Raw genomic sequence first — 71,890 nt, forward strand, 5'->3', positions numbered from 1 at the left:
GTTCAATGTCCCAAGTGTTGGTGAGAATGTTGCCGTTGTCATCCTTTAGTCGGTAGGCGCTCGGTCGGATTACTTCGGTCATTGTATAGGGACCTTTCCATAGTGGAGAGAGTTTGTGTTTCTCCTTTGTTGATTGGGTCCTCCGAGTATGAGATCACCGACTTCGAGGATCCTCCCCCTGATCTTCCTTTCGTGGTAGTTGTGGAGAGGTTGCTGGTAGCGAGCGAAGCAGATGACGGTCGTCTCGTGGGCTTCCTCAAGTAGGTCAACTGGGTCTTGCTGAGCCTCCGTAGCTTGGTCGCGGTCAAAAGCCTTCACTCTTGGGGCGTCGTGGTTGAGGTCAGAGGGCAGCACTGTCTTAGCTCCGTAGGCCAGGAAGAAGGTTGTGAATCCTGTGGATTGGTTCGGGGTCATTCTCAGGCTCTAGAGGATCATTGGGACCTCTGCTACCCATCGCCCCACGTACTTGTTGAGTCGGTTGAAGATGCATGGCTTAAGTCCTTGGAGGACCATGCCATTGGCACGTTCGACCTGATTGTTAGTACATGGATGTTCGACCGAGGCCTAGTCAATCTGGATGCCATATCCATTACTGAAGTCTAGTGACTTCTTCCTGGTGAAGTTAGTTCCGTGGTCAGTGATGATACAGTTAGGAATGTCGAACCGATAGACGATGTCGAGGAAGAATTTGACCGCCTCTTCTGAGCAGATGTTGGTGATGGGCTTGGCCTCTATCCATTTGGTGAACTTGTCGATCGCTACGAGCAAGTGTGTGAAACCACCTGGGCCCTTTTTGAGAGGTCATACCATGTTGAGGCCCTAGACCATGAATGACCAGGTGATGGGGATGGTTTGAAGCTCTTGTGCCGGCAAATGAGTTTGCTGAGCATAGAATTAGCACCCCTCACACCTGCAGATGACTTCCTCTGTATCTCTTAGCGCGGTGGGCCAGTAAAAACCTTAGCGAAAGGCTTTTCCAACTAGCAACCTTGGGGCCACGTAATGTCCATAGATCCCGGCATGGACCTCGAGGAGGAGCTCCTTCCCTTGGTTGGTAGGGATGCACTTCATGAGCACCCCCGATAGACTATGTTTGTAGAGTTCGTCACCGAGCACAAGGAAAGTCTTGGTGTGTCGAGTGATCCATTGAGCTTCAATCCTTTTAGGTGGGAGAACCTCCTCGAGGAGGTAGGTGAGTAGTGGTGCTCGCCAGTCGGTTTGATCAAGTGCCAACACGGCGACGTCGGCGGGCGCCGTCGTCATGGAGGTACTGGGGTCAGAGCCCCCGAGCACCGGTTTGGCGTCTGTGTCGGAGCCCCCGGGCGCTAGCTTGGCATCGGGGTGTGTCTGGATTGGACCTTCCAGGATGCGGGTGGACGGCTCGTGGATGTCGTTGATGAAGACCCCGCTTGGAGATGGATCCCGCCTGGCGGCTAATTTTGCAAGAAAATCGGCAACATCATTGTCCTTTCGAGGGACATGATGTAGCTCGATCCCCTAGAATTTGTCCTCGAGCTTGTGCGCCTCTTGGTAGTATGCTGCCATGAGGGGGGTTTTGTAGGAGGACTCCTTTATGACCTGATCGACAACTAGCTCTGAGTCGCCACGAACGTAGGGTCGCGTAGCTCCAAGCTCGATGGCGATGCGTAGTCCATTGATGAGGGCCTCATACTCCATGGTGTTGTTTGAGGCTAAATAGTGGACGCGAATGGCGTAGCAGAGCCTGCTCCCATTTGGGGAGATCAGAACCACTCTAGCCCCTAAGTCGGACGCCATGACGGACCCGTCGAAGTACATTATCTAGTACTCGTGGGTGACGTCTAGGGTCAGTAGCTGGACCTCCATCCGTTCGGTAACAAAATTCATGAGAGCCTAAGACTTAAGAGTGGTACGGGGGATATACCTGATGTCATGGCCCATAAGTTTGAGTGCCCACTTGGAGATATGTCCCACGGCGTCGCGGTTGTGGATGATGTCTCCGAGCGAATAGGAAGTGACGACCATGACTTCGTGGTCCGTGAAGTACTATAGGAGTTTCTAAGTCACCATTTGTACAACGTATAGGAGTTTCTGCACCTGGGGTTACTAGACCTTGGGGTTGGTGAGTACCTCCCCGATGAAGTATACAGGTCACTAGACCTTAAGGCAGTGTCCTGGCTCCTCCCTTTTGATGATCAGGGCGGCGCTCACCACATGGTTGCTTGCTGCAATGTAGAGGAGGAGGGGTTCTCCCTGTTTGGGAGCGATGAGAATTAGGGCCAACATCAGTGATGCTTTGAGGCTCTCTAGAGCCTGCTGAGCTTCCTCAGTCTAGACGAAGGCATCCATCTTTTTGAGGAGCTTATAGAGTGGCATCCCCCATTCACCGAGCTAGGAGATGAATCAGCTCAGGGCAGCCAGACAACCGATGAGCCTTTTGTACGCCCTTGACGTTGCGTATAGGTCCTATGTTGAAGATGGCCATGATCTTTTCGGGGTTGGTCTCGATGCCGTGTTTGGACACAATGTATCCAAGCAGCCTCCCTTTCGGAACCCTGAAAACATATTTCTCAGGATTCAATTTGATGTTGAACCTTCAGAGGTTCATAAATGTTGCGGCCAAGTTTGTGATCAAGTCGCAAGCTTGAGCCATTTTGACCACTATGTCATCAATATAGACGGCGATTGTTCATTTTGGTCGATCGGCTTGATTAGGCTGATCGAGCGGGTTGATTTGGTTGATGAAGCATTGCTGCATGCACCTTTGGTAGGTGGCGTCAGCGTTCTTCAGATCGAAAAGCATGGTTACATAACAGTATGAACCATACGGGGTGATAAATGAGGTTGCGAGCTGATCAGACTCTTTCATCACAATATAGAGATAGTCTAAGTAGGCATCCAGAAAGGAGAGGATCTCGCATTCCGAGGTGGAGTCGACTATCTAGTCTATGCGTGGTAAGGGAAAGTGATCCTTTGGACACCATTTATTGAGGCTAGTATAATCAACGCACATTCTCCATTTCTCGGTCTTCTTTTTAATAAGAACAGGATTGGCAAGCCAGTCATAGTGGAATACCTCTCTGATGAATCTGACTGCCAGGAGTTTGGCAATTTCTTTACCTATGGCCCTACACCTCTCATCATTGAAGCGATGCAGGCACTGCTTGGCGGGCTTTGAGCCTGGGATGAGGCGCAGCGCATGCTCGGTGACCTCCCATGGTATGCCCGACTTGTCAGAAGGCTTCCATGTGAAGACATCATGATTGGCACGCAGGAAGTCAACGAGCTCGCATTCCTATTTGGCCGAGAGTTGGGTCTCGATCCGCACCGTCTTGATAGGGTTAGTGGGGTCGATTCCCACCGCTTTGGTTTCTTCGAGTGGGCAGAAGGCCATCGAGGAGGTTGGTTTATTGCAGCCTGGGACTACTGGGGTCGATGACTCCCTGAGCCACGGGAGCTCGGACGAGTTGATGACCACGGTGGCAAGCTCGAAATGCTCATGATCGCACGTGAAGGCGTGCGAGAAGGCGCTACCCATAGTGATGATGCCATTCGGTTCTGGCAACTTCAGCTTGAGGTAGGTGTAGTTGGGGATAGCCACGAACTTGGCGTAACATGGCTACCCCAGGATCGCGTGGTAGGACCCTAGGAAGTCCACCACCTCGAAGGTGAGAACCTTCGAGTGGAAGTTGGCTCGGTTGCCAAACATGACAGGTAGGTCAATCTGCCTGAGCGGGTACGCCTACGCTCCCGGGATCACACCGTGGAAGAGAGAGCCTGCTAGGCGGAGTTTTGACCGAGGGATGCACATGGCGTCGAGGGTGTCGACGTAGAGGATGTTGAGTCCGCTGTCTCCTTCCATCAGCACCTTGCTAAGGCACTTCTTGTGGATGATGGGGTCAACGACAAGGGGGTAGCATCCTAGTCTAGAGACGTGGAAGGGATGGTCCCTCTAATCAAAGGTGATCGGAGATTCTGACCAGCTGAGAAAGGAGGGGATGGCCATCTCAGCGGCGCATGCCTCTCTATAGCGTACCTTGTGCTAGCATTTGGAGAAGATGGCGTCAGATCCCCCGAAGATAATGATGCATTCCTTGGGGTTGAGGAAGCTATCCCCGTCCTTGCCTGCCGTGCCTCCTTTCTTTGCTGCCGCCTCTTTGCTATCTCCTTCTTTTGGCTTGCTGGCCTATCGTAGGAAATGTTTGAGGAGTTCATAGTCCTTATAGAGGTGTTTGACGGGGTAGGCGTGGTTGGTGCATGGGCTATCCATGAGCTTGTTGATGTGGTCAGGTAGGCCCTACTAGGGTTGTTTACCTATGTGATCAGCTACGGCAACCAACACAGTGTTGTCCGGTCGGTGCTGATCCTTTTTGTTCTTCTTGCCCCTTTGCATGAAGGGGCCCTCATCTTTGTCCTTACGCTTAGCATTGCCTTTGTCCTGCCTCCGTTGAAGACCACTCCGACCGCCTCCTCGCTGGAGGCATGGTTTATGATGATGTCGAGCTGGTCACGGGTGGTATGGGCTTTAGACACCCAAGCTTGTGGATTAGAGACTCGATGGTTGTCCTAGAGAGGAATGCGCTGATGACATCCGCATCGACAACATTAGGGAGGGAGTTGCATTGTTGGGAGAACCTACGGATGTAATCCCATAGGGACTCGCTGGGCTCCTGCTGGCAGCTCTTGAGGTCCTAGGAGTTACTAGGGCAGACATACATCCCCTAGAAATTTCTGATAAAGATCCTCTTGAGGTCCGCCTAGTCATAGATGTTGTCGTGCGGGAGGAAATTGAGCCATGCTCAAACATGTTCCCCCACACAGATGGGGAGATATTGAATGATGAAATGGTCATCATCCACCCCTCTGGCTTGATAGGCGAGCCAAAAATCTTTGGCCATATACCAGGGTTTGTCTTCCCAGTGTACTTGGTGATGTTGGTGGGTGGCCAGAAGTACTGTGGGAACAACGCTCTCTAGATGCATCGACCAAAGTCCCATGGTCCTAGGCCATCCGGGCTAGGACTCTAGTCATCTAGCTAGTGACCATGTCTGGGGCATGTTTCACCACTCCCTTCGATGGTCCAGCCTAGGCCCGTGTCGCCTGCCCTCACCATCGCCCGATAGACATCATCATCCCGCTAGGCCTGATGCCAGTTGCTGATGACGCTACGAGTGTCTTGGCTCGGACCAAGCCATTCGCGTACCAATAGTCGATGTGGAGCAGGCACTGGGTCAGACCATAGCGTAGCTGTGGCCTCCTATGTCACGCTTGGTGGCTGTAGCAGTGAGTGGATGGAGCGATCGGTCTAGTGCGTCCCCACTCCTGTGGTGGGGAGAGAGGCCGCGAGTCGGAGTTGCGATGCGGAGCTTTCCATCGGTTGAACGGCAGCGGCTTCCACCAGCGCCCGGAGGTTCTAGTGGACCGCTCGCTCCTAGGGGTTGATGGGCTCGAGAACACCACGCAGAAGCATTGTCATAGCGGTGATGTTCTGGCTAGCCCGAGCGAACTATGGGGGGTCGTTCCCCTCATCCATGATGTCGCGCTAGACCTGGCAGGCGCGACCCTAGGCGCCGCTCGCTGGGTTACGTGCATGGGGTGTAATGTGCTGCACCAAGCACACCGACACAGGTGGCGGCTGGTTCTGTCTCTGTTGTCATAGCTCCTAGGCGTGCTCTTATGCGAGCGCAAGGGCCCTCGCACAAGGGTCCAGAGGGGTGTGAGTCTGTAAGGACTCCGCTACCACTAGTGTCTATCTCGGAGCATTCTCCATAGCGCACTCCTAGGATGGATGGTGGCTAGGTGCCACGTCGCCGATGCTGGAGCCGTCGCTCTCAACCTCATCATCTAGGAGTTCATAGAAGTAGGTGGGAGCATGGCTCGCCATCCCCATGAATTTGGATATGAGAGGAGGCGATGTTAGCATTTTTTAGAGCCCCTAGGCATACACGTCCGTGGGGGATGTGATGCCATAGGGAGACCAGTCGTATGGTGGTTGCGGTGCAGACATCACGGTCCCTTTAGATAATCGGTGGAAGATAGTAAATAGCAAGTAAATAACAGTATGTAAATTACTCAGAGCAGGGTTTGAGCAGAGCGTTTGTTCAGAATGAAGCGCAGGCGCCTCGTCGTTGAAGTCATCGTGTGTCCCAGAGCCAATGGAGGGCGTCCCTCTGACGGGCGCCAGAACAAGTGCCTCCTCATAGAGGTGTAGTACGCCGCGCCGGTCGGCGACGAAGTCCAGGCTTTCAAAGAGGAAGGCCCGGGACAGCTCAAAGATAGGTGGAACCCATGTCCCAATAGGTGGGAGTGTGGGAAACTCCAACGAGCCAAAGCGAGTCATTTCGGTTGAGCGTGCCTTGGCGACAGTGGCGGAAAAGTGGGCCATCTGATGACCAAAAGTGTGAACATATAGCGTCTTCCCCACGGATGGCGCCAACTATCGGTGTAGAAAGTAACCAACACATAAATATTTATAGTTTTGTTGTACGTTGTGATCGGAGGTGCCCTAGCACTCAATGACACAGGGTTTATACTGGTTTAGGCAATGTGCCCTACGTCTAGTTTGAGTCAGTCGGTGACTTTATTCCTGAGCCTAGGTGCTCAAAGTTTGCTGTGGGGTTACAAACAGAAGGAAGAAAGATAGAGGGTACAAGAGGTCTGGTTAGACTCTGGTCTGAAGGACTGAGAGAGACAGGAGCTCCACCATGTGCTTTGAGCGTGCGCTCTATGTAGCTTTTGAGTGTCAAAAGCTAGCAGAGGGTGAATCGATGTAAGTGAACTGAGGGATCTCTCTATTGGGAGAGAGCCTATCCCCTTTTATAGATTAAGGAGACAGCCTTTATAGGTGAGAGAGAGAAGTACGCATGCTACAAGTCTTATTGCTCATGCCGTCGGGTACAAGATGATGGTAGGCGCCCATAACACTGTCGTTGTTAGACGCATGTGGGAGGTTTCATCGTCTTGCTCTGCTATGGCAGACGTCGGTGCCTGCCATACTATTTGATGCCCAAAGGCATGTAGGGGGTTTTACCATGTTCGCCTGGTATGATAAATGCTAGCGCCTGTAACACTATTGATGCCTAGAGGTATGTGGGGGGAGCCTAACCGTGTTTTTCTGATATGGGAGTTGATGGCGCCGACAACACTGTAGGGAAAATGTTGTCGCCCACAACACTGCTTGGGTTCTGACATGCTAGGAAGGTTGCAGGGTACTATCCTGTAGGTGTATAGGGTATGGTCCTTGGTATTGTGGTTGACTTGAGCGCCCTACCTTACTTGCTCCGTCTGTTTCCTGGTCCTCACTGAGCGAGCGTCCCCAGTCGGTTGGTCCCAGCCAACTCTGACTGCGCTAGTCGGAAAAGAGCTACAAGCAGGGGTTCGGTGCATCCCCGGTCGAAGACGTGGGTCAGAGTTTGGAAGCGGCGTTTGGCCGGTCCGTCCGGTCAGAGGGGCGTGTTGGAGTCAGAAGCAAGTGCTGTTCCTCCTTGGTCAGGCCTTCCGGTCAGAGAGCTGGGCCAGAGTCAGAAGCAAGCGCTGTTCCTCCTTAGTGAGGCCTTCTAGTTGGAGATTTGGATCACCCTTCTAGCCTGTTTTTAGGTATCTAGGCCGGCCTATGAGTTGTGCATCATTTGTAATGTCGTCTACTGGGCCGAGCCTCTGCTAGTGAAGCTGGTCCATAAGGGACCCTAGGTTTTTGAACCCAACAAAATGTCTGCAGTCAAAGCAACAGTAGAAGCAGTAGGCAATACAAAATTCTTAAGCTTATCACAACGTTCAGTAAATAGCTTACCAAGATCTCTAGTGATGGTATGTCTAGAAACCTTAGCAAACCTAGGGTTATGAGCAAGAATAATGTAATCCTTCTAGGCCTGTGTCTCACCTATACCTAATGGAAGGACAAGCCTAGCAATCAATCGACACAACTTAGATTGAGCAACAGCAGGATTGTAGTCCTAGTTATGCACAAATCCATCAGGATTGAAAGAAAGCCAAGAATGAACACTAGCAGCGTGATCAGCTTTTTTCCTATAAGATTTTTGGTGCCTAATCAAATGGCTAGTGCCAGCAGAAGATCTAGCAGACAATTTACTCTTACACATTTTATAGATAGCAGCAGTTTGAACCTTTTGACCATTCATAGTCTCATAGATTTCATCAAAATCAACCCAGACACCAGATTTATGCTTACCAAGGCATGAGGTATCATCTGTGCTGTTGGAGCCGACCGGCGTCCCTATTGCCATCGCCGACGACACCAGCTCCATCCCTTCACCACCGTCGCCACCGTCTAGATCGATCAGAATAGAGCCGCTACCAACATCGATACCCAACAATGCAGCAGCGTCGTCACGGATGTTGTCATCGTCTTCGTGGACCAGCCCTACCGTGATTAGGTCATCGTTGCCGATGAGTGGATAGACGACATCATCGTCATCCACCATGGTGAACTTGACCACGGACGACTGATCTCCAGCACCATTCCTCAATGATGCGCGCGGCCGCTATGCCCAGTCTTTGCTACAGGAAGAGGACGACCTGCACGGAGGAGAAAAACAAAGAGTCAGAGAGATAGAGATACATATCCAGAGTCAGTCGTTTAGTGGAAGAGACACAAGAAGTGAAGAAGATAGATCTAGGGTTAGGGTTAGGGTTAGGGTTAGTGGAGTACCTACGCAACTAGAGTCTAGTGTCGGAGATGACGAGGGCCACCTAGAGGAGAGACATCGATTAGAAACGACGGTGAACGGGGGAGGAGGGATGGACGGGAACATGGTCACGAACTCACATAGTTCATCGAGAGCGAGAGAGGAGAGAGGGAGAAGGGAGGAGAGTGGAGACAGGGTTAGATAGGCAGATCAAGGTCATCGGAGTCAGGGACAACGGACGATATCAGTAGATCACGAGAGCGAGGTCAGATTCATCAGATCATGGATGCGGCCGATGCGGGCAAGAGAGAGAGTAGAGATTACGCCGTGAGCTAGTGAGCGAGTGGGGATTAGGGTTAGGGTTGGGAGCGGACTGCAGAGCCGACCGTCGGTGAGGCGACTGGGCGAGCGGGGATCGACTGTGCCATGATGAGCGAGTGGGGATTAGGGTTAGGGTTGAGAGCGGAGAGCGGAGTGAAGCGGGCGAGGCGACTAGACTGTGGAGCGGGTGAGGCGAGGCGACTGGGCGAGTAGGGACTCCCCGCTTATATATGCGGGATGTGGGGGGGGAGGGGGCGGGGAGGCGGTAGGCCGGGTTGCCGGTTCCGGAGCAGGCCTAGCCGTGCCGGCCCACGTGCCTAGGATAAGGCCCAGGCATAGCCTGCTCCTCCAGGCTGTGCCAGCCTAGGCCCGCTAGCTGCCGGGCCAGGCCGTGCTTGGGCCGGGCCAGAAAAATGGGCCTTGGGCCCGGCCAACAGGCTTGGGCTGCATGGCCAACTATGCCAAATACCACCCGACACCTGTCCTGTCACCACCTCACATAATACTATGACTGACTGATGCCGACGGCATGCGATCATCTCCGTGCTCAAATTTTAGTGCAATTCTAGGTTAAATATATTCTATAATATAATGATAATTATTGTATTTTTATCAAATTTATAAAAAAAGTATTAGCATTTATATCTCTAGATATATTTATTGACAAAATATATTTCATAACTACTCCCTCTGTCCAACTGTGTCGAGGTTTAAAGCTAGAATTGCGTTTTTTGTTGGACGGAGGGAGTAATATAATAATATTTGTTCGTATCATAAATATTAGTATTTTTTATTTTTAATAGATTTAGTCAACGTTTTTGGGCTTTTCGAAGAGCGAGAATTACACTCTTTTTAGAATGTTTGATTTTTGAAACATTTTCACGGTTCAGCAACTTGCAAAAATGTTTAGCCCTATTTGGATTGTAGGACAAAGAAGAGAAAACTAAATGGGTAACGATAGGAGGCATGTGTCTGTCTTGTCCGGACGCCGTGCGCCCACTTTGTCTCGCTGTTGCCGCGCTGTTTGCTCGCTTGCCGCTCCGGGCGCTCCCTCCTGCCCGTCGCGCGCACCGCCCGCCTGACTGAGCCAAAGCCGATGCTGGTGTCGCGGGTGGTGGTGGGGCTTGTGCACCACCGCTTGCTGTCAGCTTTGACTCGGGCCTCTCTTATATTGCAAAACACATATTTCAAGTATTTCAGATGTTTAATAGGTATGTTGCAAGTGTTTTATATGGATGTTGCAAAAGTAGATCGAGATGTTGCATATGTTGCAATGTTGTACACATATATTGAAGCTTATGTTCCCAATGTTTCATCAGCCGTATGCTACAAATGTGTTTATCAAGATGTTGCATATATTCCACACATATGTTTCATACATATGTTGCGATCGTTTTATTTGGATGTTGCGTAGTTTACAATGGTTTCAGATGTTTTTTCTGGTGTTTTATTATAACACCTCTGGTGTTATGAACTTGCTTAGCGCCTAGGTTAAGGCCTCGGAGAAATCAAGCCGAATGAGTTTTCGAACTTTAACAAGTTAAAACACACATGAAATAATTTCTGCAAACAAAAACAAGATATAACTTTGTGTATAGTGTTTATGTAAAAATGTTGAGTAAATAGTGTAGATAAGAATACAACTTTAATTTTTGGGAAGTGAGTATTGTTAACTAGGGTTTTTGGGAGCTCAAAAATCGAATCCAAAATTTAAACTAGAACTTTCCGTTGAATCGACAAGAAATTGAACTTATGTTTCAAATGCCATTTTTGGTGATTTATACTGAGTAAAATAGTAAAAGGGTGCTTAAATGTTTTGTTCCTATGGTTTAGTATAAAGTATGGACTGTTGCAAGAAATGTTTATTGGATGAAATTAATAAGGTTTAGACATATTAAAAATTGTGACGAAAGCGCAAATGGTTGTTAGTCCTAACTGGGCCTTGCCCCTTTTCTAAATCTAAAAATGATAGTAGACAATGCCGTTTTGACATTCAAATTCTAACAAAATTGTTTAAACACCGACTTCTTGTTCTTGTATTGTTGGTTGCCTCTAGGCGAGTACTTGAGCATGGCTTAAGTGATAGTGGTGTTGGGTGTCACAATACCTTCATAAAATTTCCCAACTTCGTTAAAATGTGTCAAAGTCATGTCGTTGGCGCTCTATTCGTGAACTGGCGTTCAGCGCGGTGAGCTCATGTTGGCATTCCTCTCACTCCCTTTGTGGTTGCTCCCTGGTCATGATGATTGCTTCGCTAGCTAGCTAGTAGTGTTGACCTTAGGTTCATGGAATTGGTTGAGCCTTCATTGAATCAGTGAGCAGTTTTTGACCCACTTTAAAAAGTGTGTGGCATCGTTCCTAGTTTCTTGACCTGAGGCCGCGGTCACCACGCGCATGAGTGTGCTGTCGATGATGAGCTCAGGTCATGGCCAGGTGGCTGCCGCTGGTCAGTCCATGTGCCGTTGTCGCGTGTCGCTTGGTGCCGCGCAACGCATTAGCCTCATCGTGGCCAAGTCCTGCGGGCCAGCCCTGGTGGTCGGCCGACTGTGCACTAGGGCAGGCTTGTCCGCCACCGCCCCATGCCATGTGCATGTACTGCCAAGTCACGCATAGGGCTATACTCTACATTCCCTATCACCTTGCTCCACCCTGTAGCGCGCGTTCACAGTTGTTCACCTCACCTACCTCACTCCTACTCGCACCGCCTCCTGCCATATCACAACGCCATGCTGCTGCGCGCACGTGGCCACATGCGGGCACACCTTCAATGGCTACATCAAAGCACTAACCGATGCGTCGCTCGCTCGTGTGGTCATATCCCCGCTACCGTGCCTCGTCGGGTCATGGCCGGACCATTTCTGTCGGGGCCGTTCCCCGCGACATGGCGGTGGTAGTGCACCGCTATCCTTTCCCCTTCATAACCTATAACTCAAAGCTTCCCAGTCCAATTCCCCACGTCAACAGGTAGCAGAGGGAGTCAGCTAGGCTCCCCGTTCCCACCAAGTCAAGTCGTTGCCTGCCTACGACCAATTTTGCATTTTTGGCCACCACCGGTCTTGTGCGCCGCCGAACCGGTGGGTTGGGAGGTAAGGCAAGTACAAATGGTAGCAATTCAATTACGCGTAACCCTGAGCTTGCCTTGACTCTTTCCATCCGGTGCTTACGTTACTTTGGCCAGGATGCTCGACGACGGAGAGTGGACACGTCGGTGCCACGCTCGGAGCGCCGCCGCGCAGTGTGGGCGCACGTGGCCAGGCCACCACAACGCTCCCCTGCTTCAACCGTTAGTAGGGCATGCACCACGGCGAGCCACTGATGCTTATCCACCACGTGTGGGGTTAGCCGTAGATGGTGGTCGGCCCGTTATCACTGTCATAGTGGGTCTAGCTTGCTCGACGTAACTGCCGTTGTCGCTGGTATGCCACGCTGCCGCGCGCGGGTACGCCGAGGACCGCCCCATTGCAAAGGCAATATATTCCAGGGTCTTTAATGCAAAGCATGAGTCTGTAGTAATAGTGCTCCATTGCTCCGCGTGATTATCCAAAAACCCGAGCCCTCTTTTGCAAACGCGAGTGCGTGCATGGGCATCCTGGCCTTGGGCCACGCTGGGCTGTCGCGACGCACACGCGACCGCGACCCGCGCTGGGTTGCTAGGCCAGAATGGGTTGCAGCCGGCCCTTTTCTTTTTCTAAAGCATTTTCTAATTAGTTTCTAAGGTAAACTTGTAAATTCAATAGAAATTTGTGTACTTGACCAAAAATTATGAAACCAATTTTGTCCAATTCCTAAAATCATGATCTACCTGTTAGTGTATTTTGTTCACGTAGTTTCATGAAAATTTCAAGAGTAATCTAATTAATTGGAAGCACTTAATATTGTTAAAACATCAACTTGTAGGAATTATTGTAAGGAATTGGTAGTAGTGTTGGCTTTGGAAAATTTTCAGAAAATTCCTAATATTATTAGGTGCTTACTGTAATTTTTGTATCTCCATAATAATTAGTTGCTAGGGTAGCTAAATGAGCCCTAGTTCAAAAATATATATTTAATCAATAAAATGCCGAAATACCTTAGGATTGTAGGACTAAAACATTTTTCGGAAATGAAGCCTTACTTGATGACGTGGATATGTATACTAGTACATTAGTCATTAGAGCTAGTTCATTAGCTTACGAAGCGTAATAGTGCTTGAAGAGTTGTGGTTGTCGTTGGTTAATTATGTTTTATGCGCTGCATCTGCGAATATCATAATAGGAAAACGATGGATCTGGAGTCGATCGGAGTAGCAGGAGGATGGTGCCTTGGTAATCGTGTCACCACAGTGGAATCCAAATCCTTAGTTATATCTTGCCCAGGCAAGCCCCGATGCATAATCCCTATTATTCTGCACTTTATTTTATACTTGTGCATATATATATATATATCCTTATCCTATAAGTCCTACTAGTATGTCAGGATTGTGTAGATTGCTATGCTAAAGGATTTTGGTAGAAGTCGAGTGATTACCTATCACTTGCGATCGATAGGAAAGATATTATTGTTCTTATTATCAAATAACTATCACATGGAATATATATGGATGATAATTGAAGATTGGACGGGACTGTGCTTTGGATTTAGATTTGGATTTGGTTAGGCAACTGAGCGAGGCCTTGGTTGCATTTGTTCCGCCTGTGTCGATTGAGGACCGTCCGTTACTGTGGATGGTAGTCAGGTCACAGACTTATTATTCTGAGCACATACTTGCTTATGGGAGCGGGAAGTCTCATTACGCACTTATCATGGGTTTCAGCTCTTTCCGGACCGACTTTTAGGGGTGGATATTAGGTGGAGGTCTAAGCACCATACTGAGACCGGGTATCAGGTGTTGGGTGCTTAGAATCCAAGTTTGGACGGGGACCTAGACCCCTTAACAGGAGTGGAATGGGTTGGACTTATTTGTGCCTGGGGTATAAGCGAGACGTGTGTTTCGGGGTACCCAGCTGTGATACATTAATTCGTGAATCACCGTTTCTATGAGACGGCACGATTTGTCCATGGTCTAGCACCGTAGTAAGAACTGGAATATGAAAAATGGTAAAATGGTTCTGATGGCTTACCACCTGCTTGAAAGTAGCATAGATGCTTACATAGAATGATAAGTTAATGAACTAATGATGATTGCTAATAAAAAATGAATATAAGGACGCACATTTAGGAATGCTTCCGCAAATGCAATAACCCACAAGCCAAATAAGCCTTGCATATTTTTGAAGTCTTTTATTTTCCTCCTGTCGAGTAAGTCTTGCTGAGTACAATCGAGTACTCAGGGTTTTATTCCCCCTGTTGCAGGTGACCGATGGATGGTAGATGGCTTTTGTGTGTGAAAACCTCCTGGTAGGCTCAGCGAGGATTTCCTTATTGTTGCTGACATAGAGTTTATTCAAAATTTTCATAAAATATTTTTGCAAAGGAAAAGACTTACGGTCTGTTATCATTCTATGTATATAAATGTTCCTCATGTTAGCGCTTAAACTTGTCGTTATATATATTTTCGCTAAAAACTCTGATAATATTATTATATTTCGCTGTTATAATCAATTGAGGTAATATTCTGCTACTGTAATAAAGTGATGTAAAAAATGGCTAAAGATGTTGTAAGCTTTACACTCTCATTTACGATCCTGATGGAAAAATATGGATTTTCGAGTTCTCCCTTAGGGTGTGCTCGATAGAACTAAGTAGTTTAGTGTCCTCGCTGGGGTACTCAGTGTCTAATGGAAGACAAATACCCTTAAAAGACATTAGATTAGGCGGTTCTGCAATATTTATCTAGATGTTGCTTACTGTATCTTGTTTCCCTATGTTTTTCTAGAGTTCATCCGAACGTACACGTCCCTATAAAAATCTGGTGTTTTCTCAGATCCTTTGTTTTGTATATGAATTCCTATCCTTTTGTGTGTTTTTATGATACTTGTATTTTTTTTTTGAACCATATTTCCCAAAAGGGTTTGTTGGTTCGGAATAGGATATTAGAAACATGATAGATGATGAATCTAGCTCGAAGGAATTGGTCACGTGTCAGGATGCAAGCGGGGCGGGTTTTTAACGTTGCTCACCAACCCGTCCCGCAAAATCAACGTTCGCGGACAACGCGGTTCAGCTGCAAGTTCCTCATGGCCTAACATCGTTTGGTCCACCAAGCCCACTGGACAACACAATAAGCTCACTAAGAACCCGCGAGAACCGCATCGCTTGGCATCTTGGTGCGGGTGCTCAGTCTGGTACTCGTTGTCGGACGGGCCAAAATGACTGGACCGGCTTTGGTATCTTCGGTAAGGCCTGATGGTGTCGTAACAGAAGCTCGCACGATCATCACAACAGCTTCGCAGCCTAGTAAACTTAGGACAGAAAAATACACTTTTGAATTTTATTTGTCAGTACTCGTTTCCGAATTTTATTCGAAAAATGTACTTTCGTAAAATTCATCCGAAATTTCACCCTAATTTTTTTGACTAGCACATGAAGTATATTTCAGTCAATGCAGAGTGACATCCATACGTTACGTCTTTGTTTAGTAATAATAACTTTTGTTACAGGATATGTGTCTTTGTCTCTGTACGTGTATTTCTTGATATTGTTATATTTGAGAACGTACAATATATATATATATAGCCAGGATATGAAAATTGAAATGATCAGTGCAAAGCTGTATCATCCTTGCTCGTCGATTAATTGGATATGAAAATTTAGTTTGCAGGTTCAAGTTCTTACAGGATATGTGTAGATACTGTAGCGTAGAGAGACAGTGTACACGTAGCCTCCATTGCAGTGTAGCGGGTCTCGCGGGTTTTACAGCGTAGTCTGTTATGTCCGCGGAAAATTTATCTGCAAAGTTTATAGCTTAGCGGCTGACCGCAAGCCCGCTAATAAACTTTGCGGCAAGCGATGCGGGTTAGCGGCTGGCCACGAACGAGCCTGCCTGCAAGCAGAGTCACGTGACAATTAACAACTCATGCCCGCCCCGTGATCACACACGAAGCTTTACTCCTTGGACCACGAATGTAAGTCGACCGTAGTCGCAGATATAGGAATTTCGAGAGAACAGAGAGGCCGGGAGAGGAGCGCCGCCGCCGCCGCCTAGGATGCGCAACTGAGAGATGGATGAGCTCCCTGCCCTAAACCGGTGTCTCATGTGGATGTAAAGACGGTCCAGGTAAATAGATAATAGCCAGCCCAGTCTGCGGTCCGCTCTTCAGAGCGTTGCGCCGCTACAGCCCTCGTCTTCAACCTTGGTCAATCGGAACTCTGGTGGTCGGCGCAATCCAAGGCTGCGGTTGTGGCCTTGTGGGGGTCGGTCTCGCCGGAGGGGGCCGCCCTACCTCGCCGTGGATCCGTCTCGCACGACTCAGAGAGCGGCGCGAAGCACGAGAGGGCCGGAAGTCCCACCTCTATCGCCAAGCCTTTGTACATGTTGTGATGGAGTGTATTTCTTGTCTTTCTGTCTGAATTTTCTTTGTTAGTACTAGTAGCCATTTCATCTTGTTGTTCACCTTCTAGCCGCGTTTACCAAGGGATCGGAAAAGGGCAGTGAAGAATTGATTTTTTTTTTTTTTTTTTTTTTTTTTTTTTTTTTTTTGTGTGTGTGTGTGTGTGGAGGCAGTGAGGAATTGATGCAAAAGCATGCAGCGTGCTGGCTTGGGGGTGTCTGGCTGGCAGCCCGCAGCAGCAAAAGCGAAACATGCCGGCCCACGGAAAGCGAAGCAGAAAAAATGAGCAGGCCTCTGTTGATGCCGGCCCTGAAAGGCTGAAAAGGAATCAGAACGGTAATCTATCTATCTGGCGGCCCTGAGATGTTGTCGAATATAAAGGGAGAAATGGGCCCTTGTGGGCTTCCTTTTTGGGGTCCAAGCAGCTAGTGAACATGTAACTGTAACTGCTGTTCTAAGCTGTCATCAAATTAATATATCAATCTTAGCTTGCTCACTTGAGCACGCAAGTCGCTCAGCCCAGCAGATGAATTCCAGCGTAGCCACTAGCCACTGCTGCTGCTACTACTACGTATATACAAATAATATATAAATACACTATCAAAATGTATTTCAAAGCCAAATAAATATTTACGTACGTACTACAGTAATATCTATCAGTCATATTGTCGATCGACACGTGCAACAGCATCACGTGCATGCATCCATTCTTCTTCAGTTCTTTTGGTCCAGTGGACATCAACGAAGCGGGGTTTTTTGTGCCATGCACATTTCGCTGCTCATTATAGGCGGCTGGACACCTTTAAAACGAGGCTTCTGCAGGCTGCACACCACCACCATTAAAAAGTTGCTCTCTCTATTTCAAGTTACTAAGAGCTTTGGATTTTCTAGATACATAATTTTTGCTATATGTCTAGATATATATATATAGTAAAAACAATGTATATCTTAAAAAAGCCAAAATATCTTGTAGTTTGAAAAGGAAAGAGTATTTTCTAGCTTGGGAGAGATAGTGTCACATGGAAAAACCATTTTTTTTTTTTTTGCGAGGAATGGAAAAACCAAAATGGCCTCACTTGAAATGGAGGGAGGGAGCAATCAGGGTGCCGGCCCTACTAGGACCATCTCACACATTGAGTACAACCTCACGCGGAGAATAGAAAACAAAGGTTAATTAAACCACCATAGCTTAACAAGTGAATGGTCTCACACATCGGGACACAATTCAATAACATGTCACAAAACAAAACAAAAAACTTCTCTATGTGGGTAACATACCACAGAGATGCCAACAACTTAACATGTTATTGGTCACATAATCACACTTGCTGGTTGTAGAGAAGTAACATCTTGCCCACAAGTGCTTGTGATTATCCTCAATCCATTTCATTATTTTTGGCGATGATTTCTTCGTGATTTTGTAGTGCATGTTAAATATATAGGTCCTTCCTATAAACTCTTCTTGTTGGCTACATGTTTTTTCAAAGACCTTACCATGAAATCTCTTCTTAATTTTTTTTAAAAAAATGTCTCATGCATTCCCTATGTTGTATTCCACTGGTGAAGGTAGTGGTCACCGTTGCATCAATGCTTTTCCTAGCATCAGTTGAGATGATAAGTCTAGGTGGGGATCCAGTTGCCATTGCTATGTTGCTCATGAACCATCCCCAATTCTCCTTGGTCTCTGATCCAAATACTCCGTATGCCACATGGAACATGTAGTTGTGTCCATCAATACCTTTAGCGCGCAGAAGTTACCTGCCCCTTCCACCTTCTAGTAAAAGTCGTGGAGTCAATGCCCAGGTATGGTCTGCATTCATTTTTGAATCCATCTATACACGGCTTCAAAGAAACAAACATCTTGTTGAATCTAATCTTGGACCAACCTCTTCATAATCCATCTCAATTGTGCTTCCAGGAGATTTCCTCTCTATCTCTTCCTTGAATGCAAAGGTGTAGTAAAAAACAATCCTCACACTTGCCCAAAATCTCATCAATAGCTAGTTGACTACCATTGTAGAAGACAATCAAGTATGATAATCGGATCAAGTTCTCTTCCAACTTGTAATTCCCTTCCAGGTCGCCTTCGTCGCCACAGGATCTTGTGGGCATGTTCCTCTATTGCACCTCTTCTTCCGCTCCACTGCATGACAAGACCAATCGCGGCCCAACAAGCACCTCACAACCCCACAAATCAAACTCCAATCCCACCATGCTACACCGCCAAATCAGCATACAACATGATGCACAGCGGATCCATCAAAATGCCAGGTCATAGATTGATCTGGAAAACGTGGGCTCCGCTCCGGGTCAAGATCTTCCTTTGGCTTGCCATGAAAAAACGACACTGGACCGGCGACAGAAGGGCGAGACATGGTCTTGAAACACGTGAGCTATGCTACCTCTACGACCAGGGACAGGAAACAATCGACCACATCATTGCGGTATGCCCGTTCTCCCGTGAGGTGTGGTTCTATGTCCTACAAGCACTCGGGCAGCAAGTTCATCCAGCCTCCCAAACGACGCTCTCCTGGTGGTGCCGATTGCGGTCAGTGTTCAACGGCGATCGGCGAAACAGCATGGACTCCCTCTTCGCCCTCGTCTCCTGGCAACTATGGAAGTAATGGAACGCAAGATGTTTCCGGGAGTCGACATCGACCGTCGACGACCTACTGCACATCATCAAGGCTGAAGCTGACCACTAGATTCAGGCCAGAGCAGGCAGGCTACGTGCGCTGGCGCAGGGCTAGGACGTCGTCAAGATAGCCATGGATCAGGAACGTTTTATTTCATAATGTAGCATGCACAAAAACTAACGGCCGGGAGCGAAACTCTTGTATTGTATTATAAACTCTTTCTTCTAATACAATGGTATGCACACTCATGCGTGTTCGAGAAGAAAAAAAATCCAATCCCACCCTCGGCCCAGCCGATGGATGCATGGCTAGCATCATTGATCCTAGGAGCTCATGACTAGCCTCATTGACCCTGAACGCCGGCCATGCCCACAACCTCCTACAAGCTCGATAGTAGGGGTTTGCCACCATAGCATCGCTTTCTGCCCAAACGACACCAACTCCACGGCAAGCCCCCAGCATACCTCAACGATGTTGTGCACAACCTCCTTTCACAGGGTCCGCGCCACCTTGGAGGCCTACAAAGTCGTCTGTGAAACACTACTCCAGGCCGTACATGCAGGGCCATCATGTGGGCGGTGTAGAGTAGAATAGGATATAGGTTGATCATCTCTATTTGGTGCACGGGTGTCATGTGGGCGGCCAAAAAATCGGTACAACAACGGACATGGTGGCCGGGGAACTGGGGAGGATGAGGCGGCGGCGAAGGACATGTGTAGGAGAACGTACGAGGGTTGTTCATGCCAGAGACAACTCATCAGTTCCACCTTGACAAAGTGGCCCCAGGAGAGTGACATGCCACTGTGGCGAAGCCACGCCCACCCTAGAAAACCACCTTGGTGGTGGGGGTTCATTTAAATGATATTGCATAGTTATAGGTTGAGAGGTGAGATAAGCACCCTAGGATACTTTAGGGGCGTACGCTGACTAATTTTCCCGTTGCAGATAGATGACACCACCTAGAGCCAGACAGCATGCAGGAACATCAAGTGGGATAGATGAAAAGATGCAAAGGATCGCCTACCACATGCACGTACACGTACGTAACGCGGTCCATATCATGCATGCATGCATACATCGCCGAGGATCGAGCTGGCTTTCGTACGTCAGTGCTTGCTACGGAGTACTACTCCTGCATATCATTATCATGTCAGCTCGACCTCTCATATGTATGCCCCTGCGCTGCAAGCTAGCTCCCTAATCTAGCAATTTTTATGCATATCCTGTAAAAATGTGAAACTACTAGACAACAGCCAATAAGGTCATTTTATTTTGACCCATTGGTGCTGATAGTAGATAGATGATACTCCTAGCTAATAGTAGTAGCTAGGTAATTATTAGTAGGGGATGCGTTGGACGATCCACCTGCTAACAGGTGATTGGATATATAGTTAGATGGATGTGCAAAAAGTCTAGAGATATGAGGATAGAAAACTAAACTTGAGCTTATCAACGAGTAATTTAATTTATGTTTATTATTAACAAGTATAATTAAGACAATAGACAAATAGTACTAAGACAAGATATGGAATTTATCTGCTTTTCCCCAGGAATGCAAGGCATGGCACACAGTGCAACTTGTTGCTTAATTCATACGTCTGACTAAGCAACTTCGATGTATGGCCTGGCTCGATTAAAACAAGCAATTAATCATAGCTCAGTTGCATCTGCCATCGATCGCCCTGGCTCCTTGGTATGAGCTACACTAGACCGTACCGACCAACAAACCACAGTAGACCTTTTTCTTATTAGATAATAGAAAATTTCCTGTGTCAGCCTTCTTCTAGGAAGAAGAAGCATCCGTCCAAATTTATTACACACTACCAGAATCAGGAATTGCCTTGGCGGCCTAAAACCGCCAAGGAATATAGGTTTACCGCCAAGGTAATTGTTCTTGGCGGCCGACCACCAAGCAAAGCCCGCCAAGCCTAGAGAGCCAAGGAAAAACGATATCCTTGGCAGCTGACTGCCAAGAATTGTTTCCTTGGCTGTTTGGCTGCCAAGGTAAATAGGACGCTGATAAAACTTTCAACGCATCAAGGAAAGGGTACATCCGCCAAGAAAATTTATTTGCTTGGCTGCCGTCGACTGCCAAGTAAACTCTTTTCGTTGGCTGCCTTCGACTGCCAAGTAAACGCTTTCCCTTGGCTGCCTTCGACAGCCAAGAAAAAATCTTTGCTTGGCTACCATCGACAGCCAAGATTTTTTTTACTTGGCAGCTTTGGACAGCCAAGAAAATACCTTTCCTTGGTAGCTTACAACAGCCAAGTAAATTTCTTTCCTTGGTAGCATCATCCGCCAATTTAAACTATTTGCTTGGCCGTCCAAAACAACCAAGTTAATACATTTCCTTGGCAGCGTTCATCAGCCAAAGAAAACAGAATACATTGGCCAAGACAATTCTAATTTCCTTGACAGCTTACTTTGCCAAGTTAATACAAACAAACTCAATATTTTGGTAGCCACAAATCTGATAGCAACAACAATACAAATCATATACCCAACATCCACTTGCTCAGTACCAGTACGTACTGTCCACTTTATATAGGGCAAACATGTCAGCAGCACATGCATCCCGCCTAGATATAATCTAGATGGCAGTATCTTATCTTGCCTACATGTCATCATCACACATTCACAAAAGACTTTGCAAAAGCTCAGCCACACATCATATGTTAGCTGTACCAAAATAGACGAAAAGAAGTCAGCATGACACGGCAGGTACTAGGAGTTGCTGGCATTAGTTGGTCCTATGCCAAATCAATTTGCTTCCTGCAGGTCACTGTCGACAATGCAACTGTCATCAACGATCGCCTTCAAAGGCTTCCTCATCAGCCTCCCTTTCTTGGTCAGGATCGCCATCACCATTTCCTTCGGAGTCGAAATCATCACCATCTTCACCATCACCATCTTCATCGTCTTCATGGAAGTTGTTTCCATCATCATCTCTTTCATCAATGTTCTCACCGTTGCGCCTGTCATCAACTGAGTGGGAGCAACCATGTGGGGAAGCAACAGTCTGCAAAATCAGTAAAATCTCTATGATGATGTGCAAACCATGTGCACCTACATAGTTACTATCCAGCCAAGAAAGCAAAAGGGCAGCAACAGAAGGATTACATAGTCCATAATATGAAGAACACAAGGATTACTTTTTGTCAACTCAACCTAGCAGTACTATGAGCTGTTAAGAAATATGAAGATGGACCTAGCAGAGCATAGTTTTACTTGATCTTTGAATACAGTACTTGATGCTTAAGGAGCTGACCAAATGAACTAAAGGGTATTTGCCAAGCAAAACTGAGGGGAATCAGACAAGTCAAACTAATCTTGGCTACCTTACCTTGAACTTAAATCTAAGGTTGCCATTACTAATTAGCAAGAAGCCACCTTTTCACTGCTGCAACTCAAATTGGTATTCTGGCATCAAACAATATTAATTCTCTAGATGAAATGTCCTCTAGACACAAAACATTAATTGTATAAGCATTCAGTAAAATTTGTAACCTGTTGACGACGCGCATCAATACTTTCTAGACACCGCAACAGCTCTGCAGGTGGTTCTCTTCTAAAATCAGAATACATTGTCTGTAATTAAAAAGGCACATGAGTATTACATTCAGATGCATGCATAGGAGCATTACCCAAATCAGAACATGTTATTTGCTAGAAGCAATGAAAAAAATATTACCATGATCAACGCACGATTAACACTATTTTCTTCAAAGAGTATCCCATTAGTCTTTTTCAACTGCTCATTTTCTTTGAGCACCCTATCATAATCAGTAGGATTGATTGGCTTAAAACCTACTGATTTACTATGTATTAGAACAATTGCCTTGTCCACAGCACCATCACCTATTGGAACACGCCCATGCTTCATCCCGTTTCCTACAATGTGCAGCGCCTTTCCATCCGATTCTTGTGAATTCTCATATGAAACTAGTTGTCTGTAGTCATCCTAAAATAAGCAAAAAATCATGACATATGAAAAATAAGCAGATTTTGAATTTTATGTTGTACGAATGAGTATATACTCTAACAATGCCCATGTGCACATAATCAAATAAGCATTATATGATCGAACTACTACATTTGTAAGATATTTTCTAAGAATTAAACTGATTAGTTGCTACTGACAAGGACATTTACATTGGAGATAATCAAGTAAATAATACAAAGCATACCAAGCGTTTTTGCGCTTTCTAGCTAGGGATGGGACCAGCCCTTCTAGTGCTGTCTACAGTTTTGAATCCCATTTTCATTACAGCGTATGTATTTAAAGTGCCACTCTTCTCAGGACTGAAAGTATGTTCCTACAAGAATAGAAACATCAAATTATGCAAGGGAAAACTTTGTAGAGGCCAATGGTTTAATTAGGCAAGACACAAGGAATTCTTATACCAGTAGTTGTTGTGTCTCCAAAAAATTCCTTGAACCTCCTCTATTTTGAACATTATCTTCAGAACTCATGCAACAATCTTGGGCTATCTTTCTCTTTCTCTTGTACTCATCACTAGTCCAGTATTTGCAGAACCATGCCCAAGCTGATTTACTGCACCATTCCAACCGACAAGTCAGGTACTGTTCTTCTGTAAGTTCAATGGTGCGTGCTCGTGTATCATCACATGTCTCATCCCTTAGGTGAAAGTACATCTTGACAGCCTCTAGACGGAGTTGATACACCATATTGCTTACTCTTCTCACTAGATATGCTTCTAAAATTTTGTTAGCAGTAACCCTATGTCGCAGATGAACTATAAACAACTTCTGCATATGTAGGACTAGGCCAAGTAACACAGTCAGATAGGTATACATGTGAGAAAAATATCAAAATCCATAAAATTAGAAGTTAGATAGATTACTAACCCAGAACTCCTGCTTTACTCTACTGGCATAACAAATTCCATCTCTATTCTTTTTCCAATAATAATCATTCCATGACATTGCTAGGTGTTGTTTAACAACATTGCCCTGCTCATCATATACCTTGATAATGCCTGGGTACTCCCGTTTTAGAATAGCTCCTACTTGTGAGGGATACTTGAGGCCTTTAGGGTTATAAGCAACATATCATCCATGCGATCAGCTTCCTCAGAACTCTCATCACTTCCAACTTCAACATGACTCTCTCCATGTGATGTCCATATTTTGTAGTCATCCCTAAACCCATGTTTACACAAGTGCATCTCTACATCAAACCTTTTTTGCCTAGCATAGTTTTGACAAAAGGCACATGGGCACTTAATGGTGTCATTTTCAACCAGACTCAACATAGAGAATGTGTGGTCTAGAAACTTATTTGTGTTTTCAATCCACTCATGAGAAGGAGGCTGCCCACGAGACCAACCACTATACATCTATTCACGGTCTACCATTATTCTTGTTCTGTTTTAAAAATAAAATATGTTTCAATGTCACAACAATCTGACACAAATAATAGTCACAGAACAAATAGGCAAATAGAAATAATTTGTCACATACCAACTAAAAAATTTGAAATAGCAGTAAGATTCTTTTCTGCCAAATTAAGGATTGAGTATGCAGCTTAACAAACAAGTGCATTCTAGCCAATGTCTGAAACACTACTGCTATTCAATCAAAATGCATTAGTCAACTGATACTTACTGCTATTCAATCAGAAAGGTTTGCAGTTCGTGGGAGAGGGAAGCAGTGCCTTCTTCAATTGTCCTCGAATCTGATCAGCAAGGTCCCTAGTGTACAGTGTGGTGTCACTTGCTCCTCTCCTCAATCCAGTTAGTGTTGATGCACGACAGAGCGAACAGATGATTGGCTCCTCACATGCGGGGACCCTTGAAAAAAATGTGAGTGAGGAAATCAGATTTAAACATCTCTAGTTCACCCTTTTGCTTACCCAGCTACCCGAGGATTCAAACCTATTTTTGGAATAAAAAACTAATCCAGCCTCTATCAACAGAAATCAATCAAGAATCTATCTCATGTGGACTTCATTTTTTCTCACTTCGTAGGGAGCAAGATGAACAAACTGATTCAAGAAAAAGAAGTGTACGTACCAAATAGATTTGGAGGAGTCTGGTCGAGTTGGCGCCGGTAGGGAAGGGAGGGGGCGGTGGCGCTGGGAGGGATGGGAGGGGGCGGCGACGCTGGGAGGGGGCAGCGGCAGGAGTGTGGGAGGGGGAGGGTGGTGGGAGTGTGGGATGGGGAGGGCGTCGAGAGTATGGGTTGGACCTTATCTATACGGGTACACGCGTGGGACTGAATTTTTGGCGCCCTGGGCGGGAGTGCGATGCGGTATGCTCGCTCGTGGGCGCATTGCAGTTTTGGGCGATGGAAAATTTTCTTGTGGCAGCGTTCTTCGACCCAAGCCTCCCGGCGATGGGCCTTGCTTCGCTCCGTCAGAAGTTAGCCTTTATCATGTATATAACTGAATTTGGATCACAACTCAACAAAACATGCACCCAAACAAATTAAACTATAAAACAGTATTTGCATGTTTTTGTTGGCATGTGGCCTAGCAAGATTGAGTTTATGTATTAGAGAATAATTCATTATCTTCTCACTGAGTCACTGGTGTGTTTATTTCTTTAATTGTATGATTCAAATTCAGCCCATTAGTGGTCCAAACAGGTGATATTGTGCATCCTTTATATGTGGTTGCTCCATCGTGTAGTCATCTTTCGATGTCCGGATACAATAGACTATCATTAGCGATTACGTCAGTCGTGTCGCAAATCTCACCATTGTTCCCTTCATGAGTGTCGTGTGCCCCTCAATGAGGGCACAAACAGCTTCCTAGTACTAGGCGACTGCACGTACGGTGAGGTGCCAACTGCACATAAGTGGATGACCGTATGCGCAAAGATGTGTGCCGATGGGCATGCAATCGGAGGGTGGAGAAGTGGAGGACAATCACACAATTTGAGGTCATCGAGCAACAACAGAGGGTAGTGGATGTATATGTTACATTGAGTCAGGGTGTATATACTTATGAGGCAATGACCTCGTAGCTATTAAGCAAGATCGCCACCTAAGAGTTTAAGACAAACTTGTCATACTAACATACAAATGCATGTATCATAAGAAACATCCCACCAATACAATGGGCAATTAGCTTGTTGGCTTAAAATACATATATGAAAATATTAAATTTACTTGGTGGCTCAATAGAAACTGCCAAGAAAATGAATTATTAATTTGGCAGCTCATTAAAGAAAGGCCAAGGAAATACCTTGTTTACTTGGCAGCCGATGACAACAACCAAGTAAATGCATGCTTTTCTTGGCGGTTCCTAAAAACAGCTAAGGAAACCCATCATTTTCTTGGCGGTTCATGGAAACAGCCAATAAAACACATCTTTTTCTTGACGGTTCGTCAAAACAGCCAAGTTAATCCATCCTTTGCTTGGCGGCTTGCATAAACAACCAAGGAAACCCACGTTTTCCTTGGCGGTTTATAATAACAGCCAAGGAATTACATTCTCTTGGCGGTTTTCTGCCACTGCCAAGGAAACGTTATATTCCTTGGCGGCTCAATTTTAGCCGCCAAGTAAAATCTTGGCCGCCAAGGCAAATCCAGTTTGGTGTAGTGACAGCAGCATATCCATAATTAGAATTTATTGCAAGTTCAGAACTAAAGTTCAAGACGGTAAATGAAGGCCATCCATTCGATGCGAAGAACTCCATGGCTCTCGATTCTAGTTAGTAGCTTGCAAGTGCCGCTGCTCGATCCTTATGGTTCCATATATAGAATTATGTATCTGGCATAGTTGTGTGTATTGAATAATGACTACTTTTTGTGGTTTAGGGTTTACATAAACATATCTATCAGGACACAATTGATACTACCAAATGTAACACCCTCGGTGTTACGTCCTAAACAAATTACCAAACCATGTCATGAGCATCATGTTTATGTGATAATGCATGTGATGGAATGTGAAGATAACAATTTTGTAACTTCAGATGATCAATAAAAATGTTAAATGGTAAGCTATTCCATAACTCATATGTATCAAGTAGGGTTTAAAACTAATTTTTATTTAACAAAAATGCTATAGAACATATATGTGGCGCTTAAATAAAGTTTGCAATATGAACTTTGTAGATGACAATGAAATACTAGCCGTGGAAAAATAACATTGCTAGCTAATATTTCTAATAGCCTAGAAATGCAACTTGTAATGAAGTTCAACTCAAAGACTTATAATATTTTCAAGTTTATAAACAGCAAGACAATGCAATGTTGGTCGACTTATTTTCTAAAATCGAGTTAGGAGGTGGTGTCATGTTTTAGCTCGGGTTGGTAGCCTCGTATGCTATCTTGAGCACGGTGAAGATGATTTAGGTGCAGAACCAACCATTTAGTTGTTATAGGTGCTTTAAAATGCGTGCACAACACGTTCTCGAGCTATTTCGCCGGGTGGACGCGGTCACCAAGCTCGGGCGTTCGGCATCACCACGCTGGCCTGGCTGTGGCCTGGCTGCCGCTTGCCCCACCGCACGAAGCCGATGCTGCTGCCGCCTGCCCCGCCCCGCCCCGCGACAAAGCCACTACCGGCGCCATCACCTCGTCGTCACGTTCGCGCACTGCTCCACTGCATCGTGTTGCCGCTACCGATGCCACTGCGACGTCGTGCTGCGCTGTTGCTGCTCGCTCTGCCACTGTGTGCATGTGGGCGGTCCCAGCTGCGCTCGCGCCATCGTCTCGCCTTAATGGCGCTGCGGCCGCGCTGGCCGCACCCCCACTTGCTATCCCACGCGTGCATGTGGTCCGGTCGCATGTCGCGTAGCGAGTGCACAGACACGGTCGCGAGTCTGACCGACTGCTAGCTGCCAAGGTGAGGACAACCAAAGCTCGGACCCGTCTCTCTCTCCCTCTGCTGCCGCCGTTGACCCACGCTACCAATTTGGCCATCGAGTGATCACCTCCACTCAATTCAGCACGTTTGTGGCTTCACCATCTAGTTCTCTCGCTGCCCGACCCCACCTAGCCTTGAACCGTACAAGGCCAAGCTCCAATTTGGAGCTTTTTCCACCACCATGCCGATAAGGCCACGTCTAGACACGGACGAGGGCAGTCCCCCTACCGTCTGCCCTGATCCAATTCACCTGTGCCACTAGCTTCGCCTCGCCTCTCTCTCCACCTTGCGTATGTTAGCGGAACCGCTACCATCTTCCCGTCGCCGCTGACGTGACCACACCACCATGGTGCGCCGTCGCACAGCTCGGTTGCATGTGGCCAACCCTCCTCTGCCATCCTTCACTCCAACCGTCACCTCGTCCTAGCCCATGGTAGCCTCCTAATGCTCACGCACTCGCCAGTTAGGTTCGTAGTAGCCCTAGCTCACCGGAATGGGTGTGCCCCAGCTGCGGATGGCCGCGCGTCACTGCAGCTCGCTAAAGCACATCTCGCCACCCCGTGTTGCTGCTCAGCGTAGGTGGTTGGACCGTAGTTGAAGGTCGTCCCGACTGACAGGCCAGCGTGAGCCCCAAGTGGCCGAAGCAGCCGCACTATACCACCACCCGCCGTGCCACCGTGCGCTGGGTCGCCGGTGTGCGCGCGGTGGAAATTCCAGGAAAGCCAAGGGGTTAGGTGACAGAGACTGTGAGAGGGAGAAATAGTGTTAGGACTCTGATGCAATTCGAGAGGAAGTCAGGGGCTTCGTTGCAAGAGCGCCAGCGCGCGGGCGCCTCACGCGTGGGCTGCGCCAGTGGGCCACTGTGCGCACCCGCGCTACGTTGCATGGGCCACGTGTGTGGGCCGAGCGGGAGATTTCATTTTTCTTTTCCTAAGGAATTAGAAATAGTTTTCTAATTTAATTTTTGGGCTGATTTTGGTAAATCATATAAAATCGTGTAAGTTTTCAAAAATTATGAAGCAAATTTTGTTAGGTTCCTAAAATTATGCTCTATCTATTATTGTATTTAGTTCATATTTATATGTGAGGACACTAGGAGCTATTAAATAGTATGAGAATGCTTAATATTATTAAGTTGATTATTGTATGAATTTTTGTGGTGAATTGGTGATAGTTTTGATCCTAAAATTTTTACAGCAGTTTTATTATATTATTATGTGTTCACTATAATTTTTGTAGCCTTAGAATAGAATAAGCATTAGGGTAGTTAGATGCTCTATGTTTCAATATACATTAAATCATTAGTAGAAATAAAGATATATCCTTGGGTTGCTAAGCTAAATGTTTGTTAGTTGAACCCAACACCTTGCTTGGTGAAAATGATAGTTAGCTTAGTATCTTAGTCATTAGAGCTAGTTTAGTAGCTTAGCATGCGTATTCTTATTTTAAGAGTTATTGTTGTCAAAATGCTAAGTGTTGCATCATCATCGCATGCATGTAGAGAACGGATTGGTGGAGATAGTGACCACAGACGATCGTGAGTTCGAGGAGATCATCGAGGAATACGAGGAGGAGATCTTCATGAGGGAGGAGGACCCGGAGCCACCGATGACTGACTCAGCTAACACTGCGCCTGCCCAAGGCAAGCCTCGGTGAATAACCTCTTAATTTTTATAATCAATGTATATATATGTTATGTGCATTTATGTTACAGGAATCTTATGAAAACCACCTGCATAGATATAATTGTCCTATGAGTCCTACTAGTATAGGTTTGAGTATCTGCTATGCTTAGATTTTTGGTAGCGTGAGTAACCTATCGTTACTCCCAATAAGTGATTATTATAATTACTCTCATGATAAAAATGATGAAAGGAAAATAGAGACCGGACAGGGATGTGGTATGGGTATTGGTGGGTGTAACAGGTTACGTCCCGTAGCCAACGCTTAGCTTGGCTACACTGTTTTCCTTGTCCGTGTCGATTGAGGACCGTCCGTTGTTGTGGATGGTAATCAGGTCACAGACTTATTATCCTGAGCACATACTTTCTTATGGGAGTGGGAAGGCTCGTTATGCTCTTGTCGTGGGTTCCGGCTTTTTCCGAACCGACTGAATGGAGGCGGGAAAAGGTGGAAGTCTAAGCACCATATTGAGGCCGGGTCTCAAGTGTGAGGGCTTGGAGTCCAAGTTTGGACGGCGACCTAGACCTCGTGACAGAAGTGGAATGGGTTGGTCTTGTTTGTGCCTGGGGTACAAATAGGGCGTGTGTTTCAGGGTACCCAGCTGAGATACGTTGGTTCGCGAATCATCGTTTATGTGAGACGGTACGACTTGGCTATGGTATAGCACCGTAGTAAGAACCAGAATATGAAAGATAGTAAATTGGTTCTGATTGCTCAACCCTTGCTTGAAAGTAGAACATGTGCTTACCTAGAATGGTTAGCTAATGAAGTAATCATGACTGCTAATTAAACTTGATCTTAATGACGTACTTCTAGTAATGCTTTACGCAAACAAAAAGAAAACATCAAACCCATATTGCCTATCATACCCCTTGGAGTCGAAAAACTATTTCCACTAGTCGGATACGTCTTGCGAGTACATTGTGTACTTAGGGTTTATTTTACCCTATTAGAGGTGCAGATTGAGGAGTACCTCTTGTGTAGATGATTCTTCTGGTGGACACAGACGGATCCTTATATTATTTTCGCTAGATGTTTATTTTCATTCCGCTATTTAATTATCGCACTCTGAACCTTGGTATTGTAATAAATAATTTCTAAGAACTCTTGTTGTATGAAATAAACTAAGTATTGTAAGCTCGTAATCATTATTGGATTCTGGAGGTAAAACGTGGATTGATTCGAGTTCTCCCATAGGGTGTGCTCGACGGAACTATCCGATGTAGCTAACATTCGGGGTGCTTAGTGTCTAGTAGAAGACGAGCGTCTCCGAAAACGTGTTATTTCGGACGGTTCTGCCACAGCAAACACTAGTATTTTGATTTGGTAGATAATTATCTGTACTTTAAAACTCCATACTCTAAAACAGTAACTTCTAAAAAAATGTTCCCTAGCCAAAGCATTTTAGCTTCCTCTAATCAATTCTTAGAGTGGTATATATCACAACCGTAATTTATTCATGCTAGGAAAAACTTCTTGGAACAATAATACTTTGTATTAGGTCTAATTGATTGTCCTCCACAGACCACAAGCAAGCCGTGTTTGATAAAATTGCCTTTTGTTATCCACGTTTTTTTACATGGGTAACCAATCAAACCCATTACGGTTATTGATTGGTCGTGTGCAAGATTTTTCTAATAAAAGATCCACCCAATATTAGAATGAAAGAACGACATTATGGTCTACTACCCACATAAGTATTGATAACCTTTTATATAAACTTGGTAACATAAGATACTTTGGTATCACCTCAAATAAATATCATTAGAGTTATTATGAAATATATTTTCATAGTAAATCTAGTTGATGCCATAAATATTATATCGATAATCTTCTATATAAACATAAGATACTTTTGCCTTAATAAAACCAAAACATGACACTTTTTTGCAGGTCGAAGATAGTAGTCACCTGGGAAATATATATATAACTACATTCGTGTCCTAGTTTGTTATAAAGAAAGAACCGGGTGTGTCTTAAATTTGTCCTAAATTCGGTATAATATCCCAGATGTGTCCTAAATAATGTGTTATAAAGAAAGAACCGTTCCACAAAATAATCATATAATTGTGATAATATATTTGTGGTTCTGATGAACAAACCTTCATGTTTTTCCGACTGCAGACACGCTGGAGCTTCAATTATTCGCGTCTCCTCCATGCTGACAGCCGAATTAAGTACGGCGTAGTGTTAACTGATGTTGAAAATTGGCTGCTCCATGTGAATATATATAGCTTGAGTTGCCTGCATGGAGGCGACCACTATATATTCTGAGGTAGCAGAGAGTACAGATATATAACACTACAGAATATGCAGTATTGCAGTTAGTAGCTAGATGTTGACACAACATCTCAACTAATGATGATGAGATTGAGAATATTTTGTAGATGAGCATATCTGTTCTGTACCTCAATCAGACGATGATGATGCCGACGGGAGTACGTGCGTGCAGCGTTGGCACATTAATTATATTGGGTTTGGAACAATAAAGTATATATAGATGCCAGAGAATGCATGATTGAGGAAACAGACCTCACTACTCTCTTAATTACCTATATGTAGATTAATTAATAGTGTCCTATATATATGAAAGTTGTGCATTGATAAGATGGATTATAGAAGCACAAATTAAAATTAATAACTTCAACCTGTAATAATAAGCTATATATATGCACGCGTAATAAAATCAAACTCAATATATATATCCCCAGTAGTGCAGCCACTTCCTAAAATTATGCTCTATCTATTATTGTATTTAGTTCATATTTATATGTGAGGACACTAGGAGCTATTAAATAGTATGAGAATGCTTAATATTATTAAGTTGATTATTGTATGAATTTTTGTGGTGAATTGGTGATAGTTTTGATCCTAAAATTTTTACAGCAGTTTCATTATATTATTATGTGTTCACTGTAATTTTTGTAGCCTTAGAATAGACTAAGCATTAGGGTAGTTAGATGCTCTCTGTTTCAATATACATTAAATAAAGATATATCCTTGGGTTGCTAAGCTAAATGTTTGTTAGTTGAACCCAACACCTTGCTTGGTGAAAATGATAGTTAGCTTAGTATCTTAGTCATTAGAGCTAGTTTAGTAGCTTAGCATGCGTATTCTTATGTTAAGAGTTATTGTTGCCTAAATGCTAAGTGTTGCATCATCGTCGCATGCATGTAGAGAACGGATTGGTGGAGATAGTGACCACAGACGATCGCGAGTTCGAGGAGATCATCGAGGAATACAAGGAGGAGATCTTCATGAGGGAGGAGGACCCGGAGCCACCGATGACTGACTCAGCTAACACTGCGCCTGCCCAAGGCAAGCCTCGGTGAATAACCTCTTATTTTTTATAATCAATGTATATATATGTTATGTGCATTTATGTTACAGGAATCTTATGAAAACCACCTGCATAGATATAATTGTCCTATGAGTCCTACTAGTATAGGTTTGAGTATCTGCTATGCTTAGATTTTTGGTAGCGTGAGTAACCTGTCGTTACTCACAATAAGTGATTATTATAATTACTCTCATGATAAAAATGATGAAAGGAAAATGGAGACCGGACAGGGATGTGGTATGGGTATTGGTGGGTGTAACAGGTTACGTCCCGCAGCCAATGGGGCTTAGCTTGGCTACACTGTTTTTCTTGTCCGTGTCGATTGAGGACCGTCCGTTGTTGTGGATGGTAATCAGGTCACAGACTTATTATCCTGAGCACATACTTTCTTATGGGAGCGGGAAGGCTCGTTATGCTCTTGTCGTGGGTTCTGGCTCTTTCCGAACCGACTGAATTGTAACACCCTAAATTTGCATTTTCTAGAAATAGCCAAATTGATTTATTTAAACAATTTTGGTGAGCATTGAAATATAGGAAACAAATAATTTTTATAAAACTAAAATCAAATATAAGATTAAGATTAGCTACAAGTGATGCATACATGCTGCTACATATTTATTTTTGTGATGAATGGTTTTGATTCAAATTCCAGATGAATTCAAAATCTAATTGAAAATGAAATTTGGAAAATCGTTGGAAAAAGGAAAAGAATTCTTTTTCTCTTCTCCCCCTCCTTCCTTGTTTTTGGCCCGCTCGGCCCGCAGCCCAGCCCAGCTCTCCCCTTTTCCCCGCTCGGCCCAGCACCGCAGCCCCAGCCCAGCAGCCGCGCCAGCCCAGCGTCTCGCCAGGCAACCGCCCACGCTCCCCCGTGCCCTGTCGTTGACGCCCGGGCCTCGCTTGTCGGCGCCGTCTTCATCCCCGCGCGCCTCGGAACCGCCCGCGTCCGGCCTAGCCGCAACTGCCGCCCACGATCGGTGTCGTGGGAACGCCCCCCCCCCTCGCGCCCTTGCCTCTACAAAAGGAATCCGAGGCCGTCCCCGCACCTGCTGCTGCTGATCCCCGCTCCCTCTCGCGTCGCCGTGCCCGAGAGAACCGCCGCCCCGTGGTCTCCGAGCTCCGCCGTCCACCTTCGCTCCGATTTTTTGCCGTGGTGAGCATCGCCGTACTCTCCCCTCTCCTCCCATGCTTTTCGTTTCTCATTTCTTGGCTTCTCGAGCCCTGGCCGCGAGCTCCGCGAGCCGTGGTCGCCGGCCATGGCAGCCACCGCGCTAGCCGCCGTTCCCGGCCGCCGTAACGGCATGGTCGCGACCCCCTTCCTCCCCCGCGTCCCCCGGTGCACTCGGCTTTACGTTTGGCGAACCCTAGCCCCTAACCGCGCGCGACCGAGTCCTTCACGCCGCCGGCCATGGCGCCTGGCCGCCTGGGGCTCTGTTCCAGCCAGCCCCCCCTATTCTCCCTCCTCGGTTTATTCTCAACCGCCCATCGTGAGATCAACGGCCACCAGTGGAAGTTACCCTTTCGCGCGTAGTTATGCTAAAGAGCCCCTCGGTTTTCAGAACATAGAACCCGCAGTCCAAGGCGTATTTCCCCGAATGCGCAATCTCTATTGGAAAGCGTAAACTTCACGGGTTAAGTCAAAAATATGTTTTCAGTATTTACAGAAATGCCATTTGAACTGATTCGCTTATAAAATTATCGTTTTAGCTCCGAATTGATCCATTCAAATCGCATTAGCTTCGTAATTTCATAAGCTACATATTGGAACTACTGTTAGTCAAGTTTGGAACTTTTTAATTTCATGATTAGATTTAATTAAATATATGGCTATAGGAAAACTCGTTTAAATCATAACTTTCGCATTTTAGCTCCGTTTTTCGTGAACTTCGCGTTGACGTGATCGTAGCGAGATGTAGATTAGTTTTACAAACTTTTTATCTTGATTTCAATACTGTTGGTGTACTGTTCTAATGATAGGAATGTTTGCTTTGCATGAATACTTTTGGAATGTTGTATGTTGCCGTGTTGGTCGCGTTTAGACGGTGAGGAAAACGTTGGAGACCAAGAACTCTTCGACGACTAGCAGGACTAGCACGAGTTTGTGAACCAAGGCAAGTATAGCATGGGCCTTCCTTGATGTCCTATTTCACTTTAATCAATTACTCATTTGCATGTGTCTAATTTTGATACCCGTAAGGACATCCTAGTGATTGTTTATCATGTTCCTTGTTTCCTATGGGTTAAATGCATATGGGTAGATTGCTAGTGCTCTAACTGAATTTGATATACATGATGATGAATGATACTATGGAACTAAGAGTTTAACATGATTCATAACAATGGTTCCATAGGGCGAAGGTGCAAATGACTTTTGCTCATGTTGCTCCCAGCTCTCCATAAGGACTTATCTATCGGCAAAAGCTGGGACTGACAGTGCAACCGGGAGAGTCATATGGCTCTGACTTTAGCTCAGTAATAGGATCTTTTCTAGCTAGTTAGAGGTTACCTTTTTGGCGCAAATGGGGCTTGCCACGTTGGGTATAGGGCTGCCTCTGTTCCTATGTGTATAGCCGTGATGGATATGTGCCATAGGAAAGGGGGGTTCCTACATCTGCCTGCCAAGGAAACCTAGCGGCCCTAACTTGTTAGGGAAACCTATGAAATGGCTTCATAGTGTACCCTGCCCGCTCACCTTAGTAGTGACATGGGAGTAATTAACCCGGGCATATGGGGATCACGACTTACGGTGAATGTGCACCACCTCTGCAGAGGGTAACAAACTGTTATAACAGTCGTGCTCACGGTCACGAGCGGCCCAGAAAACTCACAGAATATCTGGATACTTGATGATGATCATTTAAAGTTGTTCAATGATGATATATGGTACACCTGACCCCGATATTTGTTCTTATGGGAATTAAATGGGAGCTTAAGCATAACTTGATAATACTTGAGAATAAAAGCTTGACCTATTAAAAATGCTAACTGCAGTAAACCAGAGTCTATCCTTTTTGAGCTTCATAACCCCATGTTAGCTTGCTAAGTACGGAATGTACTTACACTTGTTTATTTTCTTTACTTGGATAAAAATCCCGGATGGGTAACAGATGACAACGGGTATGAGGATTTCCTGGAGGATTATTAGGCTTGTGGTCAACCAGTTGACCTTCCCTGTGATGAAGCCCATGAGAGTTTATTATCTTTTTATTTTTCCGCTGTGATGTATAAGACTAAGTTTTATTATAACTCTGATGTATGAGACACCGTGATGATACTTTATGTAATTTGTCAGCTTGTGTGTGTGATTGATTCCTAGGCACACACGAGTTTTGTGCATTCAATTTTATCCTTAAAATTGGGTGTGACAAATTGGTATTAGAGCCGTGTTGACTGTAGGACGCAAGCCTAGTTAGAAAAAGGTCGTTTTAGCATCTTTGCTCCTCTGGTTTCTTGCTTACTGACTTATTCTTGTTATTTTACTAAAAAATTTATGCTTTTCATACCTTAATCTATTATTTAAAATTGTTGATTCTAATTCTATCTCACTTTAAATCTATAGATGTCTCATAATCCGAAGACTGCTCAACTCAGCACCGCCGGCTATCGTGCCATGTTCACCCCACATGCCCCACCGGCGGAGAGGGAGATTGTGATCATCTCCGACGACGAGGAGATGGCTACACCGACGCCTACACCGACGCCTACACCTGCTCCTACACTAGTCGCCGTGCCCGTCTATCCTGTGGTAGCTACACCTGAGGAGTCGACGGCTACTTCCCCTACACCTGCACCATCCCCAGCTGCCCCCGTGGAGGACGAGGAGATTGGCTAGAAGTGCAAGTACTACTTCAAGCCAGCTCCAGAGATAGCCTACTACCACACTCTCCTCACCCATGTGTTGGACGACTACTTTCCCGACTTGCACGCCTCCATCAGCTACCACTGCGCCGAGTACCAGCACCCAATGGAGGCTACCTTCTGGAAGGTAGAGCTGGTGGTCACCGCTTGGAATGATATCAAGAATGGACATGAGGTGGAGACTGTCCACTGTGCCCCTGCCAGGAGAGCCCATGCTTTGGATGGCATGGAGGATGTAGCATAGAATGCCTATATCCACTAACATGGTCGTCGCTTTGAGGCCATGAGGGAGGATCGCTTCAGGTTCCTTCCTCGAAATGATCATGAGGGTATTTGGCAGGTTTTGACTCCACCAGAGAATGACCCAACTCTGGAGGCAACGGTGCAGCATGTCCACGCTATGCAGGGAGTGGATGATGAAGTCAAAGGAGAACTGCGTGCATCTCAGAGGGCGCAGAGACGTCTTCAGAAACAAGTGGATGAACTTCGAGCACAACTTGGACAGCCTTCCATCTACAAGAAGAAGCGTCGGTCCTTCACCATGATTGACACCGCTCCATAGGTGTTAGGTGCCTTGATCTAGATTACCACGTCGTTAGTTCGTGTTCTTATTTAGTCTTGTTGGTCTTGTGAACTTGGTTGATTAGATGTTTAATTTGTGAACTTAGTTGATTTGGTATTTTGCTTGATTGCTGGAAGCTTGTGGGCATGTCCACAACTTCCTTAGATTGGAACTTTAAGTTTAGAATGAAATCTTAATGCAGATATTTCGTTTTATCTTATCTCTGCTGTGCTGATTTCTGGAGCAGCCTGTGTTCTTTATCTGATATCTCGAAATCTGGGATGATGAAAATTCTGAAATTTTTGTGGAGATAACTAGACCTCTGTATCTTTCAAGTGTCTCTAGAATCACGTCAATAGCTGTTCAGGTTTGGGAGATCTAGCTGACACAAGTTGATATTCCTGCGCTGTCTGGAACTCAGAACAGTTTCGGTTTAGCTCTACTTTTGACTATGTGTGAGTCCGAATCTGTAAAAGTGGTCTAAATGAAAGTTGTAGCTGATGTCCTAAGCTTTCTAACGAATCTTGGTGCACCTCTGTTGGATCTCTGAAACTCGAGTTATAACAGTTTTACTGAACTGCTGAATTTGAATCTTGTCCAGAAAATTCTCAGCATTGTGTCTCATCTTTTATAAGCTCTCTATAATTGGAAAATTCTCTAAATTTTGCGCATTTGTTGGAAAACAGATGGCCACAAGAGGAGGAAGAGGCAGAGGCCATGGTCATGGGCGTGATGCTCTCATAAATCCACCACCGCCACCTGTGACCATGGAACAGATATTGGGAATGCAAGCGCAGCTGATGCAAGCTATGATGCAGCGCTTGGACAATGAACCTGCAAGAGGGCCACCACCTATTCAGGTCAGAGATAAGCATGGAGAGTTTATGAAAGGTCGTCCACCGGTGTTCACCCATGCCTCAGACCATATGGAGGCAGATGATTGGTTGCGTGCTGTGGAGAAACAACTGAACATAGCTCAATGCAACGACCTTGAAAAGGTGTTGTACGCCTCTAGGCAACTCCAAGGAGCTGCTCAGGATTGGTGGGAATCATTCTAGTTTGGATGTCCCAACAATGCTCCTACCATCACTTGGCAGGAATTTAAGGACAGTTTCCGGTCATACCATATTCCTGATGGACTAGTGGAACTGAAGCAGGAAGAATTCAGATCTCTCAAGCAAGAATCAATGACTGTGGCGGAATATCGGGACAAGTTTGCCCAACTATCACACTACGCTCCTAATGATGTAGCGGATGACAAGGATAAGCAACGCCGTTTCCTCAAGGGACTCTATGATGGACTGCAGCTCCAGCTGATGTCTAATACTTATCCTAACTTCCAGTCTTTGGTGAATCGCACAATCGTGATTGATGATAAGCGCAAGGAGATGAAAGCTAAGAAGAGAAGGCTCCAAGGGCAAGCTTCTGGAAGCAACACTCGCCCACGTGCTTATCCCCAGCAAGGTTTCCAGTAGAGAAATCAAGGACCAACTCACCAGGGAAACCGTGGTCAGTATCCTCTGCAGAACCAGTTCCAACAACGCCCTCAGTACCAGCAATAGTTTGGAAATCAGCATCCCCCGCAACAGACTAGCAATCCCACAACATGCCAAGGAGTGTCCAACAATGCTCCTGTGAAGAGTGGTACACCCAACAATCCCAATGCCTATTACCGATGTGGAGAAGTAGGTCACTATGCTCATCAGTGTCCTAAGAAGCAGAACCAACAAGCACCTCAGAACCAGACCAACAATCAAAAGTTCAACGCCCGACCACCTCTCACAGCGAAGGTGAACTATGTGTCATCTGATGCAGCTCAGGAGACGCCTGAGGTCATGCTGGGTATGTTCAGCGTCAACTCTATTTCTGCTACCATACTTTTTGATTCTGGTGCTTCGCATTCTTTTATCTCCTAAGCTTTTGTTAGAATGCATAGCATACCCTTATGTGCCATGAAAAATCCTATACTAATGAATTCCCCGAGAGGTAGTATGCCCGCTTCTTATTGGAGCCCCTCAACTAGCATTTCCTTAAGGGGGTAGACTTCAAGGTGAAGCCTATTGTGTTGAGAACAACGGGAATTGATCTTATCCTGGGAATGGATTGGATGAAACAACACCGGGCAGTGATTCAGTATCAGGAGAAATCTGTGGTTGTGACATCACTCAATGGGGATAGAATCTGTGTAGAAGTGGTAGTGCAAGCTCAGCCAATAGCCACAGTGAATCAGCTAGATGGTGAAGTCAATGAACAAGATCGTGTCATGGAGGAGTTCCCGGATGTCTTCCCCGATGACTTGCCAGGTATGCCATCTGATCGAGACATTGAATTCATTATCGAATTATTACCTGGAACTGCACCAATAGCTAAACGTCCATATAGAATGGGAGTTAATGAATTAGAAGAGCTTAAGAAACAACTAAAAGAGTTGCAAGAAAAAGGTTTCATACGCCCTAGTTCTTCCCCGTGGGGGGCACCTGTGATCTTTGTGGATAAGAAGGATGGTAGTCAACGGATGTGTGTGGATTACCGCTCACTTAATGAGGTTACCATCAAGAATAAATACCCTTTGCCTAGGATTGATGATTTGTTTGATCAATTGAGAGGAGCCCATGTGTTCTCCAAGATTGATCTCCGATCTGGGTATCATCAGCTTAAGATTCAGAACTCGGACATACCCAAGACAACATTTACTACACGGTATGGATTATATGAGTACACCGTTATGTCTTTTGGATTGACCAATGCACCTGCATACTTCTTGTATCTGATGAATAAGGTGTTCATGGAGTTTCTGGATAAATTTATGGTAGTATTCATAGATGACATACTAATATTCTCCAAGACTGAAGAAGAACATGCGAAACACATAAGGTTGGTCTTGTAAAAGCTTAGAGAACATAAGTTGTACGCTAAGCGAAGCAAGTGTGAGTTTTGGTTAAAGGAAGTCTCTTTTCTGGGTCATGTTGTCTCCAATGGTGGAATAGCAGTGGATCCAGGCAAAGTACAAGATGTACTAAATTGGAAACCACCAACTACTGTAAGTGAGATTCGTAGCTTTTTGGGATTAGCTGGTTATTACCGAAGGTTCATTGAAGGCTTTTCCAAGCTAGCCAAGCCCATGACAGCTCTGTTGGAAAAGAATGCTAAGTATGTATGGTCGGATAAATGCCAGGCAAACTTTGAAGAGTTAAAGAAGAGATTGACTACAGCTCCAGTATTAATCTTGCCCGATTTAAGCAAGAACTTCTCTATATATTGTGATGCATCCCATTTGGGTCTCAGATGTGTGCTTATGCAAGAAGGAAGAGTGGTTGCATATGCATCTAGACAACTAAGGAAGCATGAGTTGAATTATCCTACTCATGACTTGGAATTGGCAGTTGTGGTTCATGCTTTAAAGATCTGGAGACATTATCTAATTGGACATAAGAGTGATATCTATACTGATCATAAGAGTTTGAAGTATATCTTTACCTAATCAGATCTGAATCTAAGACAACGTCGTTGGTTAGAATTGATCAAAGACTATGATTTGGAAGTGCATTATCACCCGGGAAAGGCAAACGTCGTAGCTGATGCACTTAGCAGAAAGAGCTATGCCAATGGAATTCAGATAACATCTATGTCGGTAGAGTTGTGTGCTAAAATGGAGTATCTCAACTTGAGTCTGGTCACTAATGCAATGGAATTGGTGATAGAGCCTACTTTGGAAAAAGAGATACGCAAAGGTCAATTGGAGGATGAAAAACTTAAAGAGATAGCAGAGAATGTAGTGCTTGGAAAGGCACCCAGATTCAGAATGGATGAGAATGGTACTCTTTGGTTCGGGAAAAGGATATGTGTACCTGAAGCGAAAGCTATCCGTGATGCAATTCTGCAAGAGGCCCATGAGTCTGCTTATTCTATACATCCCGGAAGTACCAAGATGTACTTGGATCTCAAGGAGAAGTATTGGTGGTATGGTTTGAAGAGAGATGTGGCAGAATATGTGGCTTTGTGTGACATTTGTCAAAGAGTGAAAGCTGAGCATCAAAGACCTGTAGGGTTACTACAACCAATGAAGATCCCTAAATGGAAATGGGAAGAAGTTGGTATGGATTTTATTGTAGGACTGCCCCGCACTCAAAGAGGTTATGATTCAATATGGGTAATAGTGGATCGACTCACCAAAGTTGCTCACTTTTTACCAGTCAAGACTACCTATAATGGTGCAAGATTAGCAGAGTTGTACATGGAAAGAATAGTGTGCTTACAAGGTGTTCCCAAGAAAATTGTGTTGGATAGAGGCACCCAATTTACATCGCAATTCTGGCATAAAGTGCATAGATCCTTGGGGATAAAGTTGAATTTCAGTTCCGCTTACCACCCGCAAACTGATGGACAAACTGAAAGGATCAACCAGATTTTGGAAGATATGTTAAGAGCATGTGCACTTCAGTATGGTGATAGTTGAGATAAGAGTCTGTCTTACACACGAGTTTTATACATTCAATTTTATCCTTAAAATTGGGTGTGACACGAATGGAGGCGGGAAAAGGTGGAAGTCTAAGCACCATATTGAGGCCGGGTCTCAAGTGTGAGGGCTTGGAGTCCAAGTTTGGACGGCGACCTAGACCCCGTGACAGATGTGGAATGTGTTGGTCTTGTTTGTGCCTGGGTACAAATGGGGCGTGTGTTTTGGGGTACCCAGCTGGGATACGTTGGTTCGCGAATCATCATTTCTGTGAGACGGTATGACTTGGCTATGGTATAGCACGTAGTAAGAACTAGAATATGAAAGATAGTAAATTGGTTCTGATTGCTCAACCCATACTTGAAAGTAAAACAGGTGCTTACCTAGAATGGTTAGCTAATGAAGTAATCATGACTGCTAATTAAACTTGATCTTAATGACGTACTTCTAGTAATGCTTTACACAAACAAAAAGAAAACATCAAACCCATATTGCCTATCATACCCCTTGGAGTCGAAAAACTATTTCCACTAGTCGGGTACGTCTTGTGAGTACATTGTGTACTTAGGGTTTATTTTACCCTATTGGAGGTGCAGATTGAGGAGTAACTCTTGTGTAGAGGATTCTTCTGGTGGGCACAGACAGATCCTTATATCATTTTCGCTAGATGTTTATTTTTATTCCGCTGTTTAATTATCGCACTCTAAACTTTGGTATTGTAATAAATAATTTCTAAGAACTCTTGTTGTATAAAATAGATTAAGTATTGTAAGCTCGTAATCATTATTGGATTCTGGAGGTAAAACGTGGATTGATTTGAGTTCTCCCATGGGGTGTGCTCGACGGAACTATCCGATGTAGCTAACTTTAGGGGTGCTTAATGTCTAGTGGAAGACGAGTGCCTCCGAAAACGTGTTATTTCGGACGGTTCTGCCACAGCAAACACTAGTATTTTGATTTGGTAGATAATTATCCGTACTTTAAAACTCCATACTCTAAAACAGTAACTTCTAAAAAAATGTTCCCTAGCCAAAGCATTTTAGCTTCCTCTAATCAATTCTTAGAGTGGTATATATCACAACCGTAATTTATTCATGCAAGAAAAACTTCTTGGAACAATAATACTTTGTATTAGGTCTAATTGATTGTCCTCCACAGACCACAAGCAAGCCGTGTTTGATAAAATTGCCTTTTGTTATCCACGTTTTTTTTACATGGGTAACCAATCAAACCCATTACGGTTATTGATTGGTCGTGTGCAAGATTTTTCTAATAAAAGATCCACCCAATATTAGAATGAAAGAACGACATTATGGTCTACTACCCACATAAGTATTGATAACCTTTTATATAAACTTGGTAACATAAGATACTTTGGTATCACCTCAAATAAATATCATTAGAGTTATTATGAAATATATTTTCATAGTAAATCTAGTTGATGCCATAAATATTATATCGATAATCTTCTATATAAACATAAGATACTTTTGCCTTAATAAAACCAAAACATGACACTTTTTTGCAGGACGAAGGTAGTAGTCACCTGGGAAATATATATAACTACATTCGTGTCCTAGTTTGTTGTAAAGAAAGAACCGGGTGTGTCTTAAATTTGTCCTAAATTCGGTATAATATCCCAGATGTGTCCTAAATAATGTGTTATAAAGAAAGAACCGTTCCACAAAATAATCATATAATTGTGATAACATATTTGTGGTTCTGATGAACAAACCTTCATGTTTTTCCGACTGCAGACACGCTGGAGTTTCAATTATTCGCGTCTCCTCCATGCTGACGGCCGAATTAAGTACGGCGTAGTGTTAACTGATGTTGAAAATTGGCTGCTCCATGTGAATATATATAGCTTGAGTTGCCTGCATGGAGGCGACCACTATATATTCTGAGGTAGCAGAGAGTACAGATATATAACACTACAGAATATGCAGTATTGCAGTTAGTAGCTAGATGTTGACACAACATCTCAACTAATGATGATGAGATTGAGAATATTTTGTAGATGAGCATATCTGTTCTGTACCTCAATCAGACGATGATGATGCCGACGGGAGTACGTGCGTGCAGCGTTGGCACATTAATTATATTGGGTTTGGAACAATAAAGTATATATAGGGCCTTGTTGAGATTGAGGTTAGAAATCAGTATTTGGCACTGTAGCACTTACGTTTGTATTTGACAATTATTGTCCAATCATGGCCTAACTAGGCTCAAAAGATTCGTCTCGTAATTTACAATCAAACTGTGTAATTAGTTTTTTTTTATCTACATTTAATACTCCATGCATATGTCTAAAGATTTAATGTGATGAAGAGAGAGTGAAAAAACTTACAATCTAAACAAGGCCTAGATGCCAGAGAATGCATGATTGAGGAAACAGACCTCACTACTCTCTTAATTACCTATATGTAGATTAATTAATAGTGTCCTATATATATGACTGTTTTTGTCCCTCTCTAGCTGGGATCGACTGAGGAGCTAGCTTATATGTCTGTATGTCAAAAAAATACATATGCACACAGTTGCACACACACATAATATCAAGGGAGGAAAAAAGGGAGGGGGACACAATAGGAAGAGCCAACAAACCAAATTAAAAATGAAAGTTGTGCATTGATAAGATGGATTATAGATGCACAAATTAAAATTAATAACTTGAACCTGTAATAATAAGCTATATATATGCACGCGTAATAAAATCAAACTCAATATATATCCCCGGTAGTGCAGCCACTTCCTAAAATTGTGCTCTATCTGTTATTGTATTTAGTTCATATTTATATGTGAGGACATTAGGAGCTATTAAATAGTATGAGAATGCTTAATATTATTAAGTTGAATATTGTATGAATTTTTGTGGTGAATTGGTGATAGTTTTGATCCTAAAATTTTTACAGCAGTTTCATTATATTATTATGTGTTCACTGTAATTTTTGTAGCCTTAGAATAGACTAAGTATTAGGGTAGTTAGATGCTCTCTGTTTCAATATACATTAAATCATTAGTAGAAATAAAGATATATCCTTGGGTTGCTAAGCTAAATGTTTGTTAGTTGAACCCAACACCTTGCTTGGTAAAAATGACAGTTAGCTTAGTATCTTAGTCATTAGAGCTAGTTTAGTAGCTTAGTATGCGTATTCTTATTTTAAGAGTTGTTGTCTCAATGCTAAGTCTTGCATCATCATCGCATGCATGTAGAGAACGGATTGGTGGAGATAGTGACCACAGACGATCGCGAGTTCGAGGAGATCATCAAAAAATACGAGGAGGAGATCCTCATGAGGGAGGAGGACCCAGAGCCACCGATGACTGACTCAGCTAACACTGCGCCTGCCCAAGGCAAGCCCTGGTGCATAACCTCTTATTTTTTATAATCAATGTATATATATGTTATGTGCATTTATGTTACAGGAATCTTATGAAAACCACCTGCATAGATATAATTGTCCTATGAGTCCTACTAGTACAGGTTCGAGTAGCTGCTATGCTTAGATTTTTGGTAGCGTGAGTAACCTGTCGTTACTCACAATAGGTGACTATTAAAATTACTCTCATGATAAAAATGATGAAAGGAAAATGGAGACCGGACAAGGATGTGGTATGGGTATTGATGGGTGTAATAGGTTACGTCCCGCGGCCAACGGGGCTTAGCTTGGCTACACTGTTTTCCTTGTCCGTGTCGATTGAGGACCGTCCGTTGCTGTGGATGGTAATAAGGTCACAGACTTATTATCCTGAGCACATACTTGCTTATGGGAGCGGAAGGCTCGTTACGCTCTTGTCGTGGGTTCCGGCTCTTTCCGGACCGACTGATTGGACGCGGTAAAAGGTGGAAGTCTAAGCACCATATTGAGGCCGGGTCTCAAGTGTGAGGGCTTGGGGTCCAAGTTTGGATGGGGACCTGGACCCCGTGACAGGAGTGGAATGGGTTGGTCTTGTTTGTGCCTGGGGTATAAACGGGGCGTGTATTTTGGGGTACCCAGCTGGGATACATTGGTTCGCGAATCATTGTTTCTATGAGACGGTACGACTTGGCTATGGTATAGCACCGTAGTAAGAACTAGAATATGAAAGATGGTAAATTAGTTCTGATTGCTCAACCCTTGCTTGAAAGTAGAACAGGTGCTTATCTAGAATGGTTAGCTAATGAAGTAATCATGACTGCTAATTAAACTTAATCTTAAGGACGTACTTCTAGTAATGCTTTTCGCAAACAAAAAGAAAACAGCAAACCCATATTGCCTATCATACCTCTTGGAGTCGGAAAACTATTCCCACTAGTCGGGTACGTCTTGCGAGTACATTGTGTACTTAGGGTTTATTTTACCCTGTTGGAGGTGCAGCTTGAGGAGTAGCTCTTGTGTAGAGGATTCTTCTGGTGGGCACAGACGGATCCTTGTTTCATTTTCGCTAGATGTTTATTTTCATTCCGCTGTTTAATTATCGCACTCTGAACCTTGGTATTGTAATAAATAATTTCTAAGAACTCTTGTTGTATGAAATGGATTAAGTATTGTAAGCTCGTAATCATTATTGGATTCTGGAGGTAAAACGTGGATTGATTCGAGTTCTCCCGTGGGGTGTGCTCGACGAAACTATCCGATGTAGCTAACTTTCGGGGTGCTTAGTGTCTAGTGGAAGACGAGCGCCTCCGAAAGCGTGTTATTTCGGACGGTTCTGCCACACCAAACACTAATATTTTGATTTGGTAGATAATTATCCGTACTTTAAAACTCCATACTCTAAAACAGTAACTTCTAAAAAAATGTTCCCTAGCCAAAGCATTTTAGCTTCCTCAAATCAATTCTTAGAGTGGTATATATCACAACCGTAATTTATTCTTGCAAGAAAAACTTCTTGGAACAATAATACTTTGTATTAGGTCTAATTGATTGTCCTCCACAGACCACAAGCAAGCCGTGTTTGATAAAATTGCCTTTTGTTATCCACGTTTTTTTTACATGGGTAACCAATCAAACCCATTACGGTTATTGATTGGTCGTGTGCAAGATTTTTCTAATAAAAGATCCACCCAATATTAGAATGCAAGAACGACATTATGGTCTACTACCCACATAAGTATTGATAACCTTTTATATAAACTTGGTAACATAAGATACTTTGGTATCACCTCAAATAAATATCATTAGAGTTATTATGAAATATATTTTCATAGTAAATCTAGTTGATGCCATAAATATTATATCGATAATCTTCTATATAAACATAAGATACTTTTGCCTTAATAAAACCAAAACATGACACTTTTTTGCAGGACGAAGGTAGTAGTCACCTGGGAAATATATATATAACTACATTCGTGTCCTAGTTTGTTATAAAGAAAGAACCGGGTGTGTCTTAAATTTGTCCTAAATTCGGTATAATATCCCAGATGTGTCCTAAATAATGTGTTATAAAGAAAGAACCGTTCCACAAAATAATCATATAATTGTGATAATATATTTGTGGTTCTGATGAACAAACCTTCATGTTTTTCCGACTGCAGACACGCTGGAGCTTCAATTATTCGCGTCTCCTCCATGCTGACAGCCGAATTAAGTACGGCGTAGTGTTAACTGATGTTGAAAATTGGCTGCTCCATGTGAATATATATAGCTTGAGTTGCCTGCATGGAGGCGACCACTATATATTCTGAGGTAGCAGTGAGTACAGATATATAACACTACAGAATATGCAGTATTGCAGTTAGTAGCTAGATGTTGACACAACATCTCAACTAATGATGATGAGATTGAGAATATTTTGTAGATGAGCATATCTGTTCTGTACCTCAATCAGACGATGATGATGCCGACGGGAGTACGTGCGTGCAGCGTTGGCACATTAATTATATTGGGTTTGGAACAATAAAGTATATATAGATGCCAGAGAATGCATGATTGAGGAAACAGACCTCACTACTCTCTTAATTACCTATATGTAGATTAATTAATAGTGTCCTATATATATGACTGTTTTTGTCCCTCTCTAGCTGGGATCGACTGAGGAGCTAGCTTATATGTCTGTATGTCAAAAATACATATGCACACAGTTGCACACACACATAATATCAAGGGAGGAAAAAAAGGGAGGGGGGGACACAATAGGAAGAGCCAGCAAACCAAATTAAAAATGAAAGTTGTGCATTGATAAGATGGATTATAGAAGCACAAATTAGAATTAATAACTTGAACCTGTAATAATAAGCTATATATATGCACGCGTAATAAAATCAAACTCAATATATATCCCCAGTAGTGCAGCCACTTCTTGCAAACTGAAAATTATCCTCAAAATTAGCAAATGTGCGGAAATGATGCATGCTAACGGAAGGTGATGAAATATAATCGAAGACAAGGGAACCTGAAATTAAACTGATAATAATATACCATAAAATCATGGCGCGGCAGCCTTAATCATGAGGTATATATATATACATGCTCCCCAAATGGAAAGGAATGAACTACTCAAAACCAAGCACTGTATTATGTATGTACTCACCTTGCACAAGCTATATATATATATATCTCCTTTATAACAAGACTGACTTGATCGATGCCAATTGAAACAGATCTTGTTAGCCAGCAAAAGGTAGGCAAACTACATACAACATCTGTATGGTCAGCGGCACTTCATGTTGGGTCCAATTCAACCTAATTTCTGCAGATTTGCAAGATGAAAACCATGTGCAAACACACACACACACACACACACAGAGAGAGAGAGAGAGAGAGAGAGAGAGAGAGAGAGCAGTACTAATTAAGTGAAAACAAATTAATATAACTAAGGTAATTAAATATAAAAGCAAATTAAAAGGAGAAGAAGAGTAGTACTCATTTGCACCGGCCGGATTCGTCATCATCTCTCACTGTCCAGGTGGGATGAGTGAGTGTTTGCTGATGCAGCATCATCAAGATTCTCATCTCACCACATATGCATATATATATATGTGTGTGTGTGTGTGTGTGTGTGTGTGTGTGTGTGTGTGTAGCAAGTGCATGCGAACCACCGCATCATCACTGAGGATGAGCTGGATGTGAATCTTGATGGTGCTGCACCTGCAAGCACCGACTGTTTGCTTTCGCGTGCTTGCTTCATAATCTGTAGCGGCTAACTTCAATTCTCCAAGTTCTTCAGGAAAGATGAGGAAGCTACTAAGGTAGTGTGTATGTCACAGATGGATCGTATAGTAGCTACTATTTGAACCCCATGTATCCATCAATGGAAAAGAAAAGGAGAGAGGAGAGGGATTATCTATCTATCTTGTGCTTCTCACATGTGTGTACATATTTGTCAGACATAAATGAGCCTACGAATCAAGAAGAAGAGGCAGGATAGATTTGAAGCATCTTGCATCAAATTAAAGCAAGCTAGATGCAAGCATGGATGAGCTAGCTGGATAGACAGATAGCCCGGGCATATATATGTAGCTATATATGCAAAAATAAGGGAGGATCGGAGGAGATATATGCAAGGAAAAGGAACCGAAGAACCAAGAACTGGATTACACTATATACCTTTCCACCTCAGTCGCCGACGCCCGGACAAGAAGAAGGGGATCGATGGAGAGACGATTATTGATGTATATATGTACATGTACATCACATCTATCAATGGATCTTATTGAGAAGGTAGGCAGCTAGCAGGTGAAGATTGCCACCACTGGCCTCCTTGGTTAATTGAAGGGAGGAGCAGAGCGAGAGCAAGCTGATGAGGGGGCTGGCTTAGCTAGGTGGCTAATACATGGATCGATCTAGGCAAAGCAAGATAGCTAGGCATATATATGAAGAAGCAGCAGATCGACGGCAGACTGGGGAATGAATGAAGAACCAGCAGCTAAGCAAAACCCTAGGTGTAGTAGCAAGGACCGGATGATGATAGGAGTGGGACGGAGGAGTACTGGATCTTGTGCTGGAGCCAGCCTGCTTGTTGTGTAGCCAGCTAGCTAGCTAGCTGGTAGGAAAGGAAGCTGATGAAGCTCCATGGAAAAGGAGAGGAGGGCGAGGTTGAAGACGGACGCGGACGGACGGACTGGCTGACTAATGTGAAGAGAAGAAGAGGGGTAAATAAAGAGAGAGTAGAAATGATAAGATTTAGACGCACCGAAAGGCCGGTGGACGCGTCTTTCTCTCTATCTCTAGCAAGCAATGGCCAATGAGAGACAGAGAGAGAGAGAGGAGAGGAGAGAGACAAGCGAGAATGCGCTAGCTGGGGGCGATGGTCTCCATGTGGCCCACACCGCGCGCGGCCACGCACCCTGGAGAACAGGCCCGTCCGTGTGCTGCATGCTCAACGTTGGCGCCGCGCGCCCTCGCCGAACGGCGGCCGGCCGGCCAGCGCACTCTCGCCGTGCCGCCCGGCCGGTCCGGCCGCTGCCTCTCCGCCAGATGCATGCATGTGCGCGCGGCGCCGTCCAACTGCGGCTCCCCGCCCGCGCGCATGCTGCAGCTCGCCCTCGCCAGAGAAATTAAAGACAACTGGACGGAAAGCTGAGTTGGGTATGTGTCACTCAGGGGAGAGGAGAGGGACCGGCCGGCCGGCCGGGCCGGGCAACCATTTGCAAGACTGGCCGGCAGGCTTGCTGCCTCAGCCTGATTGCCAACTAGCTGCCTACACAACAAGCATTGCATTGGTGCGTATCAGGCCAGTTTCGGTGAGTTTCATACGAGTTCCATTCATATTTAATACTGTGACACGTCAGCAAATTTGATGACTTGGCAAGTTAATTATGAAGAGAGAGACATATAGAGTTTCATCAGAATGAAACGTGTCGCCACATTTACCAACATAAAAGCTGATGTGGTAGTCTTGATAACTATGCTATTAAACTCTTCACTGAGACTAGCCTAAGTGTAACGCAGGTGAGATGGGACCTAACAAAAGCAGGTATTATTTTGTTGTTGAAAATCTCATAACATCTACATCAAAATCTTAGAGAGGGGGAGCACTAGTACATTTTCTATTTCTTAGACCCTTTTTGGTGAAGCTCTGGACCTCCGGTTCACTTTGACTTCGGTTCCTCCGTGCATAGTACAGTAAGAAGCTGAAACTGTTTGGAGTCATACCAAACAGAATTAGAGCACTCAGAGTCAACTTGCTAGCTCATATAAACTTAAGAAAAAAGATAAACTTATAGTAGTATAGAAAAACATATAAGCATAGATATATGAATCATGAAAAACTTTGTGTGCTTAGGTCTTTACGAAGACCTAACTTACCGTTCTCTTTCCTTTTAACTGATTAAAATATTCGAGCTAGCTCTTTTTATATGAAGACCGAGGGCCGATTTTAAGAACAAAACCAAATATGCACCATATGTGAGCCCAGGAAATCAAATCTCACATATAGCTACAAATAAGGGGTAATATTAAAAGACAATGCTTAATACAACGTATTATTACAAGAGATATAACCTTAGACAGCACACAACGGAAAGACAACTCCGACGGGTGAAGACTCCAATCCACAGGGACAACTGACTGGTTGATCACAAGCCTAACTCCTCCAAACTTTAGTAATCTGGTACCCATCTAGGATTTTTATCGAAATAATTGAAAAATAAAGTAAGTGTAAGTACATGTCGTACTCAACGAATATAACATGGGGTTCATGAGGCTCAAAAGGCTGACACTGGTTTAACTGCGATTAGCTTTTAATAAGTCATCTTTTAGTAATTGGGTGGCAACAAGTTTATTCACAAGCCCATACATGATCAGGTAAACATAAATAATGAATAGCATAAACAGTAATCATTAGTGAGCATCTTTATCATCAGTATCATCAGTGTTCATCATCTATTCCTTAAGGGTTCCAAGGCCGCTCGTGACCATGAGCACGGCTGATATACCAGTTTTACACTCTACATAGGTTGTACACTTTCACTGTGAGTCGTGATACCCATATGTCCGGGTTAATTACTCCCAAAACGCTTCCAAGGTGAGCAAGCAGGGCACACTATGAAGCCTTTCAAAGGTTCGTCTAAAAAATTAGGGCTGCTAAGATTTATTTGGCAAGCAGATGTAGGAACCCTCCTGTCGAATGGCACAATTCCATCACGGCTATACACATAAGAGTAGAGGCTATCCTATACCCGACTCGGTAAGTCCTTCTTGCGCCAAAAAGATAACCACTAACAAACTAGAAAAGATCTTCATACTTGACTAAAGCCAGAGCCATGTAGTCCTCACAGTTGTACTATAAGTCCCGAATGATCACTTACAGATAAGTTCTTAGGGAGAGGAATCTAGAGCACTATAAAAACAGTCCAATGCTCTAGCCCCGTTGTTCTATGTTGCTAAAAAAGCATCTTTTAGTGTTTATTGCATATACCATTAGTCAAGTTACAAGATCATGGCTTTAGTTAAGCACTAGCATCATACTACCCAATGCAATACTCCATAGGTATCAAGGAATCTAAGACATCAAATAGCTAGAAAAATTACTACGGTTGCCAAGGTAGGCACATGCATATGATTAAATTATTAAAGGTGTATAGGATAACAAGAAAGATCCTATGCTATACTTGTCTTAAACTCTGATTCTTCTTCAAGTCGAAACCTTCAATGAATTGCTTCTCGATTCACCACGTATAGCTCACCGACTGGACGTGATCATAAAGCACCACACAAGCATCCATGCAATCATACACAAAGCAAATAATAGAACTAAATTAAATAGTACACAAAACATATGAAACAGTAAGTAAAAAGTTTTAAAGATGTTCTATACGTTGCTACGAACACACAGACGTGAAAAGCACTCTAATCAGAGCTATAATGAAAAAGTTATAAATTAAACAAGATTTCCTTTAATAAACTAATAGATTAAATCTAATCTCAAATTTCAGAAGTTGAAAATATATTTAACAGTAGGATGAACATGTAGATTACTCAATTACGAATCTAATGCAACTTGAACGGATCAAATCGGAGTTAAAACGAAGAAGATATAGCTTAAATAAAACTAGTGGCAAAACTGTAAATTGATGAAAGCGTATTTTAAATCTAACTGAAAAGATTACGTTTTCAAAAGAAGAAAACGTATTTTGAATCTAACAGAGGGAATCTACGCTTTCCAGAAAGAGAAAACGTATTCTGGTAATACGCCGTGGACTGCGGGTTCTATTACGCGAAACTGCAGGGGCTCTTATGCAAAAGTGACTGGCCGAACCGGTAAGGGTGAATCTGGGCCGTCGGATGTAGAGTGGACGGTTGAGACAGAAGAGAGGGAGAGAGGTCGCCGGCACATAGGAAACCGACTTGTCGGTGTTTTGGAACCGGGGGTCCCTCAACCAACGAGTGAATTTGTACTGCGTGTCCCTAATCCCGGATGGTGATGCAAAGAGACACAAGGTTTATACTGGTTCGGGCAGTCGAGGCCCTACGTCCAGTCTGAGAGATTGATCTTGTATTCCTTGCACCGGAGTGCTCGTGGTAGGGGGTTACAAGCTGAGTGAGAGAGGGAGCTAGCCCTAGGTCTCGGCGAGGGTGGTGCGAACTGCTTGGGACGTTGCTCCCAAGCAGCGTGGAAGTGCGTAATTCTATCGGTGTGTTTTTCCTTCCGCCCCCCCCAGAAATGGCCCTGGCTACCTCCTTTTATAGTTACAAGGAGGAAGCGAGAGGTACATGAGAAGGCTACTATTTGCTGACGTATTCCGCTCCCTGAAGCAGTATGGCGTCGTGGGAGTTCCAGTCGATGTCTAGTCGGTATGGTCTTCAAGGCTGACGACATGCTGCGCTCTTGTACTTTTGTTGACTTGGTGAAATGCCGAGGCCTGGGGGCTGCTGTAGTAGGCTGTGTCGAGACCTATCGCGCTGAGGCCGAGACCCACTGTGCTGAGGCCTGCTGTGCCGAGGCCTTTAGCGGGTGGCAATGTGAGGTCTGGGCGGCCATCGCCGATAGTTGATTTGGGCGGAACAGTGCCGAACATGCGTCTACAGGATACGGTGCCCTGTATCGTCAGTAAGGGATGGTAAAAAGGCGATTTGACCGTTGTCCTGTCGCGGCATGCTGCCGATCGTGACTTTCGTAGTGAGGGCAGCTGGGTGCATTAATTGGATGCGATAGCCTGCCAGAGTGACTTTTGAGGTGGAGGTGACGAGATTGCGGGACGAGCCCAGCCTCGGGCGAGGCGGAGCATGGCCAGTTCGCCCGAGGCCCTACCGGGAGTCTCGGGCGAGGCGGAATCCGAGGCTCATCGGGGGTCTCGAGCGGGGCGGAGCGGTTGGTTCGCTGGCCCCGAGGTCACAGGAACCCGGTTCTGACTCCCCACGTCGTGTCCGTCCTTGGTGCAGGAGTTTAGGCAGCACAGTAGCCGGTAACCCTTGCACAGTCCCGTCGTGGATGGCAGGGTGCTGACGTGACGGACGTCTGGTCAGTGACATGCTGGTCGTACTCGGTCTTGTGCGTCGTGGGGCTCCAGTACGGCTTGATGCAGGACATGGCGGGCGACGTGCGGGTTGCCGTGTAATGACGTCGTAGGGGGCAGCGGCTATACCGAGGCCGAGCCATCGCGGGGGGCTCGGTGGTCATGGACCCTCAGGCTGCCGAGCCCGTGAAGCAAACTGTCGAGGTCCTTGGGGGGAGTTATTGGCCTTGGGTACTGATTCCGAGGCTACAGTAGCCCAGATGTGGCTCCCCACGCTGCATTGTCCTCGGTGCAGGAGTTGGCAGCATAGTGAGGCATGGGCGTCACGGTGGTTAGTACAGTGGCGGGTAACCCCTACCCAGTCCTGCCTCCTGTCCCATCGGCCATTCTGCTGTACTGTGCCGGGCGTGCGGCTGTTGTCAGGGGCAGCAGTTGGCTGAGTTGTCGTGACACGACGTTTTGCCAGAGGGACGGGAGAAGGAACAGGTGGCGGAGTGCTGCCGAGTCCGCCTTGCGCGAGACAGAGGGTCGGTGGCCCGGCCGAGGCCTTTGACGGGGAATCGGCCGAGGCCCGTGGTGAGGGGCCTCGGGCGAAGCGGAGGGTCGGCCGAGGCTCGCGGCGATGGGGCCTCGGGCGAGTCGGACAATCGGCCGAGGCCAGCAGCGTTTAGCTGGTTTCGATCTTTACGAAGTCTAAGCAGTCATTTTTTGGATCTTGCTTAGGGTACCCCTTCTCACGGTATCCGACAGTAGCCCCCGAGCCTTGGGGGGAGTGGAGGCACTCCCCCTGAGGTTCTGACGAGAATTGGCTCTTGATAGTTCCTGTCGGGATGTTGTTTTGTCTTCGAGGTTTCGGTGGGTGCGCGCGAGCGCACCCGCCGGGTGTAGCCCCCGAGGCCCTGGAGGAGTGATTTCACTTCTCCAGGGGCTTTTCTCTCTTTCGAGTGGGGAGTTACATTGTGTTTGCCGGGCCCGTGGGTGCGAGTTCGGATCGCAGGGCCTCGACGATGCTGCGGGAAGAGCCCCTTAGCCTCCGCCTGGAGCGAGAGGGCCGTCAGGGGTTCACCCGACTTTTTGTTCGACCCTCGCGCTTCCTTTTCGCTCGGAAGGAGGGGTGGAAGATGCCACGCTACCCTCGGCGGGCGCGAGCGACGGCATTTCCGGTGAGCTGTTATCGGGTAAGTCCGAGTGGAGGCCCGTACCCCGTTCGCTGGGGGTCGGCTAGCGGTCCTGAGACGCGCTCCAAGAGTACCGGAGGGTTTCTCTAGTGGGTGCCGAGGCCGTTCGCTGGGCCTCGGTGGCTCGGTGCCTCCCTACGGTGGGATCCCATTCGGAGACTTCCCTGCCGGTCTCGGACACGACACAGGGCATCCCAAGCGTATCGCTTGCTTGGGCCTCGGCCTCGCATAGGCTCGCCCGTAGTCGCCCCTGACTCTGTTGTCCTGGGGCGGCTGTCGAAACCCCTGGAGGCCCAGCCTTCGAACCCCTGGACCGTAACGGGCTTGGGTCGCTTGTCTTTATCTCGGGTGCAGGAAGAGCCCCCGAGCCTCCGCACGGAGCGAGAGGGTGGTCAGGGGTCCTCCCGTCTTTTTTGCCCGTCCCCCGCCCGTCCTTTTCGCTCGGACGGGGGGGGGCTGTTTGCCGAGCCCACTCGTGTGCGAGCCTGAGCTGCTGGGTCTCGGCAAAGTTGCAGGAGGGCCCCCGAGTCTCTCGCGCGGAGCGAGAGAGCGGTCAGAGGTCCCCTGGCTTTTGGTTCGCCCCTCGCGTGTGAGGGTCTGACTGCCGAGCCCCCCTCGGGTGCGAGCCTAGGTCGCGGGGTCTCGGCGTCTTTTTGCAGAAGGAGCTCCCTAGCCTCTGCACGGAGCAAGAGGGCCGTCAGGAGTTCTTCCGGCTTTTTGAACGACCCTCGCACTTCCTTTTCGCTTGGAAGGAGGGTTTGTATTGCCGAGCCCCCTCGTGTGCGAGCCCAAGTCGCTGGGATTCGGCAATGTGTCGCAGGAAGAGTCCCTTAGCCTCTGCACGGAGCAAGAGGGCCGTCAGGGATTCTCCTGACTTTTTGTTCGACCCTCGCGCTTCCTTTCCGCTCGGAAGGAGGGTTTGTGTTGCCGAGTCCCCTCGTGTGCGAGCCCAGGTCGCTGGGACTCGGCAACGTTTTGCAGGAAGAGTCCCCTAGCCTCTGCGCGGAGCGAGAGGGCCGTCAGGGATTCTCCTGACTTTTTGTTCGACCCTCGCGCTTCCTTTTCGCTCGGAAGGAGGGGTGGAAGATGCCACGCTACCCTCGGTGGGCGCGAGCGACGGCATTTCCGGTGAGCTGTTATCGGGTAAGTCCGAGTGGAGGCCCGTACCCCGTTCGCTGGGGGTCGGCTAGCGGTCCGGAGACGCGCTCCAAGAGTACCGGAGGGTTTCTCTAGTGGGTGCCGAGGCCGTTCGCTGGGCCTCGGTGGCTCGGTGCCTCCCTACGGTGGGATCCCATTCGGAGACTTCCCTGCCGGTCTCGGACACGACACAGGGCATCCCAAGCGTCTCGCTTGCTTGGGCCTCGGCCTCGCATAGGCTCGCCCGTAGTCGCCCCTGACTCTGTTGTCCTGGGGCGGCTGTCGAAACCCCTGAGGGCCCAGCCTTCGAACCCCTGGACCGTAACGGGCTCGGTGCCTGGTTCCTTTGCCTGAAAGGAATCGGGTGGGGGTTACCTCTCTCCCTGCGGTTAGCAACGGCAGGCGCGCCTTTTGAGGCAGCTTTTTCGGGGAGGTGGAACGGCGCCTGCTGCTGCTGCGGTTGGGCGTGACGTGGCGTCGGTCGACGGGACGTAACTGCACGCGCAATTAATGAGGAGGGAGTGGGCGGTAAGACCGGATCTGGATAACCGCGCCGGATTTCCTAGGGGAAACTTCCCCGATTTCGTCGCCCGGTGGTTTCGATTCGTCCCTGCATAAATACGCAAACAGCCTCGCCCTCTCCCTCCTTACCTTTTCCGCGTTCGCTTTTGCTGCCTCCGTGCCGTCGCTGAGAGCATAGAGCGCCGGGGAAGAGAAGTGCGAGGGCGAGAGATCGAAAGAGAGAGGGAGAGAGATTACCGCCGTAGCAGCGTCCTCCGCCGCACAATGGCTGGTGGTCCCGTCATCCTCCCGGCGGATCCCTGGGAGCGGTCCGACGTCACCGAGGAGAAGCTGCAGTCGCTCGTGGAGGCCGGTCTTCTTCGCCCGATCACCGACCCCGACGAGCCGGAGTGGATTGCTCCGGGGGACGAGTCGGAGCCGAGGCCGCGCGACGGTTACGTGGTGAGCTTCGTCGTCTTCCACGAGCGAGGCTTCGGGTCGCCGGCGGATAGCTTCATGCGGGCACTCCCGCACTACTATGGCGTGGAGCTGCACAATTTCAGCCCCAACTCCATCGCGCAGGCGGCCATCTTCGTCGCCGTCTGCGAGGGGTATCTGGGGATCGCTCCCCACTGGGAGTTGTGGCTCCATTTGTTCCGAGCGACGTTCACCTCCAAGCCGGGGGGAACGAGGGGGGCTCGGAAGGCGCAGAGGGCCAGCGGCTGCACCCTCCACGTGCGCCAAGACCGGCAGTCCCTCTACATCCCGGCCCAGCTGTCAACGTCCAACCGTCGTTGGTATGACGGCTGGTTCTACCTCCGCAACGACGGCGGAGGACTTCCCCCTTATACCGGGCGGGTTGTAGAGAGTCAACCGGAGAAATGGGGGTACGGCGTTATCAAGGTCGACCAGCCTAGGCTGGAACCGCTCTTGAGGGCCTTGGGGAAGCTGCGTGACTGCGGCCTTTCGGCGGCCGTGGTCGTGGCGGCCTTTCACCGCCGGAGGGTGTTGCCGCTAATGGCCCGGCGGCGGCGGCTGTTCGAGATGACGCCGAGCGACCCGGTCGCCGGTATCAAGATGTCTGCCTTCGCCCTTACCGATGACGAGACCCTGCGTCGGGTGAGGGAGGCGGTAGACGGGAAGCCGAGGCTCGATGACTTGATGCCGTTCCCGATGCGCCCGTCGCGGGGGTATGTCTCGCTGGTAAGTTGGATGTTGTCGAGGCTTTCGCGTCCTTCTTGTTTTTCGCCTTTTTGGTCTGTTGTCTTACTTCGTCGTTCTCACAGGGGATAAGAGACGTGCGAGGCTCCCCGCCGCCCGTTCCTGAGGACGCCCGGCGGCGATCCGTGAACAGGGCGCGTGCCGAGGAGGAGGAGAAGAAGAAAGATGCCCAGGAGGCGAAGCGCACGAAGAAGATCCTCGCGCGCGAAAAGCTGGACGCCCGTCGCCGGCGCCAGAGGCTCGACGGTCTCCCTTTGGAGCCGTCTCCCTCGTCGTCGGTGTCGGATTCTTCGAGCGACGGCGGTGGGCGCGAGGTGGGGACGGCCTGCCTGGAACACCTCCCCGACATCAGGGAGATGGTTCCCGGGGCGCCGGCAAGGAGCCTGACGCCCCTAGGAGGAGGAGGAGGTGTCCCGGGGCCAGTGGTGGCCCGTCCCGGCGCCGAGGCCGGCACACCCGAGGCGCGGGTGTCGGAGGAGCGTGCCGTCGGCCCGATGGGTTCGACGGTGGAGGTTGAGCGGGTGACGGTGGGGGCGACCCCATTATCTCCGCGAAGGGTCGAGGAGGTGCCGGGGTCCGACGAGGACCAGCTGGCGCTGGTGGACACCGAGGCCGCGCTGCTGCCACCACCGCCGCCGTTGCAGAGGAGGCGGACGGTGTCGAAGCGGTTGCATCCCCGTTCGCGGTAAGCGTCTTTCCTGGCGGAGTCCGCTTCTTGTTTGCCCCTTGGTTGCATGCTGACCTTGGGAGTGTCTTTTCTTGCAGCCAGACGCTTCTGGTGGGAGACCCTCCCTTGGCGCCCCGTAAGGCGCTCAAGGTGAACGTTAGCTCTTCCGCCCATCAGGCAGCGGAGGCGCAGGCAGGCGTGCGACGCGGCGCGGCGTCGGGTGAGGCCGTTTCGGAGGAGGCGGCTGCCCAGGAACAGGGGGCCGAGGCGGCTGCGGAGCGAGTGGAGGCGGAGGCTGCCCAGGAACAGGGGGCCGAGGCGGCCGCGGAGGAGGCTGGGGCGTCTGCTATTGCCGAGGCCACTGAGGGCGAGGCCGGAGCCCCCAAGACCTCCGACGTCAGGGCGGTGGACGCCGAGGCCATCAAGGTAGAGATGGCGGAGGCCAGAGCCCTCGGGTCCGTCGAGACCGAGGCGATGGAGGTGGAGACGGGGCAAATTTTGGCGCCGCCCCTGGTTCAGACAATCTCGTCTGATGATTCCTCCCGAGGGAAGGAGGCGGCGGACGCCGAGGCGGCCAGTGCCGTGGAGCAGCAAGTCCCAGATCCTGCCGAGGGGAGTTCGGCCCTTGTCCCGCTACGGCCCGAGCCCCGTGGGTGGAACTTCCCGCGTGTTTTCTGGCGGGACCAGGCTGATCCCGAGGGGGAGCCTGTGTTCGCCCTTGAGGACGTCGCCAAGGGGGGGCGTTGGGATACCCTCGAGGAGTATCGCCAATTGGCAGTGCGGTCGCTGCAGACAGCGATGACCATTATGGGTCAGGACTTGCCCGGTGTCACGCGGGTAAGTACTTTCCCCTCTCGTGCCGCGTTGTTTTCTCTCCGAGCCCGCTCGCAGTGTTTTGACGTGTGTTTTTTGTTTTGCCTCCTTAGGAGCTCGAGACCCGATCCCTTGGGAAATCGGTGTTCCTGCGAAATGAGAGGGATATCTGGGACCAGCTCCGGCGCCAGAAGGGCTTGCTTGCCGATGCCCAGGGACTATTGTCGGCGCGGAGTGCGGAAGTGGAGGACCTCCGCCTTCGTTGTGCCGACATTCAGGCGGAGTTGGCCATGGCTAAGGAGCAGTCCGCCCCTCTGGTGGCCAAGATCAAGGAACTGGAGGAGGAGCGAGACTCCTTCAGGCTTCGGGCCCAAGAAGCGACGGCCTCTGCGAAGGCTACAGCCGGGCAGCTGGGTGCGGAGCAGAGCGAGCATCAGGCGACAAAAGTCGCCCTGGCAGAGGCTACCAAGGCGGCCGAGGCCTCTCGGGTCGAGGTCTCAGCCTGGAAGGGCAAGGCCGAGGGTAAGTTCCGCTGAACCATGTTCCTCGTTCCATTTGCTCTTTTTGTCCTGGTTCGCGCTTGACTCCTGACCCCTTGTTGCGACGTAGATCTGGAGAAAGAGGCCTCCCAGGCGGCTGAGGCCTCCGTCGCGGCGCAAGCAGCGCTGGATGTCGAGGTCCGGGAGCACGAGGCGCTGCGCAGCGCTGTCCGGTCTGCCTGCGAGGCTCTGGACGTCGAGGAGGTCCAATCAGCTAGCTCCCTTGGGAGCCGCCTCATTGCGTTGAGCGGCCACGTCCACGAGAGACTCCGAGGGGCGTTGCACATGGGTGTCAAGCGCGCCCTGGCCGTCGTCTCCTCGCACTACGCCATCAACCTCGAGGCTGTCAGCGACGGCTATGTGTTGCCAGAAGATGACGAGGAGGCTGATGCAGAGGTCGTGAGGCTGTTGGAGGCGGCCGAGGCACCTGGCACCGCGTTGGCCAAGCTGTTCGAAGAAGAGGTGGTCCCTCCCGCGCCAGCCGCCGATCCTTGAGCTTTGACCTGGGCCAAAAGGGGCCATGTAACCGGATCGAGTTAGTTGCCGAATCGTGACGTTTTTTGTGGCCGTCGAGGCCCTTAAATTATTTGCGTATGTGTGCTTCTTAACCGTTTTCCATTCTATTTCTAAGTTCGTGCCCTCTGTCTCGATCACGAAGAAATCCCTCGGAACCTAAGCCGTCCTTCGGCGAAGGGCGGTGAGGGAGCTGCCGTAGCCCAGAGGCGTAGGCCGTTCTCACGACCCGGCCGGCCCTTTGGCCTCCAGACAGGCTTTTGGTCTTTGGGTTTCTTGCGAAAGTCCCGTCGGAGCGCGAGAGAGTTTGGCGTGGAAATTTTCGGAAAAACGGTTGAGAAATGGTGTCCGGGACTTAGGGGGGTTCCCCCTTTTTAGCCCCCGAGGGAGGCTCGACTTTGCAGAGGCAGAGCCGAGTCTCCCTTATTGCGTTATAGTGACGTCGAGCCCCTATCGATAGACAACCTCTCTGCAAAGAACTTCCTCGGAACCTAAGCTGTCCTTTGGGCGAAACGGTGGTGAGGGAGCTGCCGTAGCCCAGAGGCATAGGCCGTTCTCACGACTCGGCCGGCCTTTTCGCCCTTGAGACGATCTTTCGGTCCTTGGGTTCTATACAGCCGATTTGTCTATAAGGGGGTTCCTCGAAAGATTATAACAATTAAAGAACGCTTCTTTATTTATTTCGAGAAACAATGTAAACAACGTTTGGAAATTTAAGGGTAGAAACGACGTAGCTGTTCTATGTTCCAAGCGTTGGTGAAGATTTCGCCCTTCTCGTTGGCTAACTTGTAGGTCCCGGGCTTCAGCACTTGAGCGACGATATACGGCCCCTCCCAGGGTGGGGTCAGCTTGTGGCGGCCCTTGTTGCTCTGCCTCAGTCTCAGCACTAGGTCGCCCACCTTCAGGTCCCGGCTTTGGACGCGCCGGGCTTGGTAGCGTCGTAGGGCTTGCTGATACCTGGCTGAGTGTAGTAGCGCGACGTCGCGGGCTTCCTCCAGTTGGTCGAGGGCGTCTTCGCGGGCAGTGCGGTTGCTTTGCTCGTTGTACGCCTGTAGCCTCGGAGAGCCGTATTCTAAGTCAGTGGGGAGGATGGCCTCGGCTCCATAGACCAGGAAGAACGGTGTGAATCCCGTGGCTCGGCTCGGGGTATTTCTTAGGCTCCAGATGACTGACGGGAGTTCGGCAAGCCATTTCTTGCCAAACTTCTTCAACTGGTTGAATATTCTTGGCTTAAGGCCTTGTAGGATCATGCCGTTGGCACGCTCTACTTGGCCATTCGTCCTTGGGTGCCCTACGGCCGCCCAGGCCACCCGGATGTGGTGGTCGTCGCAAAACGTTAGGAACTTGCGCCCGGTGAATTGTGTCCCATTGTCAGTGATGATGGTGTTAGGAACCCCGAACCTGTGGATGATATCCGTAAAGAACAGCACTGCTTGCTCGGATTTGATCTGAGCGATCGGACGAGCCTCGATCCATTTAGAGAATTTGTCGATAGCTACCAGCAGATGGGTATAGCCCCCGGGTGCCTTCTGCAGAGGCCCAACCATGTCCAGTCCCCACACAGCGAATGGCCATGTGATGGGGATGGTTTGGAGGGCTTGGGCCGGGAGGTGCGTCTGTCGAGCATAGTACTGGCACCCCTCGCAGGTGCGTACTAGCTTTGTGGCGTCGGCCACCGCTGTTGGCCAATAGAAACCTTGGCGGAAGGCGTTACCTACGAGCGTCCGAGGCGCCGCGTGGTGCCCGCAGACTCCCGCGTGTAAGTCCTGAAGTAAGGATTGGCCAGCCTCGGTGGTGATGCATCGTTGGAGAATACCAGATGGGCTGCGCCTATATAACTCGCCGTCGCAGAGGACGTAAGTCTTGGCGCGTCGCGCAAGCCGTCGGGCTTCGGTTCTGTCAGCAGGAAGCTCTCCTCGACGAGGCGATCAAGGAGAGGGACTCGCCAGTCCGTTCCTTGGTCGGTCTTGGGAGGCTCTTCGTCAATCGCCATCGCCTCGGGCTCGGCTGGCGGGGTCCCGGCGGCAGAGGGGGCCTCGAGCCCTGCGGTGGGCTCGGCCGATGGGTCCTCTTCCGTCGCCGAGGCGTAGTCGACGGACGGCTTGTGGAGGTCTCTGGCGAAGACGTTCGGAGGGGCCAGGGGTCCGTGCCGACGCCATCTTTGCCAGTTCGTCCGCGGCCTCGTTGAACTTTCGTGCAACGTGGTTGAGTTCGAGACCATCGAACTTGTTCTCCAGACGACGTACCATCGCGCAGTACGCCTTCATTTTGGGGTCGTGGCAGCTTGACTCTTTCATCACCTGATCGACGACGAGCTGCGAATCACCCCGTACGTCGAGACGTCGTACTCCAAGTTCGATGGCGATTTGCAGGCCGTTGACGAGGGCCTCGTATTCGGCGACATTGTTGGAGGCGGCGAAGTGAAGCCGGATCATGTAGCGCATGTGTATTCCGAGGGGCGAGACCAGGAGCAGGCCCGCGCCGGCCCCAGTCTTCATCAGAGACCCGTCGAAGTACATGGTCCAGCATTCTGATTGGATTTGAACGGGTGGCAGCTGTGTGTCGGTCCACTCGGCTACAAAGTCGGCCAGGACCTGTGATTTGATCGCTTTCCGAGGCGCGAAAGACAAGGTCTCCCCCATGAGTTCGACAGCCCATTTGGCTATTCTACCCGAGGCCTCCCGGTTTTGGATTATCTCTCCCAGAGGAAAAGACGACACCACAGTCACCGGGTGGGACTCGAAGTAGTGACGCAGCTTGCGTCGAGCCAAGACTATGGCGTAAACTAACTTCTGGATGTGCGGGGTAACGTGTCTTAGTCTCGGAGAGCACTTCGCTGATGAAGTAGACAGGTCGCTGGATGGGCAGAGCGTGTCCCTTCTCCTGCCTCTCGACGACTACGGCCGCGCTGACCACTTGGGTCGTCGCGGCGACGTAGAGTAAGAGGTGTTCGCCCTCGGTGGGCGGAACCAGGACGGGGGGGGTTGGTGAGCAGTGCTTTGAGCCTGGCGAGGGCTTCCTCGGCCTCGGCGGTCCAAGAAAAGCGCTCGGCCTTTCTCAAAAGGCGGTACAGGGGCAGGCCTTTTTCGCCAAGGCGGGAGATGAAGCGGCTCAGGGCCGCAAGGCATCCCATGACCCTCTGCATGCCTTTGAGGTCTCGGATCGGGCCCATGTGGGTCACGGCCGAGACCTTCTCCGGGTTGGCCTCGATCCCACGTTCCGAGACTATGAATCCTAAGAGCATGCCTCGGGGGACCCCGAAGACACACTTCTCGGGGTTGAGCTTGATGTCCTTCTTTCTAAGACATGTGAAGGCAACCTCCAGGTCGCCGACGAGATCGCCGGCCTTCCTGGACTTGACTACGATGTCATCCACATAGGCCTCAACGGTTCGTCCGATATGTTCGCCAAAGACTTGGATCATGCACCGTTGGTAAGTGGCCCCTGCGTTTCTGAGGCCAAACGGCATGGTTACGTAGCAGTACATGCCGAATGGAGTGATGAAAGAAGTCGCGAGCTGGTCGGACTCTTTCATCTTGATTTGGTGGTAACCGGAATACGCATCAAGGAAGGAGAGGGTTTCGCATCCTGCAGTGGAGTCGACGATTTGGTCAATTCGTGGTAGTGGGAATGGGACTTTCGGGCATGCTTTATTTAGACCAGTGTAGTCCACGCACATCCTCCACTTGCCACTTTTCTTCCTGACTAGTACAGGGTTAGCCAACCACTCTGGATGGGATACTTCCTTGATGAACCCGGCTGCCACGAGCTTCTGTACTTCTTCGCCGATGGCCCTGCGCTTCTCCTCGTCAAACCGGCGCAGGCGCTGCTTTGTCGGCCTGGAGCCTGGCCGGATATCTAAGGCGTGCTCGGCGACCTCCCTTGGTATGCCTGGCATGTCCGAGGGACTCCATGCGAACATATCGACGTTCGCACGGAGAAAGTCGACGAGCACGGCCTCCTATTTGCTGTCGAGGGTGGCGCTGATCTTCAGTCCCCGACCGTCGGGGACGGTGGGATCGACTGGGACGAACTTGACGGCCTCCGCGGGTTCGAAGGTCCCGGCGCGCCGCTTGGCGTCGGGAACCTTGCTACCAAGCTGGTCGAGGTTGGCGATGAGGGTCTCAGCCTCCACGATGGCCTCGGCGTACTCGATGCACTCGACGTCGCAGTCGTATGCGTGCTCGTATGTGGACTCGACGGTGATGATGCCAGTTGGGGCCTGGCATCTTGAGCTTGAGGTAGGTGTAGTTGGGGATCGCCATGAACTTGGCGTAGCATGGGCGCCCCAAGATGGCGTGGTAAGCCCCCTTGAATTCAACTACCTCGAAGGAGAGGGCTTCCTTACGGTAGTTGGATGGGGTGCCAAAGCAGACGGGTAAGTCGATGCGTCCGAGGGGTCGTGTGCGCTTCCCTGGCACTGACGCCGTGGAAGGGCGCGGAACCACCCCGAAGCCGTGATTGGTCGAGCTCCAGGAGCTCCAGAGTGTTGGCGTAGAGGATGTTGAGGCCGCTGCCTCCGTCCATGAGTACTTTGGTGAGCCGGGTGTTGCCGATGATCGGGTCGACGACCAGCGGGTACTGCCCGGGGTTTGGAACGTAATCAGGGTGGTCATCCCGGTCAAAGGTGATTGCTTCCCGAGACCAATCGAGGTACCGGGGGGTGGCTACCCTGACCGAGAAGACCTCCCGGCGTTCCCTCTTTCGCTGGCGCGCCGTGAGGCATGCCGAGGGTCCGCCAAAGATCATGAAAGCGTTGCGTACCTCGGGAAACCCATCATCTTTATCACCGTCCCTTTCGCCGGCGCCCCTTTTCCTGGCCTCATCGTCGTCGGGGAGCCCGAGCCTGGCGTAGTAACGCCGGAGCATGGTGCATTCCTCGAGGGCATGCTTCACCGGGCCTTGATGGTAAGGACAGGGCTTCTTTAGCATGTCGTCAAATAGCCCAGGGCCGCGGGGGCCTCGGGGATTCCTGCGATCTGTTGTGGCGACGTGAACGGCCTCGAGGACCTCCTGCTTCCCCGGGCGGCCCTTCTTCTTTCTCTTAGGGATGCGGGTGGGCGAGGCCTCGGGGGCCTCGTCCTTCTGCTTCCCCTTGGCGTCGTTGTTGGGGAAGATGGCCCCCACCGCCTCTTCGCCCGAGGCGAAGTTGGTGGCGATGTCGAGGAGCGCGGCGGCAGAGCGCGGGACGTTGCGCCCTAACTCTCGGACCAAGTCCCAACAAGTGGTGCCGGAGAGGAAAGCCTGGACGATCTCCGAGTCACCGACGCTGGGTAGCTCGGTGCACTGTTTGGAGAAGCGCCGGATGAAGTCTCGGAGAGACTCGTCCGGCTTCTGGCGGCAGTTCTTGAGATCCCAGGAATTCCCAGGGCGCACGTAAGTGCCCTGGAAGTTTCCGACGAAGATCCTAACCAAGTCGCGCCAGTCGTGGATTTGCGAGGGGGGGAGATGCTCAAGCCAGGCTCGCGCCGAGTCCGTCAAGAGTAAAGGGAGATTGCGGATGATGAGCAGATCATCGTCCGCGCCACCCAGCTGACAAGCCAGGCGATAATCGGCTAGCCATAGCTCAGGGTTCGTCTCGCCGCTATACTTGGTGAGGTTGGCCGGCTGTCGGAACCGGGCGGGGAAAGGAGCTACGCGGATGGCCCTGCTGAAGACCCGAGGTCCTGGCGGCTCAGGGGAGGGGCTGCGGTCCTCACCACTGTCGTAGCGACCGCCTCGGTGCGGGTGGTAGCCTCGGGCGGCTCCATCGTCGTGGCGCCGTCGCCTGCCAACTACCTCGTGGTCGCCTTGTACCTCGCGTTGGTGTCCAGGTCGGTCGCGCACCGAGGGGGCCCTGTTGACCGTCGGCGCGCGAGCGGGCTCGGGACGGACCGAGGCATCCTGGCCTTGGCGAGGTCGTGCCGTGGGTTGCTCCGAAGTGCCTCCGCGCCGGCGGGAGGCGGAACTTTCGGCCTGCTGCACTGCTGCGGTCTCGAGGAGGTCGCGGAGCTCTCCGCGGACCCGTCGCCCTTCGGTGGTGGAGGGCTCGGGCATCGCTCGGATCAGCATCGCAGCAGCTGCGACATTCTGGCTAGCGCGGTTAAAGATTGGGGGTGGCTCTCCGCCCTCGTTGTCGTTGATGCGGTGATGAACGTCGCGGGCCCGCCCTCGGGCTCCTCCGCCCTCACCGCGCCCTCGCTGCTCCTGCTCGAGAGTGTCCCGGAGCTGTTGCAGAAGGAGTCGGTCCTATTCGACCTTGGCCTGAAGCTCGCGGAGCTGCTCCAGGTCTGGGCAACGATGCCCCCCGTGGACGAGATTCTTGTTCCGCGCTGCCGGGGCTGCGAGACGCGGAGGCGTGGCACCACCCGTCCCCGCCCGGGGCGGTGAACGAGTGCCTGTCCCCTCTTCCTCTTCGCCCACCGTTGGCATCCCGAGCCCGACGTGGAAGCACTCACGGGATGGATCGTAAGTCCCTTCGTCGTCGGAGTCGGAATAGCCGAGGCAGTAGTCGCTTGCGGCCAAGAATTGGCGTAAAGCCCCAGGGTTGTGGAGTTCGGAGAAATTCACCCCGGGCCACGCCTCGTCCTCGTCCGAGGGGTCGGAGTGGGTGCTCAGGTCGAGAGCGGAGCGCTGGCGGCGTTCCGAGGGGTGCTCGTGAGCAGCAGCGTAAGCGTAGGCGTAGGAGGTGGCGGCATTTCTCAACCCAAAGGGGTATGGGAACGGGGCCGTCTCCAGATTCTGCCCCGCCGGGGTCGGTTCTTCAGGGAGTGGCGGAGCGGAGTTAGATGACTGGGCATCGTCGTAAGCCCTCGGCGATTTTCCTTTGTCCAGGCTCAGGTCAGACAGGTCCCCAGTTAGGGACCCCGTACCAACAGCTGGTCGCAGGATATCGGCGGGGAGTGTCGTGCTGCCCCGGGCTCGCGTAGCGTCGGGGTGGCCTTGCTCGCGCCGTGCCCGGCGAGCGTGGCGAGAGCGGCCGCCCGGACGCCGCCTACGCCTGGGCTGCCGGGGCGCGACTTCGTCGTCGGACGGTGGGGTTCGAGGAGTGAGGAGCACCATGTCGTACTCATGCCCTAGAGACATGAACTCTAGGCTCCCGAACCAAACTATGGTACCGAGGCGCAATGGTCGTATGTGGTCTGCCATCCGGAACTTGCTAGGATGACGAAGCTGACACGCAGAGACCCCTACCCTGACGCGCCAACTGTCGGTGTTTTGGAACCGGGGGTCCCTCAACCAACGAGTGAATTTGTACTGCGTGTCCCTAATTCCCGGATGGTGATGCAAAGAGACACAAGGTTTATACTGGTTCGGGCAGTCGAGGCCCTACGTCCAGTCTGAGAGATTGATCTTGTATTCCTTGCACCGGAGTGCTCGTGGTAGGGGGTTACAAGCTGAGTGAGAGAGGGAGCTAGCCCCAGGTCTCGGCGAGGGTGGTGCGAACTGCTTGGGACGTTGCTCCCAAGCAGCGTGGAAGTGCGTAATTCTATCGGTGTGTTTTTCCTTCCGCCCCCCCCCAGAAATGGCCCTGGCTACCTCCTTTTATAGTTACAAGGAGGAAGCGAGAGGTACATGAGAAGGCTACTATTTGCTGACGTATTCCGCTCCCTGAAGCAGTATGGCGTCGTGGGAGTTCCAGTCGATGTCTAGTCGGTATGGTCTTCAAGGCTGACGACATGCTGCGCTCTTGTACTTTTGTTGACTTGGTGAAATGCCGAGGCCTGGGGGCTGCTGTAGTAGGCTGTGTCGAGACCTATCGCGCTGAGGCCGAGACCCACTGTGCTGAGGCCTGCTGTGCCGAGGCCTTTAGCGGGTGGCAATGTGAGGTCTGGGCGGCCATCGCCGATAGTTGATTTGGGCGGAACAGTGCCGAACATGCGTCTACAGGATACGGTGCCCTGTATCGTCAGTAAGGGATGGTAAAAAGGCGATTTGACCGTTGTCCTGTCGCGGCATGCTGCCGATCGTGACTTTCGTAGTGAGGGCAGCTGGGTGCATTAATTGGATGCGATAGCCTGCCAGAGTGACTTTTGAGGTGGAGGTGACGAGATTGCGGGACGAGCCCAGCCTCGGGCGAGGCGGAGCATGGCCAGTTCGCCCGAGGCCCTACCGGGAGTCTCGGGCGAGGCGGAATCCGAGGCTCATCGGGGGTCTCGAGCGGGGCGGAGCGGTTGGTTCGCTGGCCCCGAGGTCACAGGAACCCGGTTCTGACTCCCCACGTCGTGTCCGTCCTTGGTGCAGGAGTTTAGGCAGCACAGTAGCCGGTAACCCTTGCACAGTCCCGTCGTGGATGGCAGGGTGCTGACGTGACGGACGTCTGGTCAGTGACATGCTGGTCGTACTCGGTCTTGTGCGTCGTGGGGCTCCAGTACGGCTTGATGCAGGACATGGCGGGCGACGTGCGGGTTGCCGTGTAATGACGTCGTAGGGGGCAGCGGCTATACCGAGGCCGAGCCATCGCGGGGGGCTCGGTGGTCATGGACCCTCAGGCTGCCGAGCCCGTGAAGCAAACTGTCGAGGTCCTTGGGGGGAGTTATTGGCCTTGGGTACTGATTCCGAGGCTACAGTAGCCCAGATGTGGCTCCCCACGCTGCATTGTCCTCGGTGCAGGAGTTGGCAGCATAGTGAGGCATGGGCGTCACGGTGGTTAGTACAGTGGCGGGTAACCCCTACCCAGTCCTGCCTCCTGTCCCATCGGCCATTCTGCTGTACTGTGCCGGGCGTGCGGCTGTTGTCAGGGGCAGCAGTTGGCTGAGTTGTCGTGACACGACGTTTTGCCAGAGGGACGGGAGAAGGAAGAGGTGGCGGAGTGCTGCCGAGTCCGCCTTGCGCGAGACAGAGGGTCGGTGGCCCGGCCGAGGCCTTTGACGGGGAATCGGCCGAGGCCCGTGGTGAGGGGCCTCGGGCGAAGCGGAGGGTCGGCCGAGGCTCGCGGCGATGGGGCCTCGGGCGAGTCGGACAATCGGCCGAGGCCAGCAGCGTTTAGCTGGTTTCGATCTTTACGAAGTCTAAGCAGTCGTTTTTTGGATCTTGCTTAGGGTACCCCTTCTCACGGTATCCGACACGACTACTGCTCCATGGCCGGAGACAGCGAGACCTCGTCGGAGTTCACGAGAATCAGTCTACGAGCCATGATTCGAAGCGAGAAAAACAGCGAGAGGTAGAGGAGAAGATGGTGAACTAGACTAGGCATCTTACCGAGGCGCAGAGCGGACGGAGGCGGCGCGCGGCTCGGCGACTTGTGCTCGGCGGCTAGGGCTATGGCGGCGCTGCGTGCTAGAACAGAGGCGGCGGCTGCGCTTAGAGCTGGATGGGGCGGCGTGATGCGGTACAGGGGCTCTGACTACTATTTAAGAGGCGGGGAAGCTTGGCGCGCACGGCAACGAACGACGCCTGGGCGGCAGCGGACTCTCGCGGCGGCGGAGTCCGGCGCGGACACGGCGCAAGGTAGAAGACGGAGAGGACGCTGGCCGGCAGGTTCCACAAGTCAGCGATAGGAGAGGCGCGGGAGAGAGGGGAAGCGGCGCGGGCGACGCGGCTGTGCGGGCGCGGCTGGGCTGGGATGGAGGAAGAGAGGTCGAGCGGGGTTGGGTCGACCTGCTAGTGCGGAGGCGCGAGGAAGATGGGAGCGGGCCGAGAGCGGAGGCGCGGGGGAGGGAAAAAAGGCCGGCGGGGAAAGAGAGCAGATGGGTCGGCCTGCTGGGTTGCCTGCGGCCACGGGCCAGAAGAGAGAGGGAGAGTTTTTCTTCTTTTCTTTTATTCCAAAGCATTTTTCAAATGAATTTTTGAATTTCTTTTGAATTTTGAATCAAACCACTCAGCACAAAAACTCAAATGCAGCAGCATGTATGCACAAACATGTTGCTACCTTATGATAACTTTTAATTTAATAAAAAATTATTTTCCTATATTTTCATGAGCACAAAAATACAGAATTAAATCACTTCATCTCTATTTCAAAAAGAAGCAAATTTTAGGGTGTTACATACAGCCAAACAACCTCTAATGCTTTCAATTACTCTGATAGCAAAGGGTTTTAACAGTGGCTCCACTAGATTTGCCATGAGAATTTTTTTTTTTAAAAAAGAGCATTTTATAACTGTATTGCTGTAAAAAATGGTGATACTCAATCGATCATACACTATCGGGCTCGAATATCAAAGCACGCGGCCAAGCTGGCCGCAACATTATTATTATTACTATAGATGGGAGGGACAATGCTAAGTTAACTGTGGTAAGCACGCTGCTGGTTTTCATGAAAAATGTGTTGTGCTTGCATCATTGCATTGTGTTGGTTCTTCAATAATCAATAGCATGGATGGGATGTCGACATCGCCGCACTCCCCAAGTCAACCCCTGTCAGAGATGGATCACTTATTAGTTGACTATCTACGACTTAAGTATGCTTATTAGTTACTTAGTGCTAGTCCTACTCCTACTAGTGCACACTTGAGATTCGTCATCAGATCCACCAGATATTCCATGCGCATAGTGGTTGGTAATATACTACATATATCTTCTGATTACTGCTAGCTCGGCCATTAACTGTACAGCTGTGTGCTAATTAATCACCCATATTAATTGTGAATACTAATAGATATTACTCCAGCAACAACAGCTATAGGAGTACTACATCATTATATTGCTCAGGCCTTCATCGTCACTGACAAAATGTAGGTGCTGTCATGTGAGTACCGTACTCTTGTACCGGCCCTCTTATCACGCAGCAAGTAAAAAAGAGCACTTACTAGGAATTTAAATTTACAGGGAAGAATTAACTTGATGCTCTGTAGTTAAAGATGTGAACTTTGTAGATATTACAATTAATTAAAATCTCTTGTACTGTAAGATATATATCAGTCAATCAACAATGCAAATGCTACTGATGTGCTATCATCAGCTCAAGATGAATTTTTTTTTCCTCTCAAAATAGAGGGCAAGTTAAAAGCTCCCTCCTCTAATTGATTTTTGGTGCGCGGCACGAATCTTAGAGCGGCCGGTGTCATCGCGTATAAGGCGACAAATGTCATGATACACAAGATAAACACAATGCAAATTAAATTGTAGTACGGACTGTTCTCTTAACAATAATATACTACTCCTCACCGTCGACTATGGTATACTGATCATTACGTTCCATCATTGCCTATTAATTAGTTTAATGATCCG

At 48.5% G+C, this 71,890-nt stretch overlaps 1 protein-coding gene across 14 annotated transcripts; it reads right to left on the bottom strand.

Moving 5' to 3' along the window:
• Positions 1-21,524: 21,524 nt before the first annotated feature.
• On the bottom strand, positions 21,525-49,829 carry LOC136518877 (uncharacterized). 14 transcript variants are annotated; one of them, XR_010774641.1, is made up of 10 exons: positions 47,288-49,829; positions 43,521-43,662; positions 31,675-31,816; positions 24,679-24,863; positions 23,455-23,605; positions 23,238-23,366; positions 22,909-23,011; positions 22,742-22,823; positions 22,558-22,638; positions 21,525-22,069 (listed from the first exon to the last, which is right to left on the bottom strand). XR_010774641.1 is itself a non-coding variant. In XM_066512572.1 (10 exons), the coding sequence occupies exons 8-10, from the start codon at positions 22,931-22,933 to the stop codon at positions 21,854-21,856; spliced, it is 489 nt and encodes a 162-aa protein (XP_066368669.1). In that variant the 5' UTR covers positions 22,934-23,011; positions 23,238-23,366; positions 23,455-23,605; positions 24,679-24,863; positions 25,086-25,439; positions 31,675-31,816; positions 43,521-43,662; positions 47,288-49,829; the 3' UTR covers positions 21,525-21,853. The 14 variants fall into 14 exon arrangements, 12 of the variants coding, with proteins under 12 accessions (XP_066368669.1, XP_066368668.1, XP_066368661.1 ...); XM_066512572.1 differs by adding an exon at positions 25,086-25,439 and having other exon boundaries at positions 22,742-23,011; XM_066512571.1 differs by having other exon boundaries at positions 22,742-23,011.
• Positions 49,830-71,890: the final 22,061 nt, after the last annotated feature.

The sequence above is a fragment of the Miscanthus floridulus genome, chromosome 17 (genome assembly GCF_019320115.1).
Source record: "Miscanthus floridulus cultivar M001 chromosome 17, ASM1932011v1, whole genome shotgun sequence".
NCBI lineage: Eukaryota > Viridiplantae > Streptophyta > Magnoliopsida > Poales > Poaceae > Miscanthus > Miscanthus floridulus.

Coding starts and splice junctions, on each gene's coding strand:
- LOC136518877 (XM_066512564.1), bottom strand. Junction 22,639..22,741: donor TTAATCGTGCGTTGATCATG/GTAATATTTTTT, acceptor TTTTAATTACAG/ACAATGTATTCTGATTTTAG. Junction 22,070..22,557: donor TTGATGCGCGTCGTCAACAG/GTTACAAATTTT, acceptor CTGATTTTGCAG/ACTGTTGCTTCCCCACATGG.